Source organism: Cololabis saira, chromosome 23 (genome assembly GCF_033807715.1).
Source record: "Cololabis saira isolate AMF1-May2022 chromosome 23, fColSai1.1, whole genome shotgun sequence".
Classification (NCBI taxonomy): Eukaryota; Metazoa; Chordata; class Actinopteri; order Beloniformes; family Belonidae; genus Cololabis; species Cololabis saira.
The window spans coordinates 17,035,643-17,106,699 of NC_084609.1; the positions used below are offsets into that span (position 1 = coordinate 17,035,643).

The 71,057-nt window shown below is 40.0% G+C and overlaps 5 protein-coding genes across 6 annotated transcripts in view; 1 reads left to right on the plus strand and 4 right to left on the minus strand.

Annotated features, from left to right (window-relative positions):
- Positions 1-428: 428 nt before the first annotated feature.
- cand1 (cullin-associated and neddylation-dissociated 1) lies at positions 429-19,371 on the minus strand. Its single transcript, XM_061714094.1, has 26 exons — positions 19,097-19,371; positions 14,101-14,176; positions 13,950-14,017; positions 13,700-13,854; positions 13,216-13,339; positions 11,518-11,605; positions 11,241-11,409; positions 11,044-11,149; positions 10,810-10,955; positions 10,563-10,714; positions 10,337-10,477; positions 9,246-9,387; positions 8,824-9,032; positions 8,556-8,724; positions 8,386-8,475; positions 8,144-8,297; positions 7,834-8,071; positions 5,480-5,668; positions 4,586-4,729; positions 4,361-4,496; positions 4,103-4,279; positions 3,824-3,919; positions 3,375-3,544; positions 3,130-3,294; positions 2,847-2,954; positions 429-1,719 (listed from the first exon to the last, which is right to left on the minus strand). The coding sequence occupies exons 1-26, from the start codon at positions 19,162-19,164 to the stop codon at positions 1,495-1,497; spliced, it is 3,705 nt and encodes a 1,234-aa protein (XP_061570078.1). The 5' UTR covers positions 19,165-19,371; the 3' UTR covers positions 429-1,494.
- Positions 19,372-24,740: 5,369 nt separating this feature from the next.
- Positions 24,741-40,581, minus strand: smo (smoothened, frizzled class receptor). Its single transcript, XM_061714487.1, has 12 exons — positions 39,760-40,581; positions 35,765-35,964; positions 35,323-35,532; positions 35,049-35,221; positions 33,935-34,154; positions 33,705-33,828; positions 33,499-33,591; positions 33,005-33,113; positions 31,110-31,295; positions 29,753-29,901; positions 29,521-29,655; positions 24,741-27,863 (listed from the first exon to the last, which is right to left on the minus strand). Exons 1-12 carry the CDS (start codon positions 40,010-40,012, stop codon positions 27,241-27,243), a joined length of 2,475 nt encoding a protein of 824 aa, XP_061570471.1. The 5' UTR covers positions 40,013-40,581; the 3' UTR covers positions 24,741-27,240.
- Positions 40,582-44,703: 4,122 nt separating this feature from the next.
- Positions 44,704-49,765, minus strand: tspan33a (tetraspanin 33a). Its single transcript, XM_061714796.1, has 8 exons — positions 49,541-49,765; positions 47,976-48,033; positions 47,674-47,801; positions 47,042-47,116; positions 46,318-46,413; positions 46,107-46,235; positions 45,851-46,012; positions 44,704-45,729 (listed from the first exon to the last, which is right to left on the minus strand). Exons 1-8 carry the CDS (start codon positions 49,625-49,627, stop codon positions 45,628-45,630), a joined length of 837 nt encoding a protein of 278 aa, XP_061570780.1. The 5' UTR covers positions 49,628-49,765; the 3' UTR covers positions 44,704-45,627.
- Positions 48,298-57,447, plus strand: LOC133424291 (zinc finger protein 883-like). 2 transcript variants are annotated; one of them, XM_061714795.1, is made up of 8 exons: positions 48,298-48,463; positions 52,079-52,293; positions 54,266-54,376; positions 54,503-54,598; positions 55,408-55,518; positions 55,720-55,828; positions 55,966-56,166; positions 56,244-57,447. In XM_061714795.1, the coding sequence occupies exons 2-8, from the start codon at positions 52,144-52,146 to the stop codon at positions 57,272-57,274; spliced, it is 1,809 nt and encodes a 602-aa protein (XP_061570779.1). In that variant the 5' UTR covers positions 48,298-48,463; positions 52,079-52,143; the 3' UTR covers positions 57,275-57,447. The 2 variants fall into 2 exon arrangements, with proteins under 2 accessions (XP_061570779.1, XP_061570778.1); XM_061714794.1 differs by lacking the exon at positions 48,298-48,463 and adding an exon at positions 51,799-51,905.
- A 979-nt stretch (positions 57,448-58,426) lies between these two features.
- cacna1c (calcium channel, voltage-dependent, L type, alpha 1C subunit) overlaps positions 58,427-71,057 on the minus strand; it is a 205,581-nt gene continuing 192,950 nt past the window's right edge. Inside the window, exons 48-52 of the mRNA XM_061715156.1 lie at positions 70,146-70,243; positions 69,961-70,057; positions 69,668-69,776; positions 69,427-69,580; positions 58,427-68,314 (exon numbers count right to left, since the gene is read on the minus strand). Of these exons, the coding sequence (XP_061571140.1) occupies positions 67,826-68,314; positions 69,427-69,580; positions 69,668-69,776; positions 69,961-70,057; positions 70,146-70,243 (947 nt within the window). The 3' untranslated portion in view covers positions 58,427-67,825. The remainder of the gene's footprint in view (positions 68,315-69,426; positions 69,581-69,667; positions 69,777-69,960; positions 70,058-70,145; positions 70,244-71,057) is intronic.

Consider the following 71,057-nt stretch of genomic DNA (forward strand, 5'->3'; position numbering starts at 1 on the left):
CAGATACAGAGTTAATGGTATATTTAATTCAAACAAAAGCAGTACTTTCTTATTCATTCCTGCCTAACTTGAAGGTGAATAATGAGGCGAGATTTCTACCTTTGATAAGCAGTGACCTACTTCTAAGACCTTTGAAGCCAAACCATTCTGCTGCACAGTATAAATATCTGTACGTGTTAGAATCTGCAAAATGCATTATTTTAGGTTCAAAAGCCCTGAAATGAGCTTCTAAAAATTTGTGGTGTGCAAGTATATGTAGAAAGAGACGCATGAACAAGTAGTCTATTCTGAGCACATATATCTGCAGGTGTAGTGTCATCTCACTTCCACATATTATGTTTTGGTGAGGGCTATATGTTTATATGACTGAAAAACTATCCATAAAATGCATCACACAAGCACAAAAATAAATAAGGCAGAGTATGAAGGCAGGCAGAAATGGACCTTTTTATTTTTCGTTGGGCGATAAACAATAGTGGATTGTCCAGACCAGAACGGACAAAACCGGATTAAACCAGTCTGGACCTGGTTTAAACACATTAAACCAAGCACACTAGAATGACAGTTAAATCAAACTGCAGTTGACCAGGCTTAACCAGCTCGAACCGGTTTGAGAAACCGTGTGCAGCCAACAGAATATTGTAAATTTGTTTTACACTGGGAATTGTAACAGCCAATGTGGTCCGCTCAGGTCTGATGGGGTCTGGTCCAATAATCCTTCCTCTTCCTTGCTGGAGTGAAGAAGTGAGGGTGGGTCTATTAAATCAGGCAGAAACAAGAGATGCTGATTGGTCCACAAAACAGTAAAAGCCCACCAACTGTTTTCTCCCCCAAAGCCTCCTATTGGTTGCCTACATCTTTCACAAAAAACAAAACAAATGGAAGAAAGAAAAAAAAAAAAAAGAAGCAAACCCTTCTCCCATTGGTCACCACAGCCCCAATAAGAAAAGGCTGTTTTTCTTCCCCCATTGGTCAGTTTTGATGACATGCTGTCAGTCACTCAGCAGTGGCCAATCAGGCCACAGTACCTGTGGAACTTTCTGGAATTATAATAAAAAAAAAGAATTTAAAAAAAGGAAGAAGAATGATGCACGGAGAGAGCACCCAATCAGAAGACCTCGTAAAAAAAAAAAAAATTACGAAAAAAAAGGAAGTGGGAGGAGCTTCCAAGCCTGATGGAAATTATTTTTCAGGAATTTTTTATGTTGCGATCTTTAAGTTCTTTTTGTTTGTGTGAGCTGTACACCAGTCTTCCTCCTTTTCCAACAGCTTTCTTTTCCAACAGCTGATTTCAGTGCAATGCATCATGGAACGATCAATCGCTAGGAGATGGTGTGTCACTACAAATGTATACTGTATGTTAAGTGTGTGTATGTATATGTGTGTGTGTCTGTCTCTGCGTCCTGTTGTCATGGAAACATGCTGCAGGGTTAGCGCTCCAGCAGCGGGGTGGTGCCGTGTTGCATCGTGGGAAGTTGTTCCATGTCTGTCCATTTAGCTGGTATCCATGGATTCCATGTTGGCGGAGCTGGAGTCTCTCTGGATGGAGTCGAAGATGGCCGCCAGCTCTTGGTTGGACGAGATCTGGGACTGAAATTCTGACATCAGCGGCGACTTCTCAGCCTCAGGGATTGTCAGCAGCGCGACGACAGCTCGCATTGCCGAGCGCTTCAGCTCGTCCTGCTTCTCAAACTCCTGCTTCACCGAGTTTGCCTTCACCTGCAGAGAATTGAGACATTTTCACTCACAACTCCAACTCCTTTATTGAAGTTGAAACTGGGAAAAGTTTTCCCAGAAATGGAAAAATAAACAAACAAACAAAAGCTTTTCATGTCAGCTTGAAGTCTTGTTTTTAGTGAGTGGAGATGGAAACTGCATCTTAGCAATAAATGTTCCCTCTTGTAGAGAATATATGTCTCACCAACATTCCTTTGTCAAAGTTTAGTGAACAAAACGTCAATGGCCAAGTCTAACGTAGCACTGCTTTTCACCACACTACAAAGTAGTTTGAACACAGCAGAAATGCTAACAGAAACAAGTCTAACCACCATCATCTGCGTAGCAACGTTTCAAATTTGTGCTTCATTATTGCTTCACAGTTGAAAATAGTTTTCGTTCATCAGCTTGTCTGAACCCGTCTTTCTTTAATTTGAAAATTGGACTTAAAATATATTTAACTAGCTCACCAATGGCCCAGAGGCCAATTGGTGTCGTAATGGACTATCACTCAATCATTACATGTAAACAACTCAAAGTTGCTTCAAAGATGCTCACAGATATCTACCCTGTGAAATATTTAACATATGTAGGAAAGTCCCCATGTGAGCCTCAGACCTCAGCAAAGTAAGGCATGTGGTGGAGTCAAAGAGAGGAAGAGGAACCAGTGAAATACAGGGGAACATTCTGTAAACGTTTAATACGACAATACATCAAAATATTACAGCACCAGGCAGACTTTTTCCATTGATCTTATTTTTAAATGTCACCTTCGACTTTCTGTAGCAGACTACCCTACTGTTCATGTATGATAATTCACTCCTTCACCCATGTTCCATTTCTTTTATTTGTTGTTCATTATCTTATCAAACCACTCAAACATCTTGCACTTATCGCTTCTTCCCCAAGTCCACTTTCATTTTCTGTTTTACTTGTGGCTACGGCACATTTCCCCATGTGTATTTTGCTATCAAAATGTGGTTTGGAGGACCGTTGAGGGACCACCCCCACACTTCGTGCTGAATTTGTTTGCATAATTGAGTTATTTACAGATTTTTACAAGCTGTTCATCCTTTTCTGCCACATGCTCCCCACATTAATTTAATTACAAAAACAGGTTTCAAACGTACCTTAGTGGTGCAGGTGGCTCTCAGCGGTTCCACCAGTCTGTCTAGTCTCTGCAGAACAGCACTGGGACACAGCGATGACAGTCTGGCCAGCATCAGGAATGTCAGCATCTAACAACACAACACATATGAGAACACGAGCTGCGAGACCAAGCAGTGAGGTGTTCTGCAAATACACAACTGTACAATTAAAAAGTTCTGGTTTTATGGTGTCAACTTGAACTTTGTGACTAAAAATGCGGTAGAAAGCCCCATGCCAACTGCTGGTCCTGGGAGATAGTCAGACCTTGATGTCATAATGGTCTTTGAGACCGTCTTCTACGTGGTTCAGGAAGGTGAAGATGTCGAGCCGGTCCAGGCAGCTGTCCAGCAGAGTATACATGCACTCAAACGCAGCCTTCCTCAAGTCCAACCCATCATCCACAGTGTGTTTGAAAGGGCCCATCTCCACCTGCGCACATCCAGTAAAACGGTCAGTCACCTGAGCCACGCCCACCTGCTGATGTCATTCTGCTGTAGATTTGTTCTCACCTCTCGGATCAGCTCCTTCCTCACTTTGGTCTCATTGTAAAGTTGTGGTAAAACTGAGTCCAGCAGCTCTCGGATCAGACTGGGTTTGTTGTGGGCAGCAGAGTTGAATGTTACCAAGGCAACACGTCGCACGTTTAGGTCCGGGTCCTCCAGCGTTTTCAGGAAATCACCTGGAAAAATCCAGGCAATCAGAGAGCAGCCTCCCTCCAAGCTACAATATTTTGATCCTACAATTGATCCTAGGGTTTAATTTTAAGCACACTTTTATTTTGCAATTGTGTCACTTGAGCTGTTTTAGAAGTGATTATTTAGATGTGTGCAGTTAATACAAAGACTGATTTACATGCAAATTCACCTCCAAACAGCTGATTATATGACATACAAGTAGTCTTGTTCTTAAAGTTACTGTAAAAGTAAAAGATGAAGGTTTGAGTGCGTGTTTGTGTTACCTATGCAGTTCTTTAGCAGTGGGTCGATGGGCTGTGGTTGATCAGAGATGGTGAACTTCACCGCCGTTACCACGGAGCTCCTAGCGTATGATGAACCTACAGACAGAAACAAAATCAGTATTTAGGTCAACTATTAGTCACTTGATTCATGAGCAAGATAAGCAACTGACTTTCCCATACTGCACACCCTAGCAACACCGGCCAAATGTGCTTTACATAAAGCTATATGAAGATGCCCAATAGTTTCTATGACTACTTCTTGATAGCTGTATTGATTACCTGACAGCAGGTATCCTTTGAGGCGGGGCAGCAGGGTTTCGGGGTCAATCAGCGTCAGTTTTCCCAAACATTCGGCCACCACATTCCTGGTTCCTTCCTCTTGACACTCACAGTGTTTGAGCAGCAGAGCCCAAACTGACTCCACGTATGGTTTCAGACCAGCCACAGACGCCGAACCTACACACACACGCAATTAAACCAAAACACACACAGAAACTCATCAATTCATCTACCAAGTGTTTAAGCCACTGTTCTCACTGATGATCTCTTTGAGTGAGTGCAGCAGCAGGTACTGCCTCTTGGAGGAGGAGATCTCCTGCAGGACGAAGGGCAGATACTCTGGAAGATTCCCCACAGCGATGCTGCCTAGTGCATACGAAGCTGCAGATTTCACCTGAGACACAAAAACAGGAATTAACACAACGCCATCAACTGTGAACAGTCAAAACAATAAAGATCCTCTGTTAAATGGTGTGGGGTTACCTCTTCACTGGAGGAAGAGAAAGCATCCAGGATAACAGTCTTGAGTTCTGGCTGACCACTGAGGTCCACGTGATGTCCCACTTCACCCAATGAGAGCAGGGCGAGCAGCCGGATGGAGTCTGTTGAGCGGCTGTTCTTCACATCCTGTTTGTGACGGGAAGATGTTACTTTATAAAAGCAAGGTCCATGAGTCGCTCAACTGAGACCGTTTCCAGGGTAACATAGGGCTGGGCGATATATCGAGATTTTAATATATATCGATATATTTTCAAACGCGATATGGTACGAGACAATATCGTTTATATCAATTATTTAAAAAAAAAAAATAATAATAATATTTTTTTTTCTTTTTATGATTTTGATATAGCGTATTTTGTGACAAATTGACTTGAATGTTTTATTTGAGATTTGCACAAATGTTTTGTTATTTGCACAACTGTCAACCTCAGTGGAAAAGTCTGTCTGTTACTGTCTATATTGTATTAATTGCACAGCGTATTTTAATTTAATTGTTATGCAGGAAAGGGATATTTGTTTTATTTTATTCAAGAAGCATTTTTATTCTATATATGCAGGCAGTTTTTTTTTTATTTCATTTGTTTTATACATTTTGATATTGTGCAGACCTCTGTTAATAAATGTACCTGTGTGACATTTGGCACGAGGCTTTGTATTAAAACTGACTGTTTTTTTAAGGGTTTGCCTCAGAAAAAAATGAAGCTAACAGAGATGCTATGCTATAATGCTTTGGGGGAAACCCCAATTATGGCACAGAAAAAATATCAATATATATCGAGTATCGCCATTTAGCTAGAAAATATCGAGATATGACTTTTGGTCCATATCGCCCAGCCATAGGGTAACATGATGCTTCTGTGGGGGCATGGGACTCACCTGAATGAACTGTCCCACCACAGCGGGGCCCTCGGTGGGACAGGCTCTCGTCAGAGCTGCCACACATTTGGCGATTGAGCAGTACGCCTGCTTGTGAGGCAGAGCTGCACTCTGCGAGTAAACTGGGCCCGTCAGCATCCTTAGCAGGTCCATGTAACCCAGACCGGGAGTCTCTGTACCCACCAAGGCCTGAACACAGACACAAACAACACTTCTCAGGATCATGGAGTTACTGTACAGTACTTCATGCTGCAATATCAAAACAAGCGTAGCCAACTATAGCCGAGCAGCGAACAGAGTGAGAACCGTGAACTGAACAGACATTTTTAACTTTGCTTTTAACTGAATGAATAATGAAGGTTTGTTGTAGTTCTATTCAGTTTTGATTTCACCATTTGCTTGGGCATGTAAAGTAATGAAGCAACAACGCTTTGAAATAAATGCCACTCAGAGCAAGTTCAGCACCACATCTGAGCGTTTAACCATCCTGAAGCAACTGATTCACCTCGATGTGGCACGTGAACAAATAAAAGGGTATAAATCAAAGGCAAGTCTCAACAAATGTTTGTTGGAGCTGCTAGAGGAGGTTTGTTAGTGATCTTGCAGCTGATGTCAGCAGATAGGAACAGAAACAGCAAAGAGAGCTGCATGTGGGGGCAAGACAACCGTAGTGCAGGAACATATGTATTGAACAAATGATCAAACTCACATATTGAACTTATTACTGATCTCTCACATAGTACATTTACATGCACTTACAGAAAGTCTAATTGTTGCCATAATCCGACCGATTTCAATTTTTTTAAAAACCATGTCTACACCTTAACCAGGCCAAACTGAAGCTCTTGAGGTCGAGCTTGTAGTTCCAGATAATGCGACCTAATCAGAGTTATTTCGACATGTAAACCCACACTGAACCGAGCTAGTGAATGCCCCGGGACTCCCCCTTCCGGAAGTGACGAGCCGCAGGCTTCACAACAACAGAGTAACAGAAGAAGAGGGAGACTTTGCGTGCATCTTACCTGCAACATGATCAGGCTTAGTATTTATCTGCACATGTTGCACTTTAACAAACTACCAGCAACTACGAACACTTCATACTTCTTGGACCAGCAGTGTGTTTATATATTTATTATTGCATGTAAACTCTTTTTTTCTGTTTGTCTTCCTCTTTTAAAATGTCATGAGCTGTTTGACAACTGATTTTCCCCAGAGGGGACAATAAAGGTTTCAATCAATCAATCAATCAATTTTTTCGCATTTTGTTGTCCTCCTTCGCACTTTTTTAATTAATTGCAGAATGCCAACGCGAAAGAGCACGTGGCTCCACTTAGCGTCGCAGAGTCGAACACACGTCACTCAATAATCGATTGTCTTCTTGCACATGTTTACTTGGATTTATCTGAAACTCGTTTAATCCTTAGCTAGAATTTTGCCAATAGCTTGATTTAGATGTTCATGTAACTGCACTGACTGTGATGAATGGATCAGAGAAAAAGTAGTACTAAGACAAGCATGTTATGTCCTAATAATGTCAGATGAAAACACCTGCCTGTGCTTTAATCTTCCTGCGTCTATCTAGGTTTCACTCTGCTGTCATACTGTGTACTACTCTTTAAACTGTCACTGAACTTTTTCAATAGAAAACACTCACTGACATCACTGCTCCAAATGTCTGGTTACGTAATCAGTGGTGATTAGTTTGAAAAAAATAAAAATAAAAAAAGAGAACTGTTCCTCATAATGTGTGAAGGTGGTGCAGCAAGTGCAAATATTTATAAATAAAATCACTCCATGCATTTAAAACACAGCTGTGTTGCCAGAAATTAGTCAGAAAACTAGTTTTCCCAAATCAACCACAAACTTTAAACAGGAAACACTTGTTAAATGCAACAACAGCGTGATGCATAAAGGCTTCAGAAACAGATGCACTCATGAACTGCAGTAGACCTGCTAGCAGTGCTTTAAAAGCAGGTATCAACTGGAGAGAGAATGAAGAGAATGAAAATGACATCAGTATATCACACCACGTTGTACAAAACCCTTCAATATGGTCAATAAGACTTGTGATAAACCAACTGTGGTAGCATCCTTCTGATTTATGGCTAAATTTGTCTAATTTATAGTCTATTATAGTAGCATGTACAAACAAATCCATCAACCAGGCAAGAACACTCTTTAGATGAATTAGCACCTTAATTGGCACGTGGAAGTGAGACGATAACTATATTATCGACAGTGGGACTGTGAATGCATGATACTGAGAACACATGTTGATATTGCGCTAATGAATAATTTTTCATATATTATGCAGCCCGTTGACACATTGCTATATAGTAAAGAGGTGAACATACCTGGTAGAATTCCAGCATAGCGGCGAGAGCCCCGCCCTGCAGGAGCGGTGATCGAACCAGAGCAATTAGCTGCTGCAGGATGTTCCCTCCGCTCAGCTGCCCCAGCGAGGACGGGTGAGTCACGGCCAGAGTGGACAGGAAGCTCAGTGCCATCTGAGACACGTGCATGTCGCTCTCCGAGATGAGAGGGGGCAGCTCGGCCAGGACGGCGTCCACCATGACGGGAGTCACTGCAGAGCTGAAGCACACAAACTGTCAGCAGAGGGAGAGGGTGGAGCTGAAGGTGGGGAGTGTTTGGTGTGTGTGTTACCTGTAGTTCCGGAGCAGGATGTCCAGAGCGGCCAGAGTGCAGAGCTTTAGAGCTCGTTGGTTCTTTCGGAGGAAGGAGGCCAGGATGGGAACGGCATCAGGAAGAACTGGCCTCAAATCGATTTTCAACGGAGAGCCGGCAATCAACGTCAGAGCTGCAAACAAATCAAACAAATTAGACTCATTTCCACCTGCGAGTTATTCCATCAAGACGATCCACATCCATGCTGGGGCGGGCTTTACCTTTCACCGTCGTCAGCCGTGTGATCTCGTTCTTCAGGCGCTCTAAAAAGATCAGCAGTGTTCCTGGAAGCTCATTGGGCAGACGGTCGCCTACAAAACAAAACAAAGGAAGTTAAAATGGAACCTGCCACCTTTAATAGATGACATCGCGCGTGACTGCTGGGTGTTACCTAGGTTACAGATGATCTGTCCCATACAGGAAATGGCTCGTTCTTTGACTTCCTGGTCTATGTCGGCGGCCTTCAGGCGCTTAATCGTGCAGGTGAAGAGGTCATTGATGTAGGGGGAGGGGTCAAAGCTGTCAGAGCCCTCTGACTGGTTATCCAGTGGTCGGATCACCTGGAGGAGACAAAATGAGGGGGAAAGAAAAATTTAAAAAAAATAAAAAAAATATCAAACGCACTGCTGAAATGGCGTGAAGGCGGATTCATCTCCCACCTTGACAAGCTGCTGGGTGACAAGTAAAGCCTCAGAGGTGATCTTGTAAAAGGGGTCTCCCACACATGCCACCACGGGCGGGACGAGGGCAGGGACGTGGGCGTGGAAGGCGTGAGCTGGGTGCGTGACCATGATGACATGGAGGCAGGCCAAAGCGTCGATCTTCAGGTTGGAGCTGCTTGACTTATCATTCAGAGAGAAGATGATACCTGAAACACAAACATCACTGTCACCAATAATCGCATACTGCTGACTGTTAACGCTCGGCCTCATTTTACATTTGTCACTCCATGAGAAATACTGAATTCTAACTTTGGACTAAAATCACAACACGCTCCTTAAAAACTAAACAAGACAAAAATATTTTCTAATAAATTGTTCTTAATAGTAGCAGACATTAGTAGAAGCAGTCGAAGTATTACCTGGTATTAGCACTGGGATGTGCTGAGTAAGGGCTCCTGGGAGGACATTCACCAGCTCTGTCAACATGTTGAAACAACACTGACGAGTTTTGACACTTTTCTCCTTCAGCTGCTTGTGAAGAGCTTTCACAATCATGGGCACCTGCAGAGGGTGAATGATATTAAAAACAAACAAGGAAAAAGAGAGCCGGTTGAAAGAAAAGCCCACCAAATCTACTTCCCGTCACTCTCTGTGGTTGCCAAGGCAGGATGCTGAGGAGTTTGTCACCATGGCAACATACGACCAAACCAACTAAATGTGCGAGAGTGAAAGTTGCAGCACAAAGTGTCCTTTAAACGGTTAGCTGATGCAGTGTACTGTGACCGCTGTGTTGTCTAAACTTTACCATTTTTTAAATCCTTCTCATCGTCCTCTGTTGTAAGTCAACAGAAATCTTGTTTACTTCAAACAATGTTAATATCCAATAAAACCCACCACCTTAACAGATGTTTGTTGTGAATCAAAACTAAAATGTTAAGTACTTTTAGGTACTCTGAAAAAGTTAAAATTCCAACATTTTCAATTATTTCCAGCCCTCTTTTATGGCAACTCTTGATTATCTTAATTTAATAGTCTCTTGGTTAATCATTTATTGGATTACACATACTTTTGCCTTACAAAAGAACAGCTACTCTGTAACAGTACTATACTTCACCAGAAACCATTTAGAAACTCTTCATAAACTCCAAAATGTTCTTATTTACATGTTCATATGTAATGCTTAGCTTAGCTTGCTTAGCTTCCGTAGACACATAAGGAATTTTATTTTGGCGAAACACTGCTTCTAGGGCGCAGTGATTCCCTACAGCAGCCCTGTTGCTAGGTAACCTGCAAGTTTAATATATATTTGAGTATAATGTGTTTGCTGCAGTAAATGGGAGCAGGTGATGCCATCAGGGCAGAGCTGGACATATCTCTGGAAGATGACAGATCGCAAATTCTTCCAAAAGCATCCCTTTGTGCACCCAGGTGCTCCAACAAATAATAGTTTCTTATGCATCTTTTTATAAGATTGTTGCAAGGCATAACTCCATCGTCAGGGTTTACTCACCTGGCTCTGGAGCATCGTTAGTGGGGTTTCTCCCTGCTCCATGGCATCTGGATCAGCCAACCAGCTCTGAGCTGGTCTGGTCTGTTTCAGCAGCGACAGGTAGGCGTGGAAAACATCTGCTTTCACGTTCTCCTCCCTCTCCTGGACAGAGATAGGCAGGTCAAGTCAGACTCTTGGCCTTCTCCACAGTTTCAGGAACAGGCAGAGTTTATCAGACTGATGCTACCTTGAAGCGGCAGACGAGTGCAGGGGAGACAGAGCGATAAAACTCTGGCAGCATCTCGTGACGAGTTGAAACGACGGCATCCAGGCACTTGGCTGCCGCCCTCCGGACCTTCCAGCTCATGTCATCGTCATCACTGTATTCATCGTCACTGCCTGAATGGATAAGGAGATGCAGGGTGAGCTACCGAACATGAGGCAGCAGATACTACTCCCTACCTTTCCATCCAACCCTAACTCTGATTCAGTACCTTGGTAGTCCTCATCATTCTGCTCAGCATCCATGGCGTTATCATCCTCATCTTCATCATCAAAGTTGTAATTGGGGTCATAGGTTAGGTAGCGCAGGCAGATGGAGATGACAGTGGGAACATGGGGATAAACCTCTTTTGGACACCTAAACGGACGTATATTACACAACAAGATCAAAAACCACAAAAGCAGCTGTAACACCACTTCAGTTCTCTGTTCACCACCTGTTTTACCTCCTGACGAAGGACTCAAAGGCCTGGATGCAGTATTCTCTGAGCTCATCATCATCCACGTTACAGAACTTCACAACCAGAGGGATGATCTTCTCCAGATACTCTCCTGAATAGACATGTGGATCAGAGGTCATGAATAAACAACAAAAAATTAAGCAAGAGCCTTCTACTAGTCTGGTGTGCCATCTTTATCTCACCGATCCTGTGGCCAGCCTGTCTGCTGATGGCAGCCGTGCACTGGATGTACGTCCTAGTGGTTGACATGTTGTCATTTCTCCCTAACTCAGTCAGAAGGTGCTCGATCAGGTCAATGAAGACCAGGTTACCGCAGGACATCACCAGATGGCCCAGAGCCATAATGGTCCTCTGAAACAGCATACAAATGAAATAAAAAGTTTAATCAAAAGCACAGAATATTTCCTGAAAGCATCATGATGCACATCGATAACTTAGGAGAAAGAAGGTGGGACGCACCTTTCTGACGGCCAGTCTGGGGGAGGTGAGCTGGGGGAGGAGACAGCTGAGGATGGAGGGATGGAAATTCACCAAAAGACCGCCCTGTCTGTAAGGAGAATAACACAAAGTTCAGTTGAACCTTTCCGAAATCTTGAAAGTGAAAACAAGACATATTCACTGATCAGCTGATGATTGAAATATGAATATTTCAGTTCCAATATCAGTATTGATAGTAATAAATGTTACGTTTTATAAAGCAAAGAAAGTCTAATGAGGCAAAAACTAAATGAGCGCTAATCCTGCAGCCTGTGCCTCCTTTCACAGCCTGGCTGATTATAGTTGGAAAGAAAGTATTAAATGGCAACTCGTAAATCTCTAGCTCTCAATGTGTACTTTATTCAGTAATTTAGGATTTCAATAGTTCAAAAAAAACTTTAAAATAAATAAATGTAAAAAAAAACACCAACAAACAGAACCCAAAAGAGAAGCTCTGGGGTACACCAAGCTGATAAAAATAAACCCAATAAAACAAGATATTGTATCTGGGAGACAAGTTACTCCTACATGTACATGTAGATATTCAATTAAACTCAGAACTGTCCACGGATGTCTGGATGCGGCCCACAGCTCGGGCTGGGCTCCTGGTAAGATTTATTGCTCAAAAATGCTATCCATCAGTTAAATTGTTTACTTGTTTTGGTCTGTGGGGTCAACAGCTAAAAGCCTATTACTAACCCAGCTGAATGGGGGAAATCTCATTATCTTTCATTGAGTTGGACAAACATCAATCAATACATTGATTGATATGCTTGGCAACTGGCACACGGACACTCGTCCAGTTAATTGGCCTTTTCAAGTTACCTAACTGTCTACGAGCACAGCAAATCCAAGTTTTGGACCCACAACCTTGCAGGAGGTTCAAAATACTTTTAAACTACAAGTAATAGACACCTGTTCCCTCACAAACATTCACACAGCATCTCCGTTTTCTCTACAGTTGTTTCTGTTCTGTTCTGTTCTGTTTGCACAATGCTTTTCTCTCTCACACATTAATGAACAGATCAAGGCAATGTGGAGTTCAGAGTCTTGCCCGAAGACAGGCCGGAGCTGGCCAACACAGTAACAGAGAGAAAAGAGTTGTGATCCTCAAGGCAACCACACTTCTTTTCTTCTAACTCAAAAGCTGCAGCGACTGGGAATAATGTGGTTCTTCACGGAGCCAACAGCATGTTTGCCTCTCCTATGACCTTAGGCACGTGTTAAATTCTGATTGGATGAAGACGAAGGCTACAACAATGCACTGGAGTCACATTTACTCCATCACAAACCAGTTCTTTGTCCACTTCTGAGAACAAAGTCAAAGACATGCACCTTAAATTGTTATCAGACTCAAAAGACAAAGGAACACCAGGAAGCTATGGTAGTAAAATCTGCATGTGTAAAATTGGGCTTTAATTCATCTTAAACTCAGATTTAGTTCTATATGGCACCGGGAGAGCTAATATTATTGCAGCATGGTTAAATGCTGTCCTCTTGTGGCTCAACAATATAAAATAAGCAAAATTTAAAAAACCTGATCTCTGGAAATACTGATACAGAAATGAGGAGACAACGTGAATGCAAAGTACCTGCACATCTCCATATTTGAGAGGACCAATCCTGCAAATATAAACCACTAGAAAAATAAACAAAACAGTGCAGCAGATGTTACTGTACCTGCAAAGCATATCTGCCATGATGTCGAGTGCCTCCAGCTGCACCGATACATCTTCCTGTTTGGCGATGGCACTTGTCAACCGACCCGTTATCTTCTTACAAACACTGGCAGCTAAAGCTGAGCCTAAGATGTGGACAGGTGGATGGATAATCAGGTGTTTTTTCTTTTGTTTTTTTTTTAAATCAACCACACAAAAATGCATATTTGTCATGTGTTATACGTTTGTACTTGATAAAATGCAAAAAATTAGATAAGAATTTCCTAAAAATATCAAACGTAAACTTATAGACTTCAAGTTAATTTCTTAAAACTAATTAGTAGTATATGGTCTGAGAACTAACATGAAACCAACCATTTGTCTCCCCCTCTCTCTTTTCGTATTTGTCCTACCAGCACGCATTTCTAGCTTTGAGAAGGGTGACACCACCCACGTAGTACATTGGTGAATCTGTGATAAAAGTGGGATCACATGTGCTATTTTACCACTGGAAGCAGGCGGCAACTCTCCAATCACAGTTTTGAGTCCGATGGAAGAAATGTCTCTGAGCTGCTCTTTGTCCGACAGCATGTTGGTGCACAGAGTGTCCACGATCGTCTCCACTTGGTACTCTTTCACTTTACTGACCAGAGGTCCCAGGCTGACGAAGCAAAAGCACCCAGTCAGAAATGTTCAATCAACAAAACGAGGACAAATTTCACAGATGGAAACAACTGTGCATCGTCTGGTTTTTACCATTTGACAGCCAAGTTCTGAACTTCTCCATTCTTGTCTTCCAACAGCTTGAGGATCATCCTCACCACCTGTCAATCATTGCATCAGTCAGTAAATAGCAGCATCAAACCCAAACATGAAGAGTGAACCAGTAAAACCAGTCTATACTGACCTTCCTCTCGCTGTCGTCGTCCAGTTTTATTGAATCTTTCTGTAGTTCCGTCATCAGGTCATTAGTTGCCATAAACCTGAAAACACAAATTAAATGATTAATTCTTTTAAAACTCAAATTTGCCGTGGACATGAGCTCAGTGGTAATTCATCAGAAATGAACACTGAGAATTTACTGGCAAAATAGCATACGTTTTTAGTGATTAAGAAACTTAAAGTCATGTTACACTAATATTTATGAGAAATTATTCATTTAATTTGTCTGTTTCTGCACATTCTTCTATTGCTTAGTCATCCATTTCCTGCATAGATCATTTTTTGTTGCATGCATCTTTCTGCCGAGGGCGAACCCTCTTGGCAGATTAGTAACACTCCACGGGGTGCAGCCATCTACTGCTGTTTGGGTTTGGATGTTGCTCTTCTCTCCCTCTTCCGTAGTTACATGCCATAGCCAGTCTTGCACATTTTACATTTTATTTCATGCTCTTAAATTTCCCATTTAGTACAAACATGTTAAAAAGGTGCCTTGTATTATTTTAAAGGTCTGTTTCAACAGTTAAATGTTGTCTTCTACTGTGTCGTAAACAATCAATAAATTGGATATGCAATTTTAGTATGTCCTTTATTTGATTTGTACTGTTTTTGACCATAAACAACACCCGAGGAACACTTGAGTCAATATAACAGTTTTCAAGTGTGTATATATATATATATATATATATATATATATATATATATATATATATATATATATGCGTGTACACACATACATAACAAAGATTACATCATTGTCTTTATGAAAACATCAGTGATCTCTGACTAGGAGCTCTCTGTGCAGCAAACCAGAAAGAGCGTGTACCCTGAGGAGAAAAAAAATTAAAAATTCTGAGCATGGCACTTTTCTTCCAGGCGGCTGCAGGAACTCTCCTCATTGGAAATAATTCCAAAGGATGCAACGACAAAAAAAACTTTAATGTAACAAAAGCCCTCACTGTAATTATGACTATACTGACTGAGTCTGAAAAGTTGAGGACAGTGATCAAAAGATGACTCAGAAATATAGATACCGGTATTTGACTTTTAGCTCCTTAAATGCATTTGAGTGGGATCTGAAGGCATCGCTTACACAAAGACAAAAGGTTAAAGGTGATAAATTTGTAATGTGACGTAGCGCCTGGTCATCCTGAACCAGGCCATTTCAGGACATGCACATTAACTTCTTTACAGATGCAGTTTTGCCTATAAATCCTAATTTAATCCCAAATGACATCTGCTAGTACAGAATCCAGTCCAATAGTCATATTATCCTGTGTAGCACCTCAATGATAAATGAAGCATGATGAAGCTTTGATGGTTAAACAGTTATGTTTAAAATCTGTTATGAATGCGTCTACAGCCGCAAAGCACCTAAAAAAGAAAAGTGTCTCTCCCGCAGAGCATCAGCTGATACTGACTCTGAATGAAAGCACTCAGATCAAGCCTGAAATGACTCTGCTCTGCTCATGCAGAGTCGGAAGCAATGCCAACAGTGACAAGAGCAGGACATGACTATTTCATAGATTGGATGACACTGATTATTTATGCTGCGATCATCCTCGAGCTATTAGCTTTAAACTTTAGAGAACAAACATGAGCTTAATTAGACACACAAACCAAGATATCAAAAAGATCAACAGAGAAGACAGAATTGCTAAAATAATTATCACCATGAGTTATTTTCCAACACGAACAACATACTGCAACGGTATCATTCCCACTTTATAAAGTTGTACTCTATTCTTAGATCTTAGATCTGTGTTTGCTCTCTGGTTTTGAGACATGAAGAGGTCAAGTGAACACTGTGGATTTTATATTGGGTGATGTCAAGACAAAGAGCACTGATGAATTATTGAGAAGACCTGAGGTTTCTGAGCTGTGATTCAAAATTATCTTTAAAGCTATTGCAGCTGGAGGACAGTCCATACACAACTGTGCAGATCCCATTCATCTTATAGAAACAGGTACAATGTCATCATCTGTGTTCTTCCTTCTTTTTTTATTTTTAAAATCCTTTTTCAGGGCGAAACCGAAATGCTGACATGTCCCCATCCCCACACAGATCCTTTAGCCAAAGGAACAAGGAGCATATAGGATGAGAATATTACATTTTATCAGGATTTAATCCTTGTACAGCCCTTGGATAAAAACTGTTCTTCGGTCTGATTGTCTTTCTTGAATAATAATGAGTGTTTCGATGAGTAAATGGTCTCTAGTGTCTATGAAGGCTATTTTTTTTTTCAGATCGCCAAGGGGCCCCTTCATACAACAAACTATGATAAAAGATGTGAGAATCCAAAATCTTGAAAAATAATTTTCTGAGATCACGCATTGTGCTCTCCAGTTGTATCAATGCTCACAAACAAACCAGAAAAAAAGGTTTTGACAACCTGCCACTATTGCTGTTTGATAGACAAATAAAAAGGAAACCAAAAGTGCATCGGTTACAACAAAGATTGGTAATTTCAGAGAAAAAGTTTCTAATCAATCTATATTCCATATATCTTACACACATATGGTTGTTAGAAGTTGAACACAAGGCATTAATAAAGTATCCTTCATAATTTAAATGCCATCTACACATTATTTACAACAAACGCAAGGAGACATAATCCCTATGTACTCTGCCTTGCTGTCAGTTATTATACTGTTCATCAGACTGCTCCAAAAGAAATCCCAATTATATTGCTTGCCACCAACACTGTCATAGATATGATGGTGATTCTGCTAATTACTTGATTTGGAACAATTTTTAGGACCAGTTATAATTTTTGGTGTACACGGCATCTTAAAGGATAAAAATAAGATGCACTTCTTGGAGATGCTGATTTCTGTCTTTCTGCACCGAGTAGCATGAATCAACCACTGGGAGACAGCAGATACTGCAGGGTCTTCCAGTTTTGTTTTTAAGTGTCATGACTAGGATTAGTTTTAGGAATACTCAGAATGATGATGCTGCTTTAAATGATGGATTAAGTGTATTATCTAAAAAAACAAAAATTGATTACACTGTGGTGCTTTTATTGATCAGTAAACACGACTGCATTTCTCAGTTCTCTAAGCTGATGTATTAAGGAATAAATTGAACCCACAGTCTGCAGGATCTGCCATCTTTCATTTATTTATTATGTTACAAGTATGCAGTTGGATGTACATGTAGTTTTCTATTGTAATGTGTCTTCATGGGAATTTGTGAATGTGGTTGTGAGCCCTGTCAAAGAGGAATTTCTGTCACCATTGGGACAGACAATAAAGTATTCTATTCTATTCTATTAGTTCCTTTACATCAAAATGGGCTGGTCAGACCTTTCAGAAATCCTAAATCGATTAAGACAGTTGCAATCGGCACATCTCAAACGAATGCTGTTGATATGGTTTATCATCAAGAAAATGGGATAATGAAACAGCAGATCACTTTTGTTGTTTTTTGTTTGGCCTATTAGTGTAGTAGAGTAATCGACCACTGTGCAATAATAATAATAACCACAATCATATGCTGTAAAAATGCACCTTTCAAAAGCCATGTCTACCTCATACTGCTGCACCTTTCACTTTTAAATTTTATATATGTTAATAAGAGCCATTTGTCTATTAGAATCAGAATCAGGTTTATTTGGCCAAGTCAGGTCAAACAAGACAGGGAATTTGACTCGGTTGTTTTTACTCACTGTACAATAAATAGACAAATGACAGCTCTTATTAACATATATACAATTTAAAAAAAAGTGAAAGGTGCAGCAGTATGAGGTAGACATGGTTATTGAAAGGTGCATTGTTACAGCATATGATTGTGGTTATTATTATACAGTGATTGATTACTCTGAGACTATTAGTGTTTGTAATTATTTAAATCTGGGTTCAGTGAGCGAAAAAAAAAACCTAAAACTCCCTGTCTGGCATATTCATACTTGGCCAATAAAGCTGAGTCTATTCTCTGTTTACATCTTATTAACCGACCCAGCAATGCTACCAAGCCCCCAAACATCGAGCCCCTTATGTCACACACACACACCTGGTTGATTTACAGCTGGATTTGACTTTATTCACACTGCTCTCTATCTCGCTCCCTCTCTCACACACACACACACACACACACACACACTCTCTCGCTGTCCCTTTCTCTCACACACTCTCCCTCTCTCTGTTTTTCTCTCTCTCTCTCTCTCCCCCTCTCTTTCTGTGTGTGTGTGTGTGTTTCTTTCTCTCTCTCTCTTTCTGTGTGTGTGTGTTTCTCTCTCTCTCCCCCTCTCTTTCTGTGTGTGTGTTTCTCTCTCTCTCTCTCTCTCTCTCTCTCTCTCTCTCTCTCTCTCTCCCCCTCTCTTTCTGTGTGTGTGTGTTTCTCTCTCTCTCTCTCTCTCCCCCTCTCTTTCTGTGTGTTTCTCTCATTCTCTCTCTCTCTCTCTCCCCCTCTCTTTCTGTGTGTGTGTTTCTCTCTCTCTCTCCCCCTCTCTTTCTATGTGTGTGTGTGTGTGTGTGTCTCTCTCTCCCTCTCTATGTGTGTGTGTGTGTGTGTGTGTGTGTGTGTGTCTCCCCTCTCTCTCTCTCTCTCTGTGTCTCTCTCCCCCTCTCTCTCTATGTGTGTGTGTGTGTGTGTGTGTGTATGTCTCTCTCTCTCCCTGTGCTAGCAGCGTGCTAGCTTGCGGCATGACACCAGTTGCAGCTAAGCGGCTACCGGGGCACTAGCTGCTCCTGGCGGCCCCGCAGCAGCACCGAGCAGCACCGGTCACCGGCCAGCAGTGTGGCCGGTAAGCCGGTGTCAGGCCGGTGTCATCTCCCCGTCACACCACCCCCACCTCCCCTCAGCCCGGGCTAACCCCAGCCGGAGGTGTGGCGGGGCCGGGCAGGTGGCAGCAGCGAGCCGAGGCCTCCCCCAGCCTCCCCCAGCCCCCTCGTCCCCCGAGCCCCGTCACCGCCACCGCCGCCCCTGCCCCCCGACACCACCCCTGCCCAGACCCGCTCACCTGAAGTCCTTGTCGCTGGAGGTCATCTTCTCCAGCAGGTTGGAGATGTGGTACGAGGCGCTCGCCATGTCGGGGCCGTTAGCCTCCCGCTAGCAGACCTGGGTGTTTGGCTGCCGCCGGCCGCGGTGTGGGCGGGGATCGGGCTGGAGGGAGCGGAGCCGGGGCTGCTGGAGCTGCTGCTGCTGCCTCTACACTGGTCCCGCCGCTGCAGCCGGAGCGGAGTTAGCGGGGATTCAATGGAGCTGCCGAGTCTGTCTGCAGCGGGGCGGAGTCAGCGGAACTGGACGGGGTCGGAGGTCAGCGGCTTCCCCCGCTTCCTCCACGTCACACAACAACCAACAGATACACAAAATAATGGAAATACAATCTCATATTTTTTTCTATATAGATAACTTGAAGTCGAATGTATCTGACATAATACATAAATATGGCCGTGTCTCAGAAAATTAGAATATTGTGATTTTCTGTTAATGCAATTAAAAAAACAAAAATGTCATACATTCATTACAAATCAACTGAAATATTGCAAGCCTTTTATTATTTTAATATTGCTGATCATGGCTTACAGCTTAAGAAAACTCAAATATTCTATCTCAAAAAATTTGAATATTCTGAGAATCTTAATCTTAAACCGTAAACCATAATCAGCAATATTAAAATAATAAAAGGCTTGCAGTTGATTTGTAATGAATCCACAATGTATGACATTTTTGTTTTTTTAATTGCATTACAGAAAATAAAGAACTTTATCACAATATTCTAATTTTCTGAGACTTCTGTAGATATCAGATAAGGGTTGCTTCTTAAAGATGATGCAAGGGCTTCAGAAGAATAACAATCTGACACAGAGGAGTTGGACGTTGGTGGATCAGGGTTCATAGTGACCCAGAAGAGGAGATCATCCCACTGCATCGTTGTGTACATTTTTTTTCTCAGTACTCGAGTTGTAAAAAAAATCAGGGGGGATGGTGGATTTTATCATATGGGGACAGATAATTTGTGGTGATTACAAATAATATAATATATTACAAATAATAGCAGTGACCAAAACACCTGCAGAAATACTGCAGGAATGACATAGCAGCAGTTAAATGCAGCCTTCTGTAAGCTTTAAATATCCACTGGGCTTACATCTAATACATCAAAACACAACAATAAAAAACAGTTTTCTGAACTTCTCTGAACTCTGATCAATATGGCTCTGTCTTTCACAGGATAAGTAAAATGGATCACTTTGTTGATTACAAATAATATAATCAGAATCATGTTTATTGGCCAGGTTCGAACATTGTCCAACAAGGAATTTGACTCTGGTAATTTCGGTCTTTAGGCAGTAAATAAACAAAAAATAAACAAATGTGGTATTTGTTGACATATATACAATAAACATCTAAGGTGCAGCAATTTGAGGTAGAGAAAAAAAGATAGCTCTGAATAAAATAACCTATACAATTATACAAAACAAATTATACAAAAAATACAAGAAGTGAGAGGTGCAGCAGAGTGAGGCAGACATGATTATTGCCGACGGTGCTTGTTACAGCATGTAACTGATATTGTAACTGATATTGTCAGCAGTTGCTATTGTTATTATTATTATTGAACGATGAACGTTATTGGTTACTCTGAGACTGTTAGTTGTGGGAGTTCACCAGAGCAACCGCTTGCGGGAAGAAACTGTCCCTGTGTCTGGAGGTTCTAGCGCACAGTGCTCTGTAGCGCCGTCCAGAGGGGAGGAGTGGGAACAGACTGTGTAATATGTTACAAATAATAGCAGTGACCAAAACACCTGCAGAAATACTGCAGGAATGATATGGCAGCAGTTAAATGCACCCTTCTGTAAGCTTTAAATATCCACTGGGCTTACGTCAAATACATCAAAACACAAAAATAAAAAACAGTTTTCTGAACTTATCAATATGCCTCTGTCCTTCACAGGATAAGTAAAATGGATCACTGTACTGGTTATTCTCATGGGTAAATATAATATTCATTGTAGTAAGTGGAGGAATAGCAAACCCTCCTTTGATTGGTTTTTAAATGATTTTAAATTATTCTTCTTATCCCTAAGAAAAATAGACTCCAACAAAATGGCTAAAAAGATTTGTGACGGTATATCTTTTTTTCTGCTTTTTTGATGCATGGCTCAGTCCTTGCTCCTCCTTTTGGCACTTTTGTTTGCCTGATTTTAAATACTGTGATACTTTTATAGTTGGCACTTTATAAAAACCCCTGTTTGTCTTTTATTTCAATATATAGTTAATTGTTTTTCTATATAGCTCTATATTTGACAGCATCTCATATCATGTTTACTAAGTATACTATCATCCTTACGAGAAGATGTTTAATTACTGTTCTTTGTTGTTTTATTGTGTTCAATAAAGAAAAAATATATATAAATAAATAAATAAATAAATATAAATATAATACACTAATAGGCCAAACAAAAACAAAAGAAAACAACAACCTCAATCTAAATAAGAGCCTCCACTAACGTGTTTCAGCTGGCAAAAAGTTATTTAACTGATACTGTAAACAACCACAGAAAACACATCTGGTGATCTTAGAAAGGCAAGTAAATTGCTATATATAAATATATATAAATACATTACACTAAAGATAATTAAAAACATACTTACTTCCTGCTTCCTGTTGTGTTGGCATATTTGGGCCCATATAACAACTTATATGACCCAATAATTCACATAACTGAAAGAACGTTTGCATCTTTGTCATGAAAGAGATTCTCACCAATACAGGTAAATATAGGCTATCAGAATTAACCCTGAACTCAGTGTTGAGTACTGTGTTTTGATGAGAAAATTTTCTCCTAAATGTATCCTATAAATTTTCAACATTTGCCCTAGGGTTTTTTATTTTGGTGAGCTATTTTTATTAATAAATTCAGGCATGCTTCGGATACTTTCTCAACTTGAAGGTCAGACTGTTTTTTGTTAAACATTAAGCATTTGACATAATGGTGATATAAAGGAGTGACAGAGTGATGTATCTGAGCAATAGGTTTCCTGTTCAAAACTCAGCTGGGTCTTCTCTGTGTGGAGTTTGAATGCTTTCCCCAGGTGTTTGCCCAGTCCAAAAGCATGGATGCAAAATATATAATTACTATTAATAACGTTAAAATAAAGTTAAATAAAGCTAAAATTAATAAAATAAGTTGTAAATATTAATAATTATAACTTATTTTGGCCTCGTTTTTAGTTTTGTGCACTGATGCCTTTTGACAGTTTCTCTTCTTTCTCTTTTAGAAGTGGAACCACATATAACCACATATCATATGTATAATTGGATAAAAGGCGTCTATATAGAATATCATAGAACTTTAACATAATATTATATTATATATATATATATTATAATATTATATTATATTAATAATATAATAAAATATTATATATTATATTATATTAATATATTATATATATTATTATTATATGATATATATATGTATGTATATATATATATATATATATATATATATATATATATATATATATATATATATATATATATATATATATATATATATATATATATATATATATATATATATATATTATATATTATATTATATTATATATATTATATATTATATTATATTAAAATATTATACAATATATAATATATATATATATATATATATATATATATATATATATATATATATATATATATATATATATATATTATAATATTATATTAATATATACCCAGATATTAGTTTAATTACACTGGTTCCATTTCCTCCTCTGTTATGAATATTTTGTTCTTCTTCTTGTTGTCAATACAGCAGATGTGTACTCGGACGCCCTCTAGCGTTGGCGTCTTCAGTATAAGTGGAGGTTGTCATTTTGTGATAAATCAGGCATATGGTGGCGTTTCTTTACAGTGCATTTTTCGGTCTTTAGCCTGACCCACACAGGTCAATTTCAATCCAGCAACATTCTTAAATAGTGTTTATAGCCATTACACCACATTAGATCCACCATGTGGCTTCTGACTTCATTATACTATTTTCTGTCCAAAATCTATGTGTTGTGCCCAGCAAATTTGTGATGCATTATTATTTCAGGAAATTATATGAACAGTTAGTTTTTAAGGAAGGGACAAAACAGTACTTTAATACACGCATAAAAGATTACGAATGATAAATATCTGGTTTATATATGAGTTGGTGAGGTCTACTCCTCTTTAGTGAGTGGGTAATTACAGCTCAATGTTAGTGACTGGGAAAGCAAAGGGCAGGGTTGGTTCTACTTTAAAAAAAATGTTTTATTTCTTTTCCTTTAATTTACACACATACCATTTGCAAGACAGCACATTTTTTCCATCTGTTCTAACTGTTAAGATATGTCTGTACGTCCAACTTTTCATTAAATGCAGCAAATGAGTGACATTTAAGACCTGAAGAGCATAGTTTTTTATACATATGATTTAGAAAAGGGTTTTGGAGTTTTTGGTATGCTGTTTTTAGACAAGAGAAACTGGTTTATTTTTGCTGATTTTAATCTTCCAAATAAAACTACAGTTTTAATGCAGCTCTCAGCATTCTATTTGCCATTTTTTCTGTGTTTCTTTGAAGGAATGCATTTGAATCATGGCACTTTTGGCTTTCTGTAGCAGAGAGCACATAGGCTGGCAGAGCACTTCCAGAAAGATGTATCTGCAAAGCAATTTTAAATTAGCAAGTGGAACATCTAGATTTGTAGGCTACTGAGCATAATATTTTTTGTAACTTTTTTCCTCCTGCTTTTTAAGAGACCCATTTGAGGACTATGGTCCTTCTGGCTTGTCATATTTTCATAAAGTAGAATCATCTTGCCTCCTTGGAATTCCCAGTCGCTAAAATTGAAATCTCATCATCATATCACTCGTGAAAAGCAGACCATATGTATAAAAACTATTCTGATTTGGCATTTTGTTTCAGGTAGAGTATTCCCATTATTGTAGTTTAAGTTACACATTTTCAGTAGTTGGAAGTGATATTCCTGGATAATTTTGATAATAACAGATTAAGGATACAGAGCAATGCTGTGGTATATAATTAATCTATTACAAAATCACAACTTCACCAGTGATAATGGATACTAGAGGGAATAAATGTCAGCTACTACATACTGTTTAAGGATTGGATGATAGTGCTTGATTTTATTTTTTTTCTTTCCACTGTTGATAAATTCACATCAACGGGAAAATGATAAAGCAGGGGTTCAGACAGGCTGCAAACTCACATGAAGTGGAAAACAGCATTTATTTGTGATTTGAAAAACATCAAGAAGGTAAAAATGTAGGTAATAAAAAGCTTTTTTTGATTTTCCTATTATGGATGGCAAATGTGGAAGCAAGTAACCAGCAACTCTGGATAAGTTCATGGAAATTGTCCTGTCAATTTATATTTAAATAGCTTTAGATTTAAGTTCTAACAACTTAACCATTTATTAAACAAACACCAACATAAATGTGCAATTTGAACTTATAATTGACACCTGTCCTCATGGTTGCTATGACAACAAGCATCACCCTGGACTTGTCATTTTGCTTCTCTCCTACAAGTCGCACGGAAATCTATCCAGATCCAACATACGCTTCTGCTACTCTGCAACAAAAACAGAAGAACATCCACGCAAAACGTAGATTACTTTTATTGACGTATAAAAACAACAAAGCACAGCTGCACGATAAAAGTGACAGTAACTTTTTTTGTTTTGTTTTTTTAACACAGTTGGGAGACTAAACACAGAAAGCAACACAGTAAATCTCGTGACAACATACTAAAATAAAAGTTACTTTTAAGGCATGAAAAGTTAAAAGTAATCTTCATTTAATATCATAAAGAACGTCAAACATAAGCTTTCAAGGTGGACATGAGCTATGCAGTATTTCACCACAGTGTGGCAGCTACTAATAATATAAATATTTCTCTCATCCACATCTTACATCAATTTGTAAGACATATAAAAAACAAAGAAAAAAAACACAAAATGTGTTTTCTTCAGCCTTGTTTCTCCAAAGTGAGTGAAAACTGACATTTTGGTGACAACACAAAGTACAATCACAGATTTGTCTATAACTGTTCACTTTTCCCTTTTTTATTTTTTAAATCAACTCTGCAAATTTGTACAAATTATAAGCATACCGTGAAAGCTCTGAAGAGTCTATTTACAGCTGGCACATTAAAAGAAAGTGGAAGATTTGGGGGTAAAAATGACTTCTGGGTCAACTGTGATCCAGATCCATGAAGGGATTTTTAAGAGGATAAAAGCATATGAAGCCCAGGTTAAACTGAATTCACGTAGAAAAAATATTTTAGTTACAAAAATAACTCTTCTAAAAATGTACAAGGGTCAGAGTAAAAAATATACAAGCGATCGTAAGCAGGTCAGCCGCAGCCATTCACTTTGTGAAAATTGCTCTGGTCTGGTGCGTGTGGAGCCAGTCGCAATGGGGGCGGGGCTTATGTGATGACTCAGACAAGAGGCCACGCCCACAGCCAAATTAGAACCTCCACTCAAAACAACCAAGATGGCTCTGGTCACGTGCTTCAATTGTCAAACCCATGCAGTTTCTATTGCTTTGTCCCTGAAAAACATTGTGTGTATGTATATTTGGGATTTGAAAAGTTGCGCTTGGCAACAGAGCGAATAGAAATTAATAGCCTGTAGTAAGTACAATAACCGAAGTTGCCAAGGTAACTGGTTCTGTGAGTGCCGGTGTTCTGCCAATTTCTGCTGCTTTGCCAAAAAATGCTCCCTAATGGTTTTCTACCTTTGTAGAGCTACAATTTTACTGTGTTTTACTCCGTAGCCCACTTCCTTTTCCCCCCAAGTGGTCCTTGTCGCTTGCCAGGCCGTCATTGTAAATAAGAATGTTTTTCTTATGACCTGCCTGGTTAAATAAAGGCCAATGACTGAATGAATATCAAATAAAGCGATATAATTGTTTTTTTTCTCTTTATCGTATAATGTTCACAAAGTGTAATGCAATTCATGTCATGGGTAGTGTATTTTGAAGGATCAAATACTCAACATCCCATATCAATTATACATCATGCAAGAAATGATGGGCGTGGCAATCAAACTTTGAAAATCGACTGCGCATGCGCAGAGCCACAATGTAACATTTCTCGGCAGAGAGCAAGGATTGGCAGAACCTGGATGACTGTCAGTCACACAGGTGACTCAGTCCACACACCTGGCGGTAATTATAGGGCTACGGTTCCGACAGATCACACGTGACTTCGTTTACATGAAAATAAACTTGAGAAGTACGAGAAGGCATATCACCTCCGTTTACTGCCACTGGCAGTCAAGAGGGGACGAAACGGAACAGCAGATGAGCAAAATCGTATTACTAATTATCTGAAGGAAGAAAAAAAAAGTGAGAATAATATAATTGGAGCAATTCTGTTTAAAACCGAAGTAGATCATTACGTTGTGAAACGTCCGTGTACATCCTTACATGTGTTGAATCCCAGTGTGTTACACAATGTTGAAGGAAAAATCTCAAAGGATGGCTATTTTGTGATTATTCCTGTGATATTAGCACATATAAGTACTAATTGTGAGTACCACAAGATAACTGTACATAAAAACGTTATTAGGTGACTAAATAGCAGTGAGAAGAGAAATCATGGAGTTTTAAAAACATTAAAATATAATACAAACAAAGATTCAGGTAGCTGTTTTCCTGTACAGTATTTATATAACAGTCACTATAATAGTGGGAAAAGAAATTAATAGTTAGAACTGGCTTTAAAATGGTCTTCTAAAACTGCTGATGAACGCTTTCAGGAAAAAACAATCTGTTGCTTTGAGCCGTTTAGCTGCCTCATCTGTGTGGAGTCATGGAGTTGCCTTTGAAATTTTATGTGACATATAAAGTATAAAAAAATATTTTTTGTTAACTTATTCACAACATCTTTAAAAAAAAAAAAAGAAGTTATCCCTTACATTTTCTTAAAATAGCATGATCAAAATAAAAAGAAGTCAAAAGCTGACCGGCTTTGTTTCATCCTGACGACGTCTGGAATCGGTGCACTTTAGTAAGAGTGTGTGAAAGTATCCAGCACTTTTTCCTCTAGCTTACTGTATGTACCACAAAGCAGTATATTAAGAGTCGTTTTCATATCAGAAGTCAGAGTCAGCATCTATAAGTTCCGCCTCCATTAAATTTGTCCTGGAGTGGATGGGTCCGTAGCCGGCCCTCCGGCCCGCCGGTACTCGAGCCACCTGGGCCATTCTCTCCGACAGCCCGTTAGTGAGATCCATCTCTGCAGGGTAGCGGGAAGACTCGCCGGGCTGCCGGCCCGAAGCCGAGGGGTTGCAGCGCGGCCGGAGGTCCAGGCCGTCCGGACAGTTGCTGTAGTTCAGGGGTTTGGGAAGCAGGCGGTGGCTGTAGCTGTTCCAGCCGCTCTGGCACTGCAGGTAGAGACACCTGTCCTCACAGGACGGACGGTGCGAGGGTTCAGTGTCTAGGCAAGACCCCGGTAGCACTTCCTCTTCCATCTTTTGCAGCTGCTTCTGCTGCTCACACAGATTGGCGATCAGGCTTGGGTGGCAGGGAAGTTTGGGTAGCCGCGGCACCGAGCTGCGGCCAAACTCGCGCTGGCGATAAGCCTGATAGTCTCGCTCCTCCTCAACCGGACGCACCTCCTTCCTCCTCTTCTTCTTCTTCTTTTTCCTCTTTATCATCTCAGGGGAAATCTCTGCTTCCACCCTCCACAGCCTGTTCCTCTCTTCTGGAGGTGGTACTGTTGAAGTATAATAGAAATTAATTCATCATAAGAGTGGAAGGTGGAAAATTTTAAAATAAAGTAGTAAATGAAAGCATATTTTAAACTCTGAATGTGTAAAGGTAGAAATTAGGGTTGTCCCGATCAGGATTTTTTAGCTCCCGATCCGATCCCGATCACTTGAGTTTGAGTATCTGCCGATCGCGATTTTTCCCGATCAGATACATTTTGGCAATGAATTAAAAAAAGAAAAGAGGACTAAAACTAAATTATCCCAAGTTTCTTTTATTGTCCATTGGAGAACAACATGGACATATATTTCAACAAAGCTTATCAGCACTGGTGGCACAAAATGTAAAAACATGAAATCGTAAACTAAAACCAAAAGTGCAGAATAGTGCAATAACAAAAATAAATACATTTAACTTTAAAAGAGGTAGTTGAATGACATCCAGTCAAACTCACAAACACAAGAAAATTAAAATACTTTTGGCTTAACCTTAGTGCAACATTCTGAATGGCATGAAATGAATAGCAGCAGCTCAATGCAACATGAACATATATGAAATTTCACAATTCAAACATGTAAACCATGTTAGTTTCGCTTACTTCGTCACTTCCGCCCGCCGGCCAGAAGTGACGTTAAATGCAACGATATATAAAACAATTTAATATATATTAAAAACATTAAAGGTATTGTGACATCATTTTTAACATGCTTTTAACACTATTAAAAGTCTTGGCCAACATCCCTCAAATGTGTCTAAAAGAGTGTAACAAGAAAAACTTCACTCTAGTAATCTTTTCCTGGCTTTTTATTACAGTGTTTTTTTGCGCCGTGAAAAATGCTTCCTTTTGCCCCTTTCCTGTCAATCATTGCTCCGCTCCTCCTCCAAACCTCCTCCAACCCAGCCATACGCTCACAGCGGCGTCGGAGAGTTAAGCCTGGAGCGACAGGCGAAGCATGCACGGAAAAGCAGGAGGGCGAACCACAGCAAACAATCGTAAAAATAAAGGCATGCAAGCAGCACTGTCCCCTTATCTTAAGTCCAGTCAGTGGCCGCGGGTCTTCTTAGCAGTTTTCCTCCGGTGATTAGAACAAAAGAGCCTCTAAACAGCTCCGTGTTAAGCCTCATTTATGGTTCCGCGTTAAATCGGCGCAGAGCCTACGCCGTAGGGTTCAGCGTATGGTGTGCGTCGCCGCGTAACCCTACGCCGTAGGCTCTGCGTCGGTGTAACGCGGAACCATAAATCAGCCTTTATGGTGCGCTGAGGAGAGGAGACGGAGCTGGGTGGAGGGGGCGGTGATTTAGCGGGCCGTTACGTAACGGCCCGCCACCAAACCACATGCGCCGTTTTTGCACAGTTATGCGGAAAATCCCAGAAAGCACACAATACACTGAATGTTAAAAGTTCGTTGTTTTTTGGGTGTAATTGATGTCAAGACACCCAACAAAACACAAAAAATCAAGAAAAATGTGTTTTTCATGTCACAATCCCTTTAATAACTAGGTATGTCCCAATACTTTTTTGGCTGATACCGATGTTTTGAAAATGCCGTGATCGGGCCAGATCGATCGGGACAACACTAGTAGAAATATGAGCAGCAGAGGAGTAAATGTAACACACAACCAATCTTTGTCTGAAATGGGCTTTGGAGACCTCCGGATCTCACCTGGTGTACCAGTCGGGGTCACGGAAATGTCCTGAGGCAGGATGGCGCCTCGTCTGGCCACCATTTTGGTCACATGCTGCGCCCAAGCCGACGACACGTCATTGGACGGCTCGTTCAGCTCAAAATTGATTCCAGCTGTTGAAGAGAAAAGTCAAACGAAGCTTGCTGAAGTTAGTCCCCCTTTTACACGTACTGATGAAGGGTGAAAGAAGACAGCTTCTGAAATACTCACCCACTGGACCGTCGTGGGACACGGTGTGCATGCTGAAGGACAGCTCCTTCTCTGGGTCCTTGTCAAGCTCCTTCCTCATCGCGAACGCCTTGGCAATCATCTTGCTCTTTTTTATCCTCTTGGGTTCGTTGTCACTGCGGCCAATGATCCTGGAAAAGGAACAAAGGGAGAGACCACTGGTAGCATCTGCAAGTGGGATGTCCTGTTCTGAGCCACCGAGGATGTGTGAGGATGTCGGCCAGCAGACGTTTAGATGTTTTATGATAATTAGGCCCTGTCCCAATACTCCCACCACCCCTAGTTTTCAGCCCTACCCCTAAATTTTGCGCGTTCCCGTGAGGGTAGTGGTGTCCCAATTCCTCTTTTCACCTAGGGGTAGTGAATAAAACTAGTGTAGTGGCTATGAATCTGTCCCTACGGAGCGAGTGTTTTCGGATGCACACTAGTTGATCTAGGCCCAGAAAAATTACCCAGAATGCCTTTCGTCGTCATTTGCGGACTGAATCAAAAAAAAAAAAAAACATGACGGACATTTCTTATTTTTTAGTGAATAAAATCAATATTTTGAGTTAGTTTCTACGGAGCCCCTAAAGGGACACAGATTTTTTTTAATTTTTATAATGAGTTTTAAGCGCGCGCGTGAAACCTTTACGCGCGCGCTTAAAACATTTAAGTGAGCATGTAAAGTTGTTTACGTGAGCACGTAAAACGTTCATGCACTCACTAAAAAGTTTCACGCGCTCTCGCAATATTATAAGTGAGCGTCTAAAAGTTGTTCTACGTGAGCGCGTAAAAACAAGTACATGGGAGTATTGCTGGAACAGGAGATCCAGTTGCGCTCTGCTCTGTTTATGAATGGAAATGACATTACAGGATTTAGCTGAGCTATATTTTAACCTGGGACTCCATTATAAGGACATTACCACTTTGCTTGCAAGTAAACAACTTTACGTGCTCACTTAAAGGTTTCACGCGCACGCTTAAAACTCATTATAAAAAAAAAAAAATCCGTGTCCCTTTAGGGGCTCCGTAAGTTTCTGCATTAAAATGCTTTACTTTTACGCCTGAAAAAATATTAAAACTTAATAAAGTGGCATATTAACAGCGCTACAGCTGAAATTAAAACAGCTTTTGGCTCTCAGCTTCCTGATTTTAGGGGTGGTGCTGAAAAGTAGGGGTAGTGGGTGTATTGGGACAGGCCCCTGGGAAGATTTCAAGTGCCCTAAAATCTGTGCCTTCTTTTTTAGGGGTAGTGGTAGTGAGGGAGGGGGATTGGGATTGGGCCTTAATCCACATCCCAAAATAAATGATTAGGAATACCCCGGCACTGAGTTTTGAGACATGATGTACCGCTTACTTGTACCAGGTGCGTTTCCAGATGAGGATGGTGGCTTTGGTCCACACCCAGGTGCTCATGGCTATTCCCGTCCCAAACATGGAGAACAGATTAATCTTTTCCACCATCAGGCTGGGCCGGTTCTTAATGGTGCATTCTGGGATGGGCTTGTTGGTCTGAGAGGCGATGGTCACGTTGGCTTCACACCTGTTTAAACAGAAAATATGTCAGAGATTATCAGTCGGTGGCTCTGAAATTCCCACGTGCTGTATGACTGAGGGGCATTGAGCGGTAGAAGAGCTGCATAAGAAGCTCTTTTACGTGTCAGAGCGAGAGGGTGGTTTACATTTTTGAGGTTAAACAAATTCCGATCCGGCCAGCATCAACTCAGCGGGGAAGCACGTACACTCACTGTAGTCTGAGTGGTTGGAGGGCGTTTGGTGTTGCGACAGCATCGGTTACTGGATTTTGTCAGTAGAAGGTGAACCAGATGAAGTAGTTACAATAGAAATACTCTGGTGTCAAATAGTTTTGAAGCAAGCAAGAATAAACCTTCCCCTCACCCTGGTATGTAATGACATAAAGACAGTAGTGTGGAAAACCTGCATCCCGAATGCATGAAAAGTTAGCAACTACTTGACTTCCAAGAGCCTTTTAGCCCCCCAATGATGTACAGTAGCTGATTTAATACACTTGGTTTTGAGACATCTGTACTATCCTCATAATGAAAAAAATAGATTAAAAATCATAAAACTAACCATTGTGTTTATAGAGAGACATACAAATCTAGTAAAAAACTGTTAATGTTCAATATTTAATAAACACTTTAAAAAAAGAGGGATTTTTTGTATGTTACTTTATATGCCAGACATTCATGGGTTAAATATGACATAATTCTTTAATAATCAAAGCAAAATTTAGATTTTAGTTCAATTTTTAATCTTTAACAATTCATACAGGTATGGCCAGTGCTTATTAAAGTGGTTTTATGAAGTTTCACAGCTTAAATTTCATTTATTGACATTTTTGTGGCTCGCAGCAAGCATCGTTCACCTCATTCTTAAAGCAGCAGTTTAGGTCGGACGTGAGAGTCACATTGTGGATGGGAAAGCATGTTCGGGTCCAGTATCCTGTGTAAAAGCCATCTTCGTTTCATCTACCGTTGCTCTTTTTCCCTTCCTGCCGATGTGATGTTTGCGTAAATAATTTTATGGGGTTTAATTGAATATATTCTTCCATCTACCAGTTAAAATGTGCCACTGATACCACCAGCTACTACTAAAGCCCAATCCATGATACAATTTATTCTATTCTAGTTAGGATTTTTTTTTTTATATAAATGAGAGAATGGAGAGTTTTCTTCTAATTTTTCTTCATGGCAAGAATATCTGTGCAGGTATGGCTGGAAAGTAGCGCACCACAGAGTCTTCTAAATCCCTTCGGAGGGTCTTTTGTAATCAAAGGAATTTTAATTTGCTTTTGAGAAATCCTTCATTCTCTTTTCCCAGAAGATCTCAGCAGCCATTTCTTAATCACATTCCTAACTTCCTGAAAAATGTTGCAGTTTTTGGAGATGTGAAGGAGTGAAGTGTTGGGAAAGTATTTGAGGAGTCAAGAGTATTTAAAAAATCTAAATAGATTTACAGTTATCACCTTTACTGCTAATTCTGAATGAGTGAAAGTAGGTCATGGGCTAGGAGTTAAGTTCTACTTTAGGCTGCCCAAACTTTTAACTTGTTTTTTATTTACTGTAAAAACATAAAGAAGCAAAATAACACACAGTCTCATCTATAACTATATGCTTTCTGGAGATCACCACGATCATCTACTCAGTAAATCAGAGAAACTGAGATTCTGCAAACGACATTTTCAGTTTCGTGTCTAAGAACAGAACAGTTTACAGAAGAAACACTTACAGCACATATTCTCTGAAGCTCTTCTCCCACTCGGCCTGGTTAAAGAAGTCATAAAAGTGGCAGCCAAAGGTGATGAAAACAAAACCGAATGCCAGGAATCCAAATATACCTAATGTTCAGAAACAGGAGGACAAATGACACGTGAATCATGTGAGACATGTCCAAACCAAACAGAAGCCATGCAGAGATCTGGCACTGGAAGGTTCAAGCTATTTCAAAACAATAAAAAGTGTTATTTTCCTAAATTTAAAGAGATAACAACTATATTGGAACTAAAAGATGGAAGTCATTCTGTGTATTTGTCACTATAAACAGGAAGTGCTCACGGGTGGTCATTTCATAAGGTGCCATTAGTGGTGTTTACATTCGTTGTTCATTTTGCCTGACGCTGCAGACAAAACATTTGACTTACATGAGAAATGGCTAAACAAAGCCATGCTGTTTGGCCCTCATATGGTAGGAAATGAAATTAGACGAGAGATGACAGAACTTACCGAGCCTCAGCATTGTCTCGTTGATTTTGCTGGCTGCTTTCTCACTTAGCAAGCCTGGGTGGTTGCTCTTGATGGAAAATAACGTCATGACACCTACGTGACAAAAAACGGGCTTAATTCACTCCAAGCTTTAAAGGAAATCCGTCTGATGTTATAATAATTTACTTCTACATTGATATGTGTGTTCAAGAGTTGTTTAAACCCACCTCGAATGAGGAAGTAGCCCCCGACGACGAGCACCACGCCGATGGGTGCCAGCACGAACCCAGCACGGTACCTGTAGTTCTTGTAGCCCACAAAGCAGATGCCGCTCACCGAGTCTCCATCCACCTTTGGGCCAGCGGACATCGACAAAAGATATGAGAGAGATTGCAGTTGTTCAGATGCAAAAAACGATGAGAAAGATGAGAAATCCAACAATTCCTCAGAAGCACACCTCCGCGATGGCGAGGATGGCGACAGTGAGGACAAAGGGGATGGACCAGGTGACCATGTGGAAGTAGGAGGTCCGACCGGACAGCGGCTGCTGGGTGGTGCCCAGGGCTTTGAAGGACGTGTGCCAGGCATAGGTCAGCATGACGAACCAGATCACCCCCGACATGAGGGAGTAGTAGACGATGATGAAGATCGTGACGCATGACAGCGTTTCTGAGGACCTGCAGCAAGTAAGGTAACAGAAGATGGTTAAAATGAGGATTTCACATCCTCTTTTTGAATGAATGAATGAATGAATGAAGTTTATTCAGTCGTGTCAACACAAAACACCAAAAAAAGACCATTGTGCACAGCATTAACATTTCATACAAAACCAAAAATGTGTTGAACAATAACTGAAAAGGCATAGGCTGAAGCAAAATGCTTATAAAAGCCTATCCTATAGTACCAACAAAGAAACAATAGAAAAGCAAGGAAACATTTACAGATAGTCAATTGAACTTATAAGCTTCAAAAATAGCTTTACAAACCATTTTCTTAAAAACAAAAAGAGAATGACATGTTTTTAAATTAATGTTGGCATCATTCCAGAATTTAACTCTAGTAATGGAGACACATCTCCTTTTCATACCTTTTTTAGCTTTTTGTACAGTGAAATTGCAGACACCTCTAAGATTATAGGGAGTTTCCTGAATTGAAAAGAACCTCTGTATTGAGTATCAATAGTACAGCATTTTTGATTTTGCTCTGAACATGATTTGCATGATTTTATAATAAAACAAATCATAAAATTTAATAACATGAGAATTTAGAAAAAGTGGATCTGTGTGAGTGTAGTAATCAGCCGTATTGATGATACGTATGGCTCGTTTTTGAAGTTTTATTATTGAATTTAAGGTGGTTTTAAAGGTGGATCCCCACAATTCCACACAGTAAGATAAATAGGGAACAATCAATGAGTGGTAGATCCAATGCAAGGCCTTCGAATTCAGTACATACAGGATTGCGAATGATTTTGAAATTTTCCCTTTAATGTATTCAATGTGTTGTTTCCATGTTAACTTTTTTTCTGTCTGATGTTGCCACCAAACAGAGGGCGGAGCCGTCGCACTTACGAGGGCTCTCCGAGTCGCATCGTGTTGTCGCTTTTGCACACTATCTCGTCACGCGCACCATCCAGAAACTGTGCCAGCCAGCCGATGCTGCCCACAAAGAAGCAGGCATTGATGTAGAAGAGGATGACGGCTGGGTAGCGGTTGGAGTTTTTCCAGTCAGCAAGAAATGTGGCCTGACAAATAAATAAGAGGGGATGTCAGCACTTGCTAGTTTTTGCACAATCTTGCTGGTTAACCATGCAAATCCTCGTTACAGGTGTTGTATTTGTCTCACCAGGGTGAAGAAGGTGCAGAGGAGGGTGATGGTGCCAAAGTAAGCGATGTAGGCGTGCATGTCATTGTGCTCCTCTTCGGTGAATAAGGGGTTGTCACACTGGATGCCACAGCCCTCCACGTCCTTGTACCAACTGGACTGAATATCCGTCTTCACCAGGGGAGCTTCACACTGGCCCGACGTGTTGAACTTCAGCTTCTGCACCTCATTCTGCACAAAGATGTGAAAGATAAACAAATCATGCAAAACTGTTTTAAAAGTCCTCCCTGATTTAAGTTAGTAAAGAACTTTTATTTAAAGCTGCAACCAGCAGGTTTCGCTTTAAGTAGTTGCTTTTAAAAAGGGATTCTTTTATTATCTCTTATTGGACAACTGGTGAAGGCCAGGATCACCTGACCTCAGACAGTTTTCACTTCAAGGATCAATAAACAGTGAAATGTACCGAACAGCCCACGGGGAATTGGTCACATGTAAGGAAGGTGGGCCAGCCTCTCTCCTGATCCACAATGCTGCAAGGCCGTCGGGTGGCCAGACACAGGCTCTGGCTGGGCAGCTCCACGTGCCCGTTCTCGCATTTGGGCATGTAGATGGCGCAGAGCAACGGCTGGATGACTGACCAACAGCGGGGAGCGTTTCGCAAACCTGGAGGGCACAAATGGTAATAAAACATCCGTTAACCCTACTGCTACCCATAACAAAAGTAACAATAATCAAAGTCTGAGCTGGATTCATCCCGCTGGCACTACTCGTGATGGACGTTTTAATTCCAAGAACCAAGAGGGCAGAGTTAGTAAATGATACAAGAAAAAGTAACTATGTTAGTTTAATAACATTTGAGTGAAAGTTGGGGTCAGATTAAGTATCTATGCTTTTATAAATCCCAAACAATCCACAAATGCTGCATAAGTAACGATCAAAGATTTCCGACTTATTAACTTAGAAAACAATCAGCAAATTCTGCACTTTCACTGATTGAAAAAGTCACATTTTTCAGGGAAAACTGAACTGTTTTTGAAGACATAATACTTAAGAAGACATAATATTTTGAGGCGTTTGAGAAATATGGTGATAAAGAGGAACTAGGTGAAATGTTTAAAAAAATAAATGTTATTAAAAATATGATAATATAACAACAACAATGGGAAAGGAAGATGAACCGACCCTGGGTCTATCAGTAAATGGTAGTGAGAGCAAACTTTTATTAAGGAGCAAAACAACATGAACTGAAGCTGTTTTAAGTTTAAATGGGATATCCATTTGCAAGTAACCAAGTCAAAATAAACTGATAATATTAAGACTCAAAACTATATTTCCACTTAAGGAACGGTGTGGATCAGGTCCCTGTAGATGGTCCCAGGTCGTTTTAACTTTGTATGTACACAAAAACTGTATAAAAAGGGCTGCTTACATGTGAACCTCCTTCCTCTGGTTACATCACTGTTTAGTCGTAAACACAAGTTGTGATCTAGTTCTCTGGAAGCGGGATTTTTGTAAGTATCTTGACTTGTGCACAATGTGCAGACTTATGCTGATGTAGCAGTTAACAGGAAGGACCAACCATCCAAATCTTTTTATACACCTCTGTACACATACACAGTAAACTGAACATTTGATTCTTGCAGTTTTGGTCTCTTATGAAAGTCTGATCCAGAATTCAAACCATAACTGATGTAACTGTTGCAAAAGTCCGTCTCAATGTATCCTGTTTAGAGGAAGATTTGTTGCTTTTAACAAATTTGAAGGGTTGGATGGTATAAATATTACATTTTTCTACATTTTTTGTACTTTAAATGCAAATGATCAATTGAAAACAACAATCATCTACATCAACACCGTTCCTATGAGTTATCAGGGGGTACGTACTGGAATCGGATCAGAACTCAAAAGAAACTGGATGACACTAAAGAGTTTTGGTCTAGTTCTGCCATTAAAGCTGCTTCCCGAACAACATGGCAGAGAGAACTTTAGTTCAGCATAAATACATAACATTCTGATGCAGTCAAGTAAAAATGGAATAAAACACTGTTAAACTCGTTTCATTTGGCTCAAGCATCTTAGTCAAAACGTAATGGACAGAAGGCCGCCCTTGGACCGTTACATTATCATTAGGACATTCGAGAAAACACAAAATGTGTACCTTGTAGAAACAGGGACAGAGCTCATTTTGAACTATTGTGTCAGGTTTAAAATAAGTATATAGTTGCTGACTCTGTCAAGTGTTTATTTTGAAAAAAACAATAAAAAATATACTGACGGTTGCTCAATGAATCATTATACTTTACACTTATTTTTGAAATGATTCATTGATAAATGGACAAATAATCCCAGTCATGTCCAGGTGGGCCCCACATAAACCCTGGTAGATCCTGCTGAGTGCTATAACGTTCATATGAGCAAACATGGAAGGGTCACGTAGGAATTATGATCCATAATATACATTGATCAGAGGCTATCAAGTAGTGTGTTTTTGTAACATGAATGAGTTGTCTGTCATTTATTTCTGCAGTATCTGGAACAGAGAAATGAACATTTGAAAAGATATTAAAGTGACTTTTTGCCATTTGAGTGGGAGTGCCGGTGTTCAATCAACATATGAAATCATCTTATATCAGTGATAGATCCTGTATCAAATCAAAATCATATCACGGTAGACAGTTATATTGGCAAAGATAGAATTTCAGAATCCGCACGCTTTGTAATTTGGCTCATATGAAGGATTTTGTATATGTATATGTATATGTATGTATATGTATGTATGTATGTATGTATGTATGTATGTATGTATGTATGTATGTATGGATGGATGGATGGATGGATGGATGGATGGATGGATCACCATGGATGTTGATCTGTTTAATTGATGTGGGGGGAAAAAAAGGTATATTTTGTCAAATTCTTCAGGTTTGCAAGTTAACATCTTATTGATGTGCATTATCTTTCTTGTGCAGACAACCCAAAACTGTACAGTATGACCATCAAAAGAAATGTAAAAAATCTCATAAAGTTCCTTAGTAAGGTGCAAGGCTGCAGCTGCACCTGACAGGTCATTAATGAAGCCTTACTTATGATTATTCTTGCACATTCTCTAAAAGCCTCAAACCAGTCAGCTTTTAATTGCATCATCTCCATCACCTTTAAACATTAAATTTTTGGCAGCCAGGAAATGTATAACTTTAAATTGGAAAGAATCTAAACCCCCAGTATTAGTCCACTGGTGGAATGAACTCTCAAGCTACCTTACACTTGACGATATTTATTACAAGAGTAAAGGCAGATCCTCAGACTTTAAAAAAATATGGCAATCTCATATAGAATTTCGTAGGTCAATGTAAGGCATAGTGACAATGATAAGATCTGAGTGCAATGGTTTGTGTTGTTTTGTTGTTTTGTTTGTTTTAAGTGGGGGTTTCCCACCGTTTAAGTCTGTTTGTTTTGTTAGGTTTTTGGTTTTGTTTCCGTTTTGTTTTGAGGGTATATGTTTGGATATCATTTTGGTTCTTTAACGGACCAGCCCCAACTTAGGATAGGAAAACAATGACATGAAGTGTTTCCTACTTTTTTCTGATCCCCTTCATCATGAAGTATGGTAGGAAGACTATTTAACTATTTAATTATTATTTCAGAGTCATTGATATGGTAGTACTATCTGGTATTTTCAATTAGTGCAATGAGTAGAATTTTTGGTTAGAATATTTGGCATGATTATAGCACTATGAAATATGTCTTGGTGTGTATGGACTTTGACTGACTTTTTATTATGGGGTTTTGTGTTCTATGTATGTACAGTATACCCCTCTTGTTGTGATTGAAAATATAAAAATACAATTAAAAACAAACAAACAAAAAAAAAAACAATACATTTTGTTGCCTTTGATGACTTCTAACTAGGGGTGTAACGATACACTAATCTCACGATACGGTACGATACACGATATTGAGGTCACGATAACAATACGATATTACAGCAGTATTTTTTTTAACAACCTTGAATGAGGAACATATGACTGGAAAAAAATGTCTTTTATTTGAAAGACACAAAATACAAAACAATGCTGTACGTTTTGTTACAGTTTGTAATGCTTTATAACTGTTTAAGTTTTAAAGAGAAAGCCAGGCCAACCATTTTCCACAAACTGAACTAAGAGTAAATGTCAGGTTTGCATTATGCATCTTCAGTTTCATACAAGTAAAAATATTTTGCCAGTTGCCACAAAACTGAATAGTTTCTCTCATGTATGATTTGACTTTTTTCTTTTCCAGAAATTTAACAACTAAAATTAAATAAATAAATAAAAGTAAATAACCCTTCATTTCCTAACTTTCTTCCCAAATCTCCACCCCCTGAGTACCTCTCCTGCAGACCATTATCACACCAATTATCCTCTTATCGCCTCACAACAGCACCTAAAAGCGCAATTAAGGACAATCAGACCTTACCAGACCACATGGTCAGCTTCTCGAAAGCCTCTTCCTGGGTGCTGGAGTCCTCTGCGAGGACCAGGGAGGTGTGCGTGTAGGGCAGGGGAGATCCCAAGCAAGTGTTGTACTTGAGAGCTTCACAGGTGGTGGTTTTCTTGCAGAGATCCTCAAACATGGTCCCGTTGGGAGCCAGAGCCGCCCAGCAGCCGGGCAGCCCGGCGGCCCACAGCATCCAACACAAGCCAACAATGGAGCTGCAGCAGGACGACATCTTGCTGCTTCAGCTGGGCAAAACCAAGGAGAAAAAGGCTCGCTTTTTATTACTCTCTAGGCTTCAGTCATCAATCCAAGTGGGGATCGCACGATTTGGGAAAGTTTTCCAAACGCGCGCATGTTCCGGGAAAAAGTCCGCAGTTTCCTCTCAAAGTTTTCTCGCAGTCCTTAAAAAGTTTTCCAGTGCGCTCGTCCCGACAGATCCCCGCTGCTGCTCTGACACGAATTCCTTCATTGTCCGAGCCAAACCAGCCAAAAGATGTCCTCAAATAAATCAGTATTAAAAAAAAAGGCTGAAGGCAAATAAAAAAGCGCAGTCTCAAGTATTGATTTAAGCAGTTTAGGTAAAAGCAGAAAGACAGAGAGAGATCTTGCAGCGTCGCCCTCCCCCCACCTCCAAAAACTTGAAAAAGTCTGGCTCTGTGTAATAGGATCTCTAGCTCACATGCACCACCCCTTCTTCACATTTTTCCTTTTTTTTTTTTAATACAAGCAAATAAAACGAGATGAGAAATGGTGCTATGTGTCCGTGCGTGTCCCTGGATGTAAATGTCCTCCCGAGGTGTCCGGGGCTTTTCTGAGTCGCAGCTCGGTGCCTGCTTGTTTTTTTTTTTTTTTTTGTCTCAGGAATGCACATGGTGAGGGAGAGCCAGAGCAACAAAACCTCCCATCCCATCCCCCATCTGAGGCTGGAAGAATGTGCCTTATGGTGGGCCCTCTCAAAGTTTCTGGTCTGGAGCAAGCCCCCCAAAACAAGACAGACCCCCTGCACCACGAAGTTTAAAAAAAAAAAATTGGTTTATGCTCCAGTATGTGTAAAAATGTTCCTCCACAGCAATTGTAGGAATTTAAAAAGAAATTTGTAAGCGTCTAAAACCTTTGAGGAGGCCATCAATATATGGAAAAGACTATATTACAGCATTTATGGCAAAATAAATGATCTATATTAAGCCTGTAAAATGTGTTTAAAACTAATATCAATTAGCCGTTTTCGTTTTTTTAAACATGTTTCTTTATTGGGTAATCCATGTAAATTATATTACACAATAAACATTTCTTTTAAAGGGTTCGACAGAATACCCCGTTTTATATTTTACCATACACCCAAAAAAAATAAATAAAAATAAATAAAATATATATTAAAAAAATAAAAATAATAATAAAATAAATAAGGACACAAAACATAACAAACACCCCAAAACACACACACTGCAAAATACTTAATTATAAACAGGTCCCAAATTAAGTACCGATTACCAATCAAACTCTGACTGAAGACAATAATAATAGGAAAAATAAAGTAATAAACTAAAATACAGGACATGCAAAACAGCTGCAACAAAAAAAATTAAAAAATTAAAATAAATTAAGAAAACAAAATAAGATATAATAATAATAAAAGATATAATATAATATATGGAAAAGACTATAATACAGCATTTATGGCAAAATAAATTATCTATATTAAGCCTGTAAAATGTGTTTAAAACTAATATCCATTAGCCGTTTTCTACTTTAAAATTAATTTAATTTATGTTTTGAAAATCCAGGGAAGCATTTGAATAAAATAAACAATAGGTCAACTTATACATACACTAAATATTACATTACAGACAGAATTGGACGACTACTGCTGACTGGATGGGAGTCGGTACTTATATAGCAGTTGATGAGCATTACAACGTTATAAATTGTTTTTTACATTTCTATCAGTCTTTCTAAAGTTTGCGCATCCTTCCTTTCAAAATCAGGGTTTTCCTGCACACTTAAATAGTTTTAAAAAGCTTCTTTTTCAATCTTATTCCATAATGTTTTATATCTTGATTGTGGCCATTTCTTAACAAATTTACTCACTGAGAGCGGGACTAACATCTCCACCACCGTGCTTCAAAGTTCTCCTCTGCAACAAAATTCTGTGGGACTTTGGGGAAATTACTGTTTCATCTGTCCAGAACAGATGATTGTAAAGAGACTTATCTTTGCCTGACATTTCACCTGAACACTGGAGTTTTGTTCTCGTGTTATCCTCGTATAGCTGCAGGGGTCTGATGGGGTTACTATCCCTTCAAACAGGAGGGAGGAGGTGTACAAAAGACAAAAACTTTTCTGTCAGGCCCCCAAAGCATCTCACATTTACCTGCAGATGCTGTGACGGTATTTAGCGGTTCTTGGAGTTTTCTTTCTCCATATTTGATTCAAAAGTTCTACATTTGGGTTAAATTTGCAGGGACAGCCACTCTGTGTCCACAATATTGACTTGCCTTAGGTTTTCATGTCAGACGTCCCTTCCTGACAAACACCTCCGCATTCATCCAGACTAGACCCACACTCTCTTGTGACCCCCGAGTGGCTGAGACAGCAGGGTAATATGGCGTGGTTACGGATACTTGGGGTCCTGACAGGACTTTGGATTGCAAAGTTTTGCAATGGACTCACATTTATATGTTGGCCATTATATGCAACTTTACTATATATCAGAGGAACAATTCATATTCCAGCCCGTATTAATTAACATATATTTAATATTAAGAGTTAGAAAGAAATACAGTGTAGTTCAAACATGTGGGTGTGGATGTGCGGGGGTGGGAGGGAGGAATACAGTTAATAACTGAAAACCATGTTAAATGAGTTTCCTTTGGGACGCTCCTAATGGGCTGAGCTTCCTCCCTCCCGGTTAAGGTGGCTGCAGAAAACTACTGCAAAATACTAACTAACCTCGTCTAAGTCTCCAAACTCAACATGTTTTAACAATAATCTTTTTTATTATTTTCAATAAATGTCTGAGTATGACCATTAGAAACAGTTTCATCTGGGCGGAGCTTGCTTTGTTGTCGCTGCATTTACTGAAACGTGAACTTGTATTTATGCAAGTCCCTGTTTCTCGTATGGTGTTTTCAGAGTAAAATAAGGTGAATGCTTTTCTGTCCTCTGTGAGTGTGTGTGTGTGTGTGCGTGCTAGAGAGAGACCGGGCCTCCTTAAAACATACAGCAGCATGGCTGCCGGAGTGAGTCAGAGGCTAAAAAAAAAAAAAAACAGGGACCACACACAGACCAGTGGAGCCCAGGCCTACGCACACATACAACACAAAGACAAACACACACATACACACCAATGTATATCATATTCATATCATATTCCTGACAGTGATGACTCCCACAGAGATCTGCAGTTACTTTTCCATCAGTTCTTCTGACCACATTACATTTGCCAGTTTGTGCCTTCAAACTGTGGTGACGGGGACACCGATGAGCACCACTGCAGCTGGAAACACACACACACACACACACACACACACACACACACACACACACACACACACACACACACACATTTAGATTGAGGTATTGCGTCAAAAGCTGCTGCACGTTTTGGGCTGCTCCTGCTTCCAGAGACTGGAGCGTCAGGTCTCAGGCCGAGTGTGTGTCCGTCGCTGGGCAGAGAAGCAGTGTGGAGATGAGCGGTTGTGTTGTTTTAAAGTTCTTTACACTTAAAAGTTCGTCTCGGGCGTTTATTGGTAAGAAGTGAAATTATTACCCTGCCAGATAAATAAAACACAGAAACAACGCTAATCTAAAGCTGCAGTTGCACTTAACAGACACAAAAAGCACTGAATTTAAAATGCTGACATTTAAACCCAACTACACTTTCATTTGCTTCCACAGCAAATAAACTTAATCCAAACAAGTGAGGAGCTTGAGGCTGTTTTTTGCGGCTTTGGTTAGTCTTTCTTTTCCCCGTAACAGAAAACAGCCACTGCCTTGGCTGTGTCAACAAGTCTATTCTGCAGTAAAAAAAAAAAAAAAAAAGTATAAGAAGTGAGAGCAGTGTGGACTCAAATGATGCAACATTTGTCAGCCATACACGATTTTGGAGTAGACTGTGTGACCTCAGTGGTTTGGCAAACATCTGTGTGTAAAATAGCAGCATACTGAAATACACGCCCTCCGGGCTCTTGCGGCGCTGCAGGCGTGCAGGCTCTCAGCTGGCTGAAGCCTGAGGCGGGAATGGCACCATGTCAGTGTTAAGGTCTTGGTAGAACAACCAAGCGGCACATGTCTTCTTACATCTCCAACAAATACCTCCACAAGTCTAAATATGCAAGTTTGTCCACTTGCATACCTTTAAAAGATGTTGCACCTGACTGGTGATATGGATCCAGCAAGGGCACTGTCGTCTGAAAGGGACATGATTTTCATTTTTATTCAAGGAGGCAAGAATTTAATTAACTTGGAAGGTGATAAAAGATGACTGTCGGAGAGATACAAGCACATTTCCACTGTCAGGCGTGATATACGTGGATGCAGTGGGCTGACAGACCCGTGGAGATGCAGACACATGAAGTTGGTGACGTGAAGCTTAAACAGCATTAGTCTCAACCATAGTGAAGATTTACGGATAATTCTCGACCAGGCTCCATGCTTCAGCAAGTTTCCTAAACTCCGTACCTGACTGATGAAAATATTTTTTACTTTAATAAAGTTTATGCATAAAAGAAATCAAGCCTTCATAAAAAGGTGCAACTAAAAACAGTCATTTTTTTCTTCAACTTGATCTTTAAAAAGACCATTAATTTAAGAAATATAACCATTTACTTATTTATTAAATATATTTTTTGTATACTGTATATAGCCAGAATATTTGGCTATTACATGAAAATAGTTTTGTTGTGTTAAACACTTTTGTGTTTTCTTTCCATAAAATAAAATGAAGATGCAAGTAATTCCTCATTTTTAAGAGACGCTTTAGAAAATATACATACAAGCACACAAGAAAACAGTGTACCAAAACAGTATAAAACAAAACATTTCATTAGAATCAATATCAAAGCAGAAAACAATGCATCAGTAGGCAGAACTGGGCCAAAAAAATTAAAAATTAAAATAATAATAATAATTTAGAAACACCAAATTCCATGAGAAATTGTTCAAAGATTAACAAAAGACAAAACAAACAACAACAACAAAAAAACAGGAAATATTACGGAAACATTTTATATTACATGCTGTATTTAATAAAATACATCAGTGTATTTTCTGCACTGCTGTTTGAATTTTGTTCAGCCACAGTGACAGACAGTTTGTTGTGACGTTTAAAACTCCTTTAACTCTGTAACAGCCGTAAGACACTCTGAGGAGACCAGAGCAACACACGCTTGGGAAAGTGTCTGCCCTGAAGTGACCTATCGAGCGCAAAGTTAAAATATTCATATATTGTGGAATAAATATGACAGAAGTAGGAGTTAAAATGATCCGTTATGAAAAGTCAATTTCAGAAACTTTAAAAATTGAAAATTGCTGCAATTACAACAAGTGTCTTTACTAAATATACAAAACCAATTCTGCCTCAGTTTTTCAGAATTGGAAGTCAAATGTAATCAATACTCCACATTCCCTTTTCAGTCGACTTGTTGCAGGATGGATACAGTACACTGTTTCCTTATCGAGATCTGTGACGAAATATAAAAAAATAAAAGTAACTGTCCAGAAGGTGTCAGTGGAGTTTTGAAAATGCTGCTGTCCTTCTGTACATGTGATTTGAAAGTGTCCCAATACCAACTGCATGGACCTGTACTGAAATCCAGCTGGCGCCATTCATCAGAATTTGGTCCTGGATCAGCTCCAGGGGTCCACACGGTGCCTGAGGTTGTAGTTCTGCAGCTCCACTTGGTCTTTAATCTGATTTATCAGACTTTGAGACAAAACGATGCCCACCAGCTGCAAAAGAGTGAACGCAACAGACGGATGAACATGCAGCTGCAGTTGTTAATCTCTACTGTTAGACACTTCGGCACAACATGAGTGTGTGCATTTGTGTTTGGCTTGCACCATAACCCACCTGTGGTATTGCCAGTCCCAGTGCAATGCCTCCCAGTAAGAACAGGTTGCTGTGGATCCAATTGACCATTTTGTCTATGCAGCCATCGCTGTGGATGTAGTCTCCGGCTTTGGCGTACTCCAACTCCTGCATGTCCTGACCACACATGGTGTTGATTACCACCTGCACACAGAAACCAAGACCAGTGAAACACACGGAAACCAAAACAGGAATTGAAATGTAACAATCGGACGCAGGCGTCTCATCGGAAGGCCACCTTGTCTCCGGCTGAGATGCAGCAGGAGAAAGGGACAGAACAGCGCTCCCTGCTGGGGTTGTCCTTGCTGCAGTTGAAGTACACGTTCTGGGACCAGTCGGTGTACGTCACACCACCGCAGCACTCAAACTGAGGAGATGGTAGAGAGGAGAAATCATTACCCGCATTCTAGGAGAGATGATCTGACATTTAATTTGGACTAAACTCTTACCTCTTTTTGGCCAAAATCAATAAGGTTCTGCAGATCAAGGTCGTCTCTGTAGTGGACGATGGAACTGTCGATTATCTCAGTGACTTTATGTCTCGCCTTAAAAGAAACATTTTTTAACAGTAGTTAAGGACAGAAAATCTTATTATTAATTTAATAAACATGAAACACTCTATAAAGAAAGATTTGTCAGAAATTACTTGGGATGAAAGATTTAAATTTGCTCCAGGAACAACCAATCTAGTCCAGAGAAAAATAAGAGCTTGGCTTCGACACAATCCCAAAAAACAATGATAATAATTTTAAAAAAGTAATTAGAGCAGAACTTAAGGATTCTGCAAGGATGCATGAACCTATTACAATGGTAAATGTTTCATTTTATTTATTTGTTTTACAATCAATCACAACACCACTCTGTGAAGACAAATGGTGAGTGAAATCATCCAGGAAAGGTATGTATGGACAAATGTATCAACCTCTTTGGGGGTACATGAATATAATTTTAAAGATGTTAAATCAACAAGAAAACCATACATTAAAAAAAGGAACAGAAAGTAAAACCAAAACGCAAATTGAACTTTGCCTTATTGCTGATACATGAACCTTCCTGTGAAATGTGCCCCCGTGTGGTCGTTAGCGGTACTGCTGAAATTTACATCAGTTCAAAAGTATGAACATGGTAAGCATAAATTCCTGCTTATATCATTTCAATAATATTGTGTATGACCTTATCTGAGAAGACGAAGCCCAGGATGCCAGCAGCCAGCTGCAGGAGGAAGATCACCGTCAGGCAGACGCAGAACTGAGAACAGATGATGTTACATCAGTCCGTTTTACAGAAACTGGTGCTTATTAATTGTCTCACTGGAAAAAAGTGTAAATCATAAGAGCAACATGGCAGTGTCATCAATATTAATTCTTTTTTAACACATATTTCAATTAATTTCTTGTTTTTTTAATTATTATTTTTAGCTGCTTGAGATCATTATATCACTTTCCAGATTTTTTAAAGGCTTTTAAATAAACATATTACACACACATTCTTTACAGAGTTGCAATATTTTTGATTTAGGCAATACTGAGACAGTACTTAGGTAACCTTATTCAGGCATTTGCAGTTCAGACATTTAACGTGCTCTCACACCACACTTCATTTTATAAATTGCCTGCACTTATATAAGGAAACACATGAATCAGAGCAGCTGTAATAGGAATTTGGTTGCATTCATATACAGTATATGTGCACACAGAGATGCTGCCACAAATGATCAATAATTTACACATTTTTTTTGCATTATTCTATTTTTTCTTTTAAATTACAATACTCTGGACTTACTATTGAACAAAAGCATCACTTACAGTCTGCAAAAGACAGATGTTTTCTCTCAGGGAGCCCACACAGCCACAGAAGGTGATGGCGAACATGAGGACCCCCACGGTCAGCAGCATGATGGCGGGATCCACTGACAGATACGCCAGCGCTGCCTCTGAAGCAGAGAAGAAGAACCGATGGGGTCAAAAGGCTAGTGGGGAACCGCTCGGAAGCGTTAGTCCTCTCAAACATGGGCAGAAAATGAAATGGGAGAAATGTTCATTGCTTCCCACTTTAATCTGGGGATGATCTGACTTGCTGCGTCTGAACACGGGGAATGATCATTTACCTGCATGCTTCACCGTGCGGGAGTATACACCTATTGACACCATTAGCAGCGAGATTACCTGGGAAGAACATAAAAAAGAAAAAAAGATTTATTGGTTAAATGAACAAGGAACATCAAGAGGGGTGATTGCACATCAGCGGAAGTGAGGAATCATTTCTTCTTTGTTAAAACTTGTTGAATATGAACACATTTACTCTGAGTGCCTGCACTTTGCTCCCATTTGTTCATTTGACAAAACCAGCCTGACACAGATCTGTGGCCTTCCCTTAAAAGAAAAAAAAGAGACTTATTCATCGAGCTCAGAGTCAAAACAGAAGAATGGAGAGGCCTCACATCGTTCTGAATGAAATGGATCCAGTTACTGCAGATGCTGCCCCCTCAAGAGGTGGAGGGAAGAGAGACACTTTTCTTCTTTGTTTTGTTAAAGTTTAGTTTTTGATTTTACTTTGAAAAAAAACCACATGTGAGACCTGAAGCAAACTGGTGACGTAAGAAAAGTTTTTCCTTTCTCTTAATAGTTTTTAAACCAAAGAAAATGTAAACATACAGCGAAACCTTACGTTGGATCTTAAAATAAGTAGTTAATAATCACCAGAACTCAGTCACAAGGATTACAAGAAAACAGCGAACAATCTAGACTTGAAAAGAAGCACAAATATGCAGTCAAAGCTTTGATTTAGTCGTATACAGAAGCCATTGTAGCCAAAGGCTACAGAATTGACAACAACACATTCCACGCTGCGAAAACGTCAGGTTTTTACTCAGCCTCGTCCTGTTTGTACATGGTTACAAGTCACGCTGACACACTCGTACAGGTCTGTACAAAGACCTAACTGAGCAGAAACTCTGAACAAATCTCCTACTTACTAGTACTTATCTGATGGGAGAAACTTACTCTTCTTGTTTTATACTTGTTGTCAGCAGTTTTAACTCCACATTTTGTGATTTTTATGTTTGTTTGTTTATTAAGAATTGCAAACAGGTCTCTGAACCCCTTGCAGGATTAACCTTCAACAGCTCTAAAAATGCTGGCAGAAATCTCCTTGTTGCAACAGTGTCACCTGACACTGAAAGTCACTCAAATGAACTTTGCCTTTTTTTTGACAACTTCAGCAGATCATTGTTTTCTCACTTTGAATTGATTTGAAGTGGCTGAATGCCCTTAGATACAAAGCTTTACTGTATATTGTGGTAGTTTTCTCTAAACAGACACATGTGAGCTATAGATACACATTTCCCCACATCTGTTTGGCCTCATCAACACAGTAAGTAATGAAGTTCAGGTGTTACATTCCCTCTCCCTGTTCCTGAAACTCTGGGCACCAAAACTAAATAGCAACTGATCAAACAAAGAAGTGAATGCTGCTGGGTGGAGATAACCTGAGAGCAGAAGCTGTGGCTGGATTACAATAACAGCAATCACAAGAAGATGCCATTTCAGTGTTTAAAAATGGTTATGAAACGAGGTAACTTTCAAGGGAACATCCTTTTTGTAACATGAGACACGACTGACTGACGTAGACAGAGAGAATAAGATAAGATAAAGTCGCTGATCACTCACTCACCCAGAATAGGAAGTTAAAAAAGAAGAGCAGGTACTTCACGAATGGACTAATAAAGGTGAAGTCCGCGCCCCTGCGTCTTCCTCCCATGGCGACGGGGAAGCAAAAAGCGCCCTTTACTTTACAAACTCGAGAACAGCTGAGAAATACACGGAAAAGAGGTGTTCCCGGGAGGGAAACCGAGGAGTCATCGGCATGATGTTGAAGCAGGTTTTACTCCGCCAGCCGACACAAGTCAGTCACCTCCGAGTGGGCGTGGAAACCATCACCTGTGATCACGTGGTACACCTGCAGGAGAGGCCCCAGAGATGAAGTGCTGTGAGACAGTTGGTTTATTTATTTATTATTATTATTTTTTCAGAAATTATACTTTTTTAGACTTTCTAATCTCACAGATTTACTTGAAAAAAAAAAATAAAAAAAAATCTGACTTCATAAACTCACAAGCCATTTTGGATGTCAACAATGATGGCACATGGAACTGCCCGATTATAGATGCTTTCTGTTGTCAAAATAATCTCTGACATTTTAAAATCCTATATTCTTGATCCTAAAGTCTGGATACTGGGAGATATCAGTTCACTAAATATGATTTATCATAAAGAGTACTTCATTCTGCTTGCAGGCACCGCGGCAAAATATTGTATTTAAAAAAACTTGAAATCAGAAAAACTCCCAGCACCCAAACAGTGGATCAATGAACTTGCATCATATAGCACTCCAGAAAAAATACTGTATTCTGTTAGAAAAAAACCTAGAGACTTTGACCTTATTTGGGAACCCTTTTTGGATTTTTTGCCTCTATTGGACTAGCTAATGATCTGAATCATCTACTGCATTAATGAATGTGCTTTTTCAGGACTTGGTTATTTACTTTATTATTCATTAGCTCCAGTATTGATATGCATATGTGAAAAGAAGCTAAATGATTTTGAATGATGTAATGTATTAACCATATGAGGGAGGGAAGGGGAGAGTGTGTTGTTGTATTTATTTATTTATATTTATTTATTTTTTTCCTTTCTTCTTCTTGTTCTTCTTATTTATTTATTTTTGTTTAAATATTGTTATGAAAAGTTAAAAAGAGGAAAATAATGATATTTCTATTGTCATTGTAAATCTTATTACTTTTTACTCTTACTTTTTTTTTCTTATTGCCCTCAATAAATACATCTATAAAAAAAAACAATGATGGCACATACCAGAGGCATAATGACGTACTTAATAACCCCTTACTTTTATCTTAACCAGAAACCCACCTGCTGCAAGGCAACAGTATTATTCACTAGGCACAAATGAAAGAAGACAGACTACAACAAAAGGCTGACCCTGTAGTCTCTGTTGGCTCAGGGCCCTATACACCTGCATTTTCTATCAAACAAAAAAACTAACTCAGATAATCCTGCTTCAAGGTTTGTCATAACAACATTTTACAACTGCGTGGTCCTCTTTTGTGACCATGAACCCAATATTTTTCAGAGTAGAGTTTGTACCCTTATATTGTCTAAGAGCAAACATTTTTAACTGTTGGTCAAGCTGTTGGTTCCTATCTTTGGCCTATGTATGTAAGCTGTACACCTCAGACTCCCAGTACAAGTAGGAGTTCTGTCGTGCAAAAATACTCAGATGCCTCTACAGTTGGGGGATGTATCAGTGGTGGACAAGAGACTGAGTAGAGGGAAATGCTGGACTGTTTTGTAGCATTGTGTGGTTATTCGTCTGATCTTGACTGTGAACAAGACAAAGGTGATGATTGTGGATTTTAGGATATCCAGGATTAAGAATTTAATTTAATTTATGCTACAGTGCTGAAAACAAACAAACAAACAAACAAACAAAAAAAATGAATTCCATGTTTCCAAGAAATATAAGAGTAATTCATTTTCTGAAATCTCCCGTTACTCACAAGTCTCTACATATTGTGTTTCTGTAGTGCTGTCCAAAAATGTACTAGACTAGTTGTATAGTGAACTCAATCCCAATGTATATATATTTTTATTGTTTTTAATTGCTGTATTGCATTAATTGGGTTACATTCTAAATGTTTTTTTCTTATAATCCACAAAGTGCTATTTCCCAGTCATATCAAAGTATAAGTGGATATTTGACCTCATTTCTACTTTTTTTCCCTAAAACATATGAAAATCTGTAAATAAATAAATCCATCAATGAAGAGAAAAAAAGAAAAAAGAAAGAAAGAAAAAATAAAACTCAAACCTTTATTTTGAAAGAACGTCAGAAGCGCAACATCTTTCACAACATCCGGTGTAGCCGGAAGTAACTTTCCTATGTGGAGGAAATGTATAACCGCATCTTTTCTTTATTGAATTGGACAACAAACGAATAAAAATGGCTTGGAATTGCAAAGGTTTGTGTAAAAGCGTATTAACTGACAGCTCTGATCAGCAGCTGTGTATGTTGGTCCGTAACGACGCTCTTATAACGTTAAAGCTAACGCTAATGTTTCGTACTGGACTGTAGATGGTTGTGATGGAAATCTGCTGCATTTCTCATCTTATCAGCAAAAACCTTTCTCTGCAGTTTCGTCTGCAGGACCTCGTCTTCCTCCGGCCTCCCTGAAACTGCTGGTCCCTCCAGTGAGACTCATGTCTGCGTTTGTGTGGCAGATAGTGCAGCAGGACAACGTGCTGCAGTTCGACAAGCTGCTGGACTTCATCAGTCTGGGGACAGAACTGGTCCCGGATCTGCTCAGTCCCACCCAGAGGACTCAACTCATCCTGGGCCTGAGAGCCAAGGTGAGGAAACACCTGAACCCAGACACCTCAGTGATGATGATGATGATGATGATGATGATGATCTCTGCAGAGGTGTCAAAAGTATTCACATTCATTACTCAGGTAGAAGTATAGATACTAGAGTTTAAAAATACTCCTGTAGAAGTTGAAGTATCAACTCAAGTTTTTTACTCGAGTAAAAGTATAAAAGTACTGGTTTCAAAACTACTTAAAGTATAAAAGTAAAAGTAATATAAGAGGGGGAAAAGCCATTAAGGACAAAAGCCATTGAAAATGAATGCATCTTAGTATAATGCAAATATATTAAAGAACCATATATGTGTACTATTGAGCATTAACATGTGTTTCAGAGAGCAGCAGATATGATGACTAGTTGCCTATAAGTATTGTAATGGTGCAAAAAGTCAAACTTCAGAGGCATGTTATCATTTATCCTAACCTTTATTGGAATGTACATCCAAGTTTAGTTGCAGGAATCTGAGGGAACGGATGTAAGAACAAAACTGGACAAGAACATCTGAAACAACCACAACCAAATTCACTCTATCCGGATGGAGCAATTTAACTGGATAGTTTTTTTTAAAGACCGAAATGAAATAGAGTAACAAGGCTGTTTTTAAAATGTAAGGAGTAAAAAGTACAGATAATTGCGTGAAAATGTAAGGAGTAAAAGTAAAAGTCGTCTGAAAAATATTTACTCCAGTGAAGTATAGATAACCAAAATTTCTACTTAAGTAAGGTAACAAAGTATTTGTACTTCGTTACTTGACACCTCTGGTCCCTTCGTAATCACAGTCAGGTGGAGGATGAAGATAACTTTAATTTACAACACATCCTCGTTTTTCTGCTGCTTCTTAATCCTGTAAAGAGAGTATAAAAGCAGGAACCACCTTAATGCTGTCTGAAAAACACTAGAAAATGGGACAAGTTGAGCAAGTTGTCCCGTTTCCACATTGATAGGACCATGATGACACTTTTTTATCATGCTTTTATTGAATCTGTTTTAGCTTTTTCCCTTGCCTCATGGTTCGGAACCCTGCCCATAAAAGAAAGTAGCTCACTCAACCAAATTATTAAATGGTCAGGTCGGCTGATTGGGGAAACACAGCTGGGCCTGGAGTCGCTGTACGCTAAACAGTTGCAGCGACTCCAGCTCCATCCCAATGATGCCTCCCATCCCTTGGTGAGTGAGTTCCAGCTACTGCCATCAGGACGCAGGTTTAAAGTCCCCAGAACTAGGACCACACGCTACAGAAACAGCTTTGTCCCTGCTGCTGTCTCTCTTTTAAACAAATCTTAACAATTTTTATTTATTACTGAGGTCTATCCTGCTTTTAACTTATTTATTTTTTATTAGAAACCCTGACCTTGGTTTTTACTTTCTTTCTTCATTCATTATTCTTTGCCTTGTGGGCAACATGTACTTTTATCCTGTCAGTGAGCATTGTGAGTACCTGCCATGTCTGTCTTGTGCTGTTGCAAACCTGTTCATTGTTTTTACTGTTTTTGTCCTGTGTCAAATTAAGGACAGTAGAGATTGTGTCTGAGATGCCTTTTACTGCAAAACAAATCTACCTACGGGTATTAAATAAAGTTAACTTGAACTTGAATGTTGTGCATAAGCACAATCAGTCTGACACCCTCATACGTGCTTCTGTGGTTTAAAAAAATGCTGACATCAGTGCATGTTGTCAAATCTTATTTTCATGAGTTTAATTCATATATTTTTAACCAGCATGCATGACAATCCTTTAAAGTTCACAGGAAAAGCTGAAAACTTAAAAGATCTGCGTTAGCACCAGTTGCAGCGGTGAGAGGACTGATTCTAAGATGTCTATAATCATCAACTATGTTTTCCTCATTTCTTTATTTAGCCAAATGTTTAAATCAGATAATTTAGTTTTCGGTTGAAACTCGTGTCTCTGTTTTTTTTTTAATTTCCTTTGGTTCACCCACCTTTGCTTTCTCGCAGCTGGTACTGGAGCTGTGTCGTGGTGATGGTGTGGCCAATCTGAAGACCATCCAGGGCCACCTGGATAAAATCCACGCCTGCACCACAGAACTGCGCACCAACAATCAGATGGTAGGGTTTCCAAGGATAGAAAAGGAGGAAAAACTAAAGGCTCTTATTTAAAATCAAAGAGGGATACTTCTAAAGTACAATGTGTTTTAAGATATTTTCAACTTCACTGTGTTCGTTCTCTAACAGGAAAGTAGTGATATACTGAAGAACTCTTACAGAAACTTCGTCACCATGGTGGAGAAAATTCTGAATGTTCCCTCTGAAAAGGAACTCTTCTTCCAGGTAAGTCTGTCTCTGGGCGTTTTATGTCTTAAAAACCAGTACATTCATTTATTTAAGGAAAAAATAAACACATTAAGGGAGAGAGACATTGTTTTTCAGTGCCAGTTTCTTCTTTTGGCTTTTTCTTCTCACTGATTTATATAAAGTTCAACCTAGATTTAGAATTGTCTTTATTGTCATTGTACCAGTACAACGAAATTGGCAGTACAAACCCTTAAAGTCCAGAATAAAAAGACACATTTAAAATGACAAAATTCAAAATTACACACACACACACACACACACACACACACACACACACACACACACACACACACACACACACACACACACACACACACACACACACACACACTCTTTCTCTCTCTCTCTGTTGGTGACCTGGGGGGCAGAATTAAACCTGAAAAACATTGAAAAACACAGCTGTAGGAAATGTAATTTATTTGCAATTTTTTAATAACAGCATGCTTCAGATAAAAATGCAATGTTATTGGGCCGCTCGGTGGCGCAGTGGGTTAAGCGGCGGCTCATATACTGAGGCTACAGTCCTCCTGGAGCGGTCGCGGGTTCGAATCCAGCCCGCGCACCTTTGCTGCGTGTCTTCCCCGTTCTCTCTCTACCCCTTTCCAGTCTGCATCTCAATAAAGGGCCACTAGAGCCCAAAAAAATCTTAAAAAAAAAAAATGCAATGTTACAGGAATATACATCAGATATTAATTTAAAAGTTTCTGAGTCAGATCCTTCTCAGTTCCTGAGAACTCTCAGAAAGTAAAGTCTCTGTCATGCTGAAGCTCTGCACATGTCTGTAGGAAGTGTTTCCTGAAAGCTACGGTTCTGCCTACAACCAAAGGATCCAGCAGCTTGTGTCTGTGTTCCTGTCCAGACTGGAGGAGCTACTGCCGATACCAGACCTGCAACAGGTACTAGGTCTAGCACCTGTAGACTCAAATGTTAGGCAAAAAATAAATACTGATGGAGTTATGGATTGTTTGATGCTCAGGATGGTAAAGTCTGGAAACTTGTTCTTCTGATGTGAACTGTTAACAATATTTGAGGAAAAGAATAGATCACGTTGATGGAATGAAAATGATTTCAACTTTATTTAAATATGATCTTTTCAGACGACGGCTTGGCTCACTGAAACATCCGTGTTTGGAAACCACCTGTCCGAACCCTCTGCTCTAAAGACTCTGCTGCTTCATCACAGGGACACCGGGACTCTCAGCTCAGGTGAGAACAGAGATCCCTTCTCTAATTTCTCACTAATGAGACTATTACAGCTATATCGAGCAATGAATGGCGTTTTTCTTTCATGCACCAAAGAGTGACTCCAGCAGGTAAATGTACAAGTTTTTCCTCTATTACAGCTCCATCGTGCAGTGAGGAGGACATCATTTTGTTCACAATGGCCCACACTGGGGAGAGTGAAAGGCAGACCTTCTCTGAACCGTACAGTGAGACCGATGACGATGATGATGAAGAGACACTGACTATGGATGATATGGATGAAGAGTCGAACCAGAGCTTAAATGATAAGTCGGAAGACTGGGTGCCAAAAAAGAAATCAGGTCAGCCGCAGATCTAAATTAACCGTAAATTAAGTGATGTAATTTGACTAACTTGCCGGGCTTCATGCTGTTTCCAGGTCTTCCGTCGGGCTCGTTCGCCTGTCCTCAGTGTTCGTTCACAAACCGCATCAAGAGGAGGGTTCAGGAGCACATCCAGAGGGACCACGGCACGAGAGGTGGCGTTCACGAAAACAAACCTCTGGAAAAAGTGATGAGGAAGACTCCGCAGAGAAGTCGAGACTTGGCGGCTGACAAAAAGAAACAGAAGGGGAACTTGGAGAAACCAAGGAGATGTGCGCAGAAAGACGGCGCTGACAAAAAGTTGCGAAACGGACAGAAAGAAGACAAGTCTGAAAACAAGAAACCACGGAAGCAGAAAGAGCCCACGGGGGAAGACAAGCGGTTCCTCAGCACGCGACCTGCCAACAAAATCTTCACGGAGGAAGAAACGAAATGCCTGAAGTGCGAAAAGGTGTTTGAGCATCCTAATCAGCTGAAGGCACACATGAAGATCCACAACTTCCGCTACAGCTGCAGCCAGTGTGAGAAGGGCTTCACCAGCCCCTCGGGGTACTATCAGCACCAGAGGATTCACAAGAGGGGACGCATATTCACCTGCGACCAGTGCAACAAGGGATTCCTGTGCAAATACTCGCTCAGGCAGCATGAACGCCTGCACGACGGCCCCAGCAACTTCTGCCACGTCTGCAGGAAAAACTTCAGCAAAAACGGCTTTGTGCGGCACATGCAGATGCATAGAGGGGAGAAGAACTATCTGTGCACCACTTGCGGGAAGTCGTTTTTCTCCTCGGGGGAGCTGCTGCTGCACAACCGCTCGCACACGGGCGAGATGCCGTACACGTGCAATCATTGCGGGAAGGGCTTCTCCTGCAAGAGTCATCTAAACGTACACACTCGCTCTCACACCGGAGAGCGACCGTATCTTTGCGCGGAGTGCCCCAAACGTTTCCTCACCCTGAACTGTCTGAAGAGGCACGCACTCATCCACAACGGCGTCAAACCTTTTAAGTGTCCGAACTGCGAGCGAGAGTTCTCCCAGCAGGGGAACCTGAAAAGACACATGGCAACTCATAAACCTGCCACGTAGCCGCTTCTTTTAATCATCAAAAGTCTCAATTTAGTTGTAAATGTTGATTTTAATCCGTAAATGTTGGTTCATGGTATCTTTTACTGTCACGTGGAGTCGCTGTAATGAACAGAAATATATGCTTTGGTGTCTTCATTTGCTCTAGAAATACTTGATCATGTTATCAATATTAAACCGTGTTTTTGTTTTATGTCTCATTGTGATTCTTCAAATTCTCCCCTTTATGTTTGAGAATCATCACTGAGGTTGAAAGTGATCGTCGGTGCAGATCACATTTCTCTGGGACGGTTGTAGAGGGTTGCTGGTTTAGTCTTCAATGACCCATGCGCAGGTGTCTGGAGAAGATACTGAGTCCCTAATGACCCCTTGTATCTAATGTCTAAATTTTATTAAATATAAGCAGCTGCTAGATCAGTCAGTGTATTGTAATCAACAAAATATTTTTTCATGCTGGCCCAAACAACTTTACAACCAGTGGAATCGATTCAGTGGGTTTGTGGTAGATAAAAATGGGAAGTTTTTGTCTAAATTGAGGTTGGAGTTTAACTTGGAAAGTTATCCATAAAGAGTAACAACTGTCTCCCAAATAGAAGTCATTATTATAAGATACTATACATCAACTTACTTAATTGTTGAAGAGAAATGCAAAAGTCCACTGAGATTAAAGAAAAAGGGTTTTGAAGTTGCACTTGAATCAAGAAAACAACCAAATATGCCAAAATTACAAACTGCTGTCATTGAGTCAGAGGAGAGAATAATCTTTAAATTCATAATTTCTAAGTTATGTTTTTATTTCTCTATTTATTTGGGGGTGCAAAGTTTCTCTCATGTTTAAGTGAACCTTGTGAACTCACTTTTTTCTCCAAAATTGTGCTTCCTCACAAATTTGAGCTATAACAGAAGGAAGCTGCCTGCAAACCCTTGGAAAGTTAACACTCATGACATCTGTAATTTCATTTTTTTTTGTTGTTCTTGGCAATACTTCAGCTTGTGGGAAACACAATATAACATAGTTAAATGTGGACACCTATATCTTGTACGGGTTGTCTTGGCAAACTTCTGTAGGAAATTGCAGTTCATCCTCTGACCAGCAGGGGTCAGTGACACCTAACTGGGGGAAAATATTGAAAAACACAGCTGTAGGAAATGCAATTTATTTGCAATTTTTTAATAACATCATTCCTCAGATAAAAATGCAATGTTACAGGAATATACATCAGATATTAATTTAAAACTTGCTTTCAAGGGACCATACAGTCTAAATATACTTTTCCTTTTTTATTTACTGTTAGCGTGCGGTATAAGCAAGACAGACTCTGTCACCAATGACAGACTGACAAGTTACAGATACAAACTGTACATGACATATTTACAAATCAACTTTTTGTTTGGTTTTTCGTTTCACTTTTTATTGAAAATAGGAGTAGAAAAAGTGATTGAATTAATATTCTGATTTAATTTTATTCTTTCCCTTTCTAAAATCTAAAATGAATGAACAATTAAGAAAAATAAAATCAACAATTCTTCTTCAGAAAAAGAAAGAGAAGAAGAAGAAGAAGGAAAAATAAAAAGGTAAGGGTATGTCAAGTGTGAGACCATGCAGTCCTCATCTAGGAGACAAATGTAGCCGAGGGAACCAAAAGATGTTGGGCCAGTGTTGCTAAGCAACCTTAGAACCAATGACATCCCTCCTGCAGCGAAGGGGGTGTGGCTTATGTTTGAAAACTCAATTACAAAATGGCCATCTGCCTCCAAAGCTACTGCAAGTACAATAACACACTAATTCATTATTTTGACCATAAATAGTGCCGTTATTAATTACTACATTTAACAGTAGCGTCACTGCTAATATTACAAGAAATTGGTCTCTGCGTGAACGCCTCCCTCCATAAAAACAAAGAATAGAAGATAGGGAATAATAACAAACTTCTCCCTGACGCGAAAAGAATGGAAAAATAAACTGTTCAGTCACCTCAAAGGCCCTTTAACACGTTGCATGAGTAGTGACCAAAGACGACGGAGAACATGAGCTGCAGGGCTGGTAATTAATCCAGCAACGAAGGAGCAGAGAAGCTTTCAAGAAACGCAGCTGCGAGTCTCCTGATGCCCAACACAAGACACAGCTCAACAAAGTAAACACTGATGATAGTCATATTCCATAAAGCTGGATTTGCTCACACAGACACAAGGTTTCAAACTCTTTGTGCCCCAGAAAGGACAAACTTCTCCAGGATCAAGTTTGGCAAAGAGTTCAATCTTTCCATGATGCTCAAAATAGTGGGCGAGAACTATAATATCCAAACATAAACCCAAACTCCTTCAGACATCAGTGAAGGCATAGCTTTGTCCTACATTCAAAAGGATCTATTATTTGTATTAAATAATCATCATTCGTAATGCAGTGTGAAGCACAGTAGCTGTTGTGTGATGCAGACAGAGACATTCATGGGTCTAATGAAGATGAGCTGCTCCAAAGACCAGAACCACTGCTGCACCCTAAAGCTGCTGCTGCTGCACCTCTCTCTCCAAACACTTTCAACTCGGTCATCAGAACAGGCTGCAGGTGTGCCATTCTTTTCCATAAACCACCCGGGGTGTCAGTTTTGTGGGATCTCTGTGATTTGGGGGTGTATTATGCTTGCATAATTATAAGGAGGAATAAACACAATAAAGGATTTACAAGGATCTATCAAAACAGTCGTCCTAAGTATTCACATAAAGGTGCTGCTGTGTGTGCTGCTACACAATGAGTGAGTTTTATATATATATATATTTATATATATCTATATGTAGTTACGTTCTAAACATCCTGGGCAAACAAGAGAACGAGGACAGCCACCAACTGCTGATCTGGTCACTCAACAGGCTGCTGGGAGATGCAGGGTGTGTTTCGGATCACGAAAACTAAAAAGTGGCTCAAAGAATTACTATATACACTGATCATTTAATTCCGTTTTTCAGGTTGTTAATAGAATGTGCATACTTTGCATTAATGCCAATATTACTATTACAAAAACAAAAAAAAACCCTTCATCATCCCAAACTAGTCCTCCAATCATAATCCACTGAAGATGCAACTGCTGAATGAAATGCACTGCTGTGGCTTTCATCTCCATCACTCAGTAATCCTGCTGGAAATATCTTTTCCTCCTTCATTTTGCACCTTCACACAAACAGATAAAGGCAAATCTCTACACAAAGGAAACTTACCAGTGATTATCTCTAAACCAAATGGAAGTCTTGTGTTGATGGTGAAACCAGTAAAATTATTTGTCCTCTTGGTAAAACACAGAAAGTGCCAGCATTTGTACAACTTCATAACAGATGGGGCTTCTTTTCAAAACAAGGGGTACCTATAAATCCTTCTAGAGACTGCAACATCCTGCACCAAAGTGCCATTTAACATCTTATAATTTAATATCTAAAATAGAAGATAGGTGTATTGTAAACATGTATTTAATAATATATAATCTGCCTGTTACTTTCTGTCTTCTTTCCTTAAATCCTCATCAGCATCGATGTCCAAATGACATCTGCACAAGAGAAAGACATAGATGGGAGAAAAGAGAACCAATGTTTTATCAGATTTATGCCTCAACAAGCTAATTTAAACTAGAAAAAAGATAACAAAATATATCTATTCAAAATAGTCCTCTTAAAATAGTTTTGTCATGATAAACCTTTTTTTGATCTACAAGAAATTATGATGCGCTTCTTTTGGACCGCTGACAGATCAGCGTGACATGGACACAACTTGTGAGTAGTTTAGTCTAATACTTTCAAATAGCGTGTATGTGTCTGAAATATTTTAAAATGAAAAGTTGAAATCTTAGTGACATACAGCAGCTTTTCTCCACAATCACAAGTGTCAGTTCAGCTGTTTGTAGCTTAGCAGATACAACCATCAACTTTCCCGCTAAAGAATTTAATCCGAAACTTCAATCTAAATTATTTTCGTATGAACACAGAAAACACATGAGTTTTATTTCATATAAAGTCGCTTTGCTGCCTTTACAGCTGCATCTTTTGCAGGGAAAACAAAATCGGATCCCAGTGAAACAAAAATGATGTAACGTGTTTGTCTCCTGGTCTGCTTCACCCAACATACAGATAAAATCATTTCTTACAGATGTAGTTAAAGAAGCTACACAGTTTGAACGAGTCAAACTGAAATCTGGTCCTTTTCAGGTGGTATTTTTGGTTTGTTGCTGGGTATAAAGCGTGTTTTCTGAAGTGTAAGGTGTTCTGCTGATGTAGGACTCGTGGAGAGACGTGTCTCTCGGTGCTACAGGCGGAGGAGGACCAGGCTCTGACCTGCGCCGGCAGGCTGCTGGTAGGTTAGCACGTTTTAGATCTCTTCAAAAAAAACACAGACAAACACGAGCACAAGCCTGTTTGATTCCCGATCTGTCGGTTTAAAGTTTAAATGAGTCCAGCCATTTTCGGTGAAAATCTGAAAAAAAGGAGCCTCTTATTTCTGGAGTCACAATGCTGGAAATGGAAAGATCTTTTAAAAATCAAAACTGAATTAGTCCTTTAAGATATTTATATTAAAATGCGTGGACTGAAAAGTGCCAAAGGTTAAAGTGATTAAAGTTTGTTATGAAATGTTTTCAAGGCCCATCCTGTGCACTCGATCTGCGTACAACTACAATAATCGAGCCGGTGACTTTTGGTAAGAAATACAGTGAATAAAGAGGGACATCATTCAGACTCTCTGCCAGTGCGTCTATACAACACATCCTCATATACGTGTCCTGCCTGCTCCTTCTTTTAGCATTCAGGTGATTAAATATTATGGATTCATATATATCTTGCTATATATAGTATAGAAAAATATACAATCGTTAGCAAGTGGTGAGACAATAAATATCAATTACATAGGACCAATACTTTATACCTCTAAAGAGAGAAACCCATGCACATGAAACATTATTTTAATATATAATTCACCATGTAAGAACTTAAACCAACCTGAAACCCAAACACTATGAAATAAGACCTTCCACAACCCCCTCAAACACTCCTCAGCCTATTGTCATCCTTCGCCAAATCGATTGTCATTCGTCTGTCAGAAGACAAACCTCTTCTCTCTCTCTCTTGAGGAAACTGCACTCTTGGCTGCACGGGACCGGTTTTAGTTTAGTTAGCGTGGGAGATGTAGCACCCAGTGGCGACTGGTTCACTGGCATGCAAAGACAGTAACAATAAACAACAATAAAACACTGTTTCATCATCCTGGTGTCAATCGGCTGTTCAGATTTACTATCGATGACTATCGGGTTGGCCCAATAAAACAAACAATCATACTGTGTTTCAGTGCTGCAGCACACATGGACACGAGTACAAATTCAAATCTCTCTTTAGAGTATTTGAATTCACAGTTGGCACACAAACACAACTTGGGATGTGACATTAGTCATGAAGGACTATCCCACTGACAACTCGATGAGTCAAACTGGGCTTGAAGACTGAAAGCAGCAACAATTTAAATACTTAAATCTTCCTAAAATTAGTAGGCAATCAGGACACAACTTACAAGCAAAATAAAAGATCTGTCCTGGACTTGGATTTCACGACTAAAATATGAGCCCCCTGGTGCTTTTTAGAGAAACAAAACCCACTGGTTCATCTTCTACGCCTCGGCAGATTAAAGCATTGAAGAGAGAGCGACAAGACACCGAACCCCTGCCCTGAACTCGGGAGCAAACGTTCCCCTAGTTTACTACAGGTCTCACCATTTGATAATCATACCCCCGTCCTCTACAGGGTTAAGAATCGGAAAATAAATAAGAGCCCTAAGACACAAGATATGCAAAATCATCCTCAGGATATCCCTCCGCTAATGTAAAGTTAAATATTTATATTCACCAAGAGAAGAGTTTAATTATCATATATACACTAAATAGAAAAAGCTACTCTGTAATAATGTGATATGATACTTAACCTGATCAGAGCAAAACAACTGCAACACCTGGAACGCTCAATCAAAGTGTCACCTCATGCATCACTGATCCCACTGAGGTAAACCCATTAAAAACTACAGCTATCAAAAAAAGAAAGGATAAAAAGATGCAGTCAAACTGTATTGAGGCAGGGAGACAAAGCTTGTTGGTTTCACTTTCGTTTTGTCCAAATTAATCTTCTCAATTTGGCTGCATGTTAACCGGCAGGCGTGTTTTAGGGCACTGCTGTCTCAATAAGCATGTTTGACCAACACCCACTCACAGGAAAGATAAATACATACATCTTCACTAATACTGCACTGCAATGTACCTGATTTCAAGTATTTTAGGTTTTTCGTGCGTGGAAACCACCGAGTTTACTTAAAAATGCAACAAACAGAAAATAATATATCTTCATGATGCTGATTTTATTTTCTATTTTTTAAACTTACACAAGTATGTTTACTTCTGGAACCGTGTCCACAGTCATAGTTATTGCATTGTTTTTGCATATCTTGTGGGTTGCAGGATTACACCCACTCATATCATCTTACTGCAACACAACACTTCAAAGTTCACGCTAACCCACGAATCACATAAAAACAGCAACGCAGCTCCACTTCACACAGACACCTGTGAATCTCTCTCACTGGGAAACCGAAGAGCCTTAAAAGACACGCAGCGAGCCCGGTGTGGCATGTCTGATGTGCAGGGGTTACTTGAAAATCAACGTCTGCTAGATTAGAATAAAAGAAACTACGCTTCAGAAATGATACAAGAAAGTGGACTTTCCAATCCTTATTAGATTTAGGCCAGAGGTTGTTCACTTCAAGGTTTGTAGGCGGCGCTGAGTGAGTTAACATTCATGATTGTTGATATAATGGCAGATAAGATGCAGCAGCTTGGATTCAAAAAAACCAAACAAAAAACAAACTACAATTCAGATGTCTGTTATATTTATCTTTTAAAAGTCAATGCAAGTATTCTACAGATCCACCAAGAAATCAGTATTCAAAGTCTAACCAGACTTCTTCCTGGTGTATCCAACCAAAGTGTATAAGGGGTATTAGACTCTCATTTTTCTTAATTTAAACTGATGCCACATCTATCCTCCACACTCACCAACTCACTCCAACTCCACTGTTATCTAAAAATATCCTGAAACTTACCTGAGCCACTTGCCACAAAAAGGCCTGCCATCTATAACAGATAATGGGGGTTTAAAAGAATACTTAAAAAATGGATAAAGACACATATATATGTAGTGTTGCAGTATGAGCATAACCACAAAACAACCCCAACACTGCCGCTACAACATTTCCAACATTCACATTTAGATTGCATAATAATGACAGAAGTCTGTTACTGGCGCGGGCTGCGATGCATGGCAGTGTTCGCGATTGACCCTCCCGGCCCCAAACCTGCTCTGCTTTACATGCCACTAAACCAACAAGAAGGAGCCTATGTTGATATGCCATCTTTTTAAAACAAAATTGTTTCTTAAATGATGAATTTGAAATCCCAAACGCTCTTTAAACACATCTGGATTTTCCCTGGAGTTTATAAGAAAGTTTAAAATGACTTGATACATAATCAGATCAAAGACAGACATGACCTTCTTACCACTTCTGCTGCTTCATCCAAATTGTTTCATTTTAATTGATACGTGGGCGGTGGATCCACCATGAATTTAGCTGTCTTTGCCTTGGGATTGTGGTCGTAAGGATAAATAAAGCAAGCTAAGGGAATCTTTCCAAATTTTCTGTAATTGTAAGAGATCTGAGAGGCGTTGGTTAACTATTAAGTCATGTAAAGTTGTTGACATATAAAAAGAAATGTGGTTGAAGTGAGGCTGATACCAGGAACCCCTTTTTTGTAAATGCCAAACAAGAGCTGTACTCTGTGTAATGTTCTGAGGCTTGGATACCATCCCTGGTTATATTCAATGTAAATTTAAACTATAAGCAAGGAAAAAGGTCAATTAAGATAAATAAATAAATACAAAACCCTACAGATTACGACCTATAGTCCATTTGACCATAAAAGACTGGATCTGTCACCTCCCAGCAGGTAGTTTTCCAATTTATTGGTCAACAATTTTCCTGCTTTTATTAGAAATTTGAGTAAATAAAATGAAACATTGAAGCTAAATCAAGACGGTTTGTGGTATGAGCCTCAGACATCTTGCAACACCTCTATGCCAGGCCAATAACTCACGTGTAGCGTAAACTTCCATTAAAAGGTGGCATTGTGCAGTATGGGCGCGTTAAAGTCGGTTCAGTGGAACAACAAGGCGTCACGATGGCAGCGTGAGTTTTTGGTGCTTCTGTCATTCAGAACAACCATCCAACATGAATCAGAAAAGCAGCAGTTGCCAGTTTGGACGAGCTACAATGGTGGAAACTCAGCGTCAACACGGACGCGTGTGTCACTCTGACCCCGCTGGAGACCTTACACTTGACGACGTCTAAACGGGACCGCAAAGAAAAGTTACGTGATGGCGAGTGTTAAAAGGACAGAGTGGCTTCTCACTCTGCAGAAAAGTGAAAAAAAGAACAGCAAAACAACAAAAAACTAAAAGAAAAACGTGAAAAAAGAAATCAAAAAGCTTTGGAAGCATGCCTGTCCACGGTAACCCTGTGTTATGGAGCCCCAGTATATCACACACACACACACTCACACTCACACACACACACACACACACACTCTCAAGCTCAAGCTCGCATACACAACATCATACTTGTAATGCTACCTTAATTTACTGTCTCGGCTTAAAATCAGCTTTTAGAATACACAAGTGATGCACTCAAACACACACGCACATACATTCTCTCACATTTTTTTCTCTTCTGGGAAAAATAAATAAATAAATAGATACAATCTGTAAAAGGTGCATACTGATAGTGAGAAAGGCTCCCCCCCCATTTTAGATAGACACTCTATCTCACACACTCGTACGCGCATACATCCTGTACTAAAATGCAGACACGCATCCACACACACAAATATAGTTATACAGTTGCAAGCAGACACTACGCCCTGCTTCAATACTTAAAACCTCTTAAAATTCTCCTAAAATAAACAGAGCAAAAATACATTTAGAAGACCAGCACCCCGATTGTGCAAACAAATCAAGGATAAATTAAACCAAGAACGTCATGATTATAAAACAAAATAGTCATGGCTAGCCAGTTTTGCACAATATTGAACTGTTAAATACATAGTGGGCGTGGTCTGTAGAAAGAGTATGTGGCAGCAAATCCGATACGATTCCAAGCTGAGAGGAAGAGGAGGGTCTTGGAGAAGGAAGTGAGGTTTGTTGACGCAGATCTGGCGTGGATCCGTGCCCAGAGACTGTTTTCTTTTCAGTTGGTCACTCTCCTCGACTCCTCGAACCTACATCGCCCTGCGTGATAAACACACGCCTCCCCGACGGCGGAAGAAGCGAAAAAACCCCGGGATGAAGGGAGGAGGATGGATAAATAGCCGGAGGTGATGGAGGAAGGACAGAGGAAGGACTGAGGACCGGTGTGAGGTATGAGGCATAGAAGGGGGGGTCGTTTCTCCACTTTGCCGCCAGATTCTCGACAACACTTCCCTGTCTGGGGCAAGAAGTGGGCGTGGCCAAACATGGAAAAGTGTTGGAGGAGGTGAAGCCGGGTCAGAGTGAGTTTTTCGCTTGCTGGAGTCTCATTGACCACCTGGCTAGCTTCCTGTGGGCCAGAGGGCGTTTTTCCCTGCATGTGGCCCCCCCTGTAGCAGCCTGGACCATCCCTCAAGTCCTTCCTCCTGGCTGGGGGGTGGTGCGTCGCCTAAATCCATCCCCGAGCTGGCAGGCCTGTGCTCCAAGGTTCCGTAGCTTTGGAAGAGGAGGAAAGATGAGATTTCAAACAGGGGTTTTCCCTCCCCCCTGCTTTACTCATTACAGCGCTTCATCATCTTTGACCTCCGGGTGGACGTGGTCAGATCCTGATCCCTCCACAAACTGGTCTGCTGTCCCCTACCTGGCGACATGGCGGCCAGACAAACAACAATAACACACCACCAAAGTAGGCATTGGACATGAAAACATTAACATATGTCATCTGCAGAAAATCCACCAAGGGAATTCCTGTTCCTGCTGTTTCCCGTTTACCTCTCCGTCATTCTGTCTTTTTTTTTTAGTTTTTTTTTAGTTTGTTTTTTGCTTGCACCTACTTTTCTGCTCTTCACACTTTTGAGGACATGATAAAACTGTGAGGCACTTTAGAGCCACACTCAGACACGTGTGGAGAACACGCACACACACACATACATACAAATAGAGAAAATCATACAGAAAACCACACACACACACAAGTATAGACTCAGATAGTATATAGTCTGGTATACTTGACTTTAAACAGTCATTCACATACTAACTCACGTAAAACAACACCGTCATAACCATGTGTTCAAGGTCGCATCACTGGCCGCCGCTGTGCAGAGCGACAGTGTGTGTAGGTGAGTGTGTGTAGCATGGGGACAGACACAGCCAGCTGTGGTGCTGTTAACCAGCACTGACAGGCGTCAGTCTCTGGTGATGTCAGAGGGGCCAGTTTGCTGATCGAACCCGTTGAGCCGGCACTTACAAGCTCGTTACACATTCCATGTCCTCATCCTCCAAAAGCCCACTGTTCCTCTGCCGGGCTCCAGCGATCACTGAACCTCTGTGGTCCCCCGTTTCCCTCCCTCCCCCCTCTTCCTCCTCCTCCTCCGGCCCCGTCCCCCGGGCCAGCAGCTCCTGCCGCTCCTCTATAGAGGACGGCCCGTGGAGCGAGCCTCTGCTTCCTCCGGCCTCCGCCCCGCCTTCGCTGGGACCGGAGCCGCCCACTCGGTCTATTTGCGTTGCGGCGGGGGCCGTGTGGAAGGGGAGGAGGTTGCCGTTGGGGCTGTGCTGCGTGGCGGAGGAGGTGCTGGATGTGGAGTTGGTGGTGGGTTTCCCGTTGAGGATGTTGTTGGCAGCCTGCTCCATCTCTTCAATGGTCATGTCACAGGCGTCCGCCAACTCGGCTTTGGTTGCCTCAATGAACGACGGGTCCTGGGCGAACTGACCCAAACCTTCTGATATTAGAACCTTGAGAGGGAAACGAATAAAAGAGGAGTAGGAGAGAATATTACATTTTGAAACATTTCGGATTTAAGACCTGTGTTCAATGATGTTCAAATGTGAGTACCGCCAGTTTTAATGCTATCTTTTTATTATTTGTGTAAAAACATGAATTATCTATGATTACAATTTGCAGTGATACTTTGAAGACACTTAAATTATGATGACTGCAACAATTAATCTTCCTTTGAGGATTAATAGAGTATTTTAAATTGAATTGAATCTAATAATACTGGGTCATCCTCAGATGAACATCATACAATTTTATACATGTAGCATTTTTTCCACCCTGCTATTATTTAATTAACCAAAATGAATCCAAAAAAGGAAGAAAAGAATGTCCCGACAATAATTAGTACGCTGGGATTTAGGAGCTTAAGTTGAGATATGGACCTTGACTAGACTTTTGCAAAACCTTGATTCTATTATCTTTCAACACTGAGGAACTTGGTCTTATTGTTCACTTGTTCCAGAGGTTTTGCAGTTTGAATAGATGCAATTTTGCCTGATTTACTGTGTTGTGGTAACACACACTTGGATGGTTCAGACTAGCAAACTTACTATACAGGACTGTCTCAGAAAATTAGAATATTGTTATAAAGTTCTTTATTTTCTGTAATGCAACTAAAAAAACAAAAATGTCATACATTCTGGATTCATTACAAATCAACTGAAATATTGCAAGCCTTTATTATTTTAATATTGCTGATTATGGTTTACAGTTTAAGATTTAGATTCCCAGAATATTCAAATTTTTTGAGATAGGATATTTGAGTTTTCTTAAGCTGTAAGCCATGATCAGCAATATTAAAATAATAAAAGTCTTGCAATATTTCAGTTGATTTGTAATGAATCCAGAATGTATGACATTTTTGCATTACAGAAAATAAAGGACTTTATCACAATATTCTAATTTTCTGAGACAGTCCTGTACTGTGGAAGTGCTCCAGGGGTACTTAGGACCCACATACTTATTTTCTTTTAGGCTTAATTTCTGCTTCATAAATAAAAGCACAATTAAACAGGTTATATAATAGCAGCAGGGTAGCAACACAATACACTGGTGTAATGAAACTCACCGCCTCCACCAGACTGCCTGCGCTGCCGTGAGACAGTGAACTGGAGTCTTTTCCCAGAAGTGACGGCACCGTGAGTGACACCGGCCGGGATGCTCTGCCGGACGCTGGCATGCTAGGTGTCGGGCTGGGGCTGTTCCCGTTACTGTCGTTGTACCTTGAGAGTAATAAAAACATTGCACTGTTCGCACTATTTTTTGGACCTAAACCGTAATTTGTAGCGGCTACTTTCACTTCATCTCACCAGGGCCCACAGTTGACAGAAGGCAAGCTGGTATTGAGCTTTTCATGGGAGCTGGAGCCCTCTAACCTCAAGGAAGGAACTCTCTGGTAGGAGCCGTCACCGGAATGAGCTACAAAACGCAAAGAGAGCGTAACAAAGTTAAATGAGCGTACAAATAGAGGGTGCTCTTCATTCATGCTCCTCAATATTTCCTGTGCTGGCTAAAGTGGCCGGTTTTGTGCATCATTAAATATAATTGAGCACAGATTTTCCTTCGCTCTTTGCCTTTAGTGTTTGCAAACTGCACACTTTACCTGTGGGACTGGCAGGAGGTGTGGAGCACAGCCGGCTGAAGAGAGTGGGTGAGTGGCTTCTTCTCAGCAGAGGACTCAGCCCTGCAACTGCCAAAGCCTGGAGAAAGACAGAATGTTAGGATATGCTGGTCTCTAGAATCAGTTCACAGTTTATGTGCACTCATGTGTAATGTTGTGTTTAGTACCTGGTGATGTACAAGATGTAAAGGTACAGCCGTCTTCTGGGAGACGTCCTGCCTCGTCTGTCTCCGGAGACACTCCAGATGGAAGGACGATCTCCGTCCTGACACGCAGGACACAAAAGATTCAAAAACAGTTAAATGTGTATATAATAGTAATATTATAATAATAATACATCTCATTCATTAGATGCCTTTCAAGATACTTGAGGTCGCAGAACAAGCAATAAAAAACATGACACAGGACAATGGATACTAAATAAACAAATCATAGCTAACACATTTAAAACAGGTCTATTAAAGAGAGTGCTTTCAGGTGAAAGGGATGAATGGAGATGGGAGAGGTTGCGCAGGTGGAAAAAGGCTGAACGGGTGACATTATTGATATGGGGTCTAAATGAGAGCTCAATATCAAGGATGGAACCCAAACTCTTTACACTAAGAGAGGTGTAAACCGAGGAGTTGACAATGGGTTAGGGTTATTTTTTATGGTAGAAATTCAGTTTTAGGAAGTTGAGGGAGAACCAAGATCTGATTTCCTGAAGTGGGTGGAGCCATGGAAAAGATTTTGGTGGACAGATAGAGCTGGGTGTCAACTGCTTAGCAGTGGACAGAGGTGTCTTCAGTATTCACATTCATTACTCAGGTAGAAGTATAGATACTAGAGTTTAAAAATACTCCTGCAGAAGTTGAAGTAACAACTCAAGTTTTTTACTCAAGTAAAATTATAAAAGTACTGGTTTAAAAACTACTTAAAGTATAAAAGTAAAAGTAATGTAAGGGGAAAAAAAGCCATTAAGGACAAAAGCCATTGAAAATGAATGCATCTTAATGCAAATATACAGTATTAAAGAACCATATATGTGTACTATTGAGCATTAACATGTGTTTCAGAGAGCAGGAGATATGACTAGTTGC

Excerpts from the sequence above, each read along its gene's own strand:
- cand1 (XM_061714094.1), bottom strand. The coding sequence starts at position 19,164 with ATGGCGAGCGCCTCGTACCACATCTCCAACCTGCTGGAGAAGATGACC. Across the intron at positions 10,715-10,809 it reads GAATGATGAGGACTACCAAG|GCAGTGACGATGAATACAGT; the intron begins GTACTGAATCAG and ends TTATCCATTCAG. Across the intron at positions 4,497-4,585 it reads TCTCTTCCTCCAGTGAAGAG|GTGAAATCTGCAGCTTCGTA; the intron begins GTAACCCCACAC and ends TTTGTGTCTCAG.
- smo (XM_061714487.1), bottom strand. The coding sequence starts at position 40,012 with ATGTCGTCCTGCTGCAGCTCCATTGTTGGCTTGTGTTGGATGCTGTGG. Across the intron at positions 35,533-35,764 it reads AATTCCCCGTGGGCTGTTCG|AATGAGGTGCAGAAGCTGAA; the intron begins GTACATTTCACT and ends ATCTTTGTGCAG. Across the intron at positions 29,902-31,109 it reads TGGAAACGCACCTGGTACAA|GATCATTGGCCGCAGTGACA; the intron begins GTAAGCGGTACA and ends TTCCTTTTCCAG.
- tspan33a (XM_061714796.1), bottom strand. The coding sequence starts at position 49,627 with ATGGGAGGAAGACGCAGGGGCGCGGACTTCACCTTTATTAGTCCATTC. Across the intron at positions 47,802-47,975 it reads CCGCACGGTGAAGCATGCAG|AGGCAGCGCTGGCGTATCTG; the intron begins GTAAATGATCAT and ends TCTCTGCTTCAG. Across the intron at positions 45,730-45,850 it reads TGGGACTGGCAATACCACAG|CTGGTGGGCATCGTTTTGTC; the intron begins GTGGGTTATGGT and ends ACTCTTTTGCAG.
- LOC133424291 (XM_061714794.1), top strand. Across the intron at positions 54,377-54,502 it reads TGCGCACCAACAATCAGATG|GAAAGTAGTGATATACTGAA; the intron begins GTAGGGTTTCCA and ends GTTCTCTAACAG. Across the intron at positions 56,167-56,243 it reads GGTGCCAAAAAAGAAATCAG|GTCTTCCGTCGGGCTCGTTC; the intron begins GTCAGCCGCAGA and ends TGCTGTTTCCAG.